Source organism: Lissotriton vulgaris, chromosome 7 (assembly GCF_964263255.1).
Source record: "Lissotriton vulgaris chromosome 7, aLisVul1.2, whole genome shotgun sequence".
Lineage (NCBI taxonomy): Eukaryota > Metazoa > Chordata > Amphibia > Caudata > Salamandridae > Lissotriton > Lissotriton vulgaris.
Window position 1 is genome coordinate 864,061,643 of NC_141695.1, and position 72,089 is coordinate 864,133,731.

Here is a 72,089-nt window from a genome sequence, read left to right on the forward strand (position 1 = left end):
GATCCTAATCATAACACCTTTCTAAGTTTTAATTTTTACCTTAGACCACCTTCCTGAAAAGCTTGTGCACTTTTATATTCTCTTTGCTTTTTTTTATTCTTTTTGTTTTATCTTGACCTGAAGTTGATTTTGTGTTTTAAAGATGTAAACATTGATCAAATGGTGGTAAGCCCCACCCTTTTATGATTTTTATTATAAATTAAATAAAAGTATTACTCTCTCACATCTCCAGCAACATACTTAGATTTTTTCACCACCCAATTGAAAAATGCACAGGTCTCTCTCATTGATGGCCAGCACCGACATACACTTTTAGACACACCTCCCACCACAAGTTCTAGAATTGCGAACTTCAGAGCTGGGGAGCTACGTTCGAATCTCTGCATCAGCTCAACATCCTGTGATTCCAGGCAAATCGCTTTGTCTCCCCGTGCCTACCACAAATGAATGTGTTCTTCTGTAATGTAAATTGTGCTCATGCCATGCTGTCGAGTTCGCGCTACATAATATTGCAAGGAAAAATAAAGTAGGGAAACTCGAGTTCACACACTACTGAACGCGCACTCTTAAGTGCATCAGCAGTGCACTGTGAATCAGAGCGTTTCACAGGCCTGTCACAGATAAGAAATGCTATCAAAACGAAATCCTACAAAACAATATACTACCGGCCGGCAGCAATTCATACCCGGACAACGTCGGGACGGGCTGCTAGTATTCAATAAAAACATTCCGGCCCACAAAGTGTCCCGTGTACCTTGCCCATCTTTAGCGCTAGAAAGGTGATCAGAGTATCTCCCTTGAGGCAACCGCTCCAAAGGCGCAGGGCTCTATTCTCCCGAGACCACTGCCACAGTAACGTGAAAAGCGCAAGCGGGCAGAAACCTGTTATACAAACAGACCACACCACCAGAGAGCAAAATCAAACGAGCCAATTAACCAGTGCACCCCCCACCCGCCCTCCCACCCCAGATTGCGCTAACAACCACCGAGTGTAGATCACAGACCACCACAAGATCGCCCATTGAAGACAATACACACTGAAGCGAACCAGCCACGTAATCTCTCCCTTGGCCCCGCACCTCCAGTGGGCCCCTGTGCCTAGGAGTACCAGCCCCTACGTGCTATCCCTCCCTTATCCGTCCCCAAGGGGATCAACAGCTCTCCCATGGGGTCCAGACACAGCCCTCTATAATCCGCCCACCTCTTCCATATTTTATAATGCTTCCGTGGGCAGCCACGGGCGACGTAAATGAGCTGTTCTAGCCCCATGTTAGAATCGAGACCATTCCTCCAGGCAGACAGTGGGGGGCCCCGGTCATTCTTCCAGCAACATGCGATATCACGTTTAGCCAGGGTAAGCCCCAAGAGCAACAGATGCCGTTTGTAGGCGTTGCCACCAATCCCCTCCATCACATGGAGAAGCGACAACTGCGGGGTGCGTGGGAGCGTCCATCCCAACACCTCTGACAAGCAGGGAAACACCTCCCGCCAGAAGCGGTCCAAGAAGGTGCAGGACCATACCGTGTGGAGAAAGGTGCCCTCCCCCATGCCACATCTAAGGCATTCTTGTGAAGGCGATCAGACCCGCCCGCCACAGCCTGGCCCTAGTAAAGTAGACCCGGTGTAAACATTTAAATTGAATGAGCCTCAAGCGCATGACTATTGCGGCCCCCCGCGGGGCCGCTAGGGCCTCCCTCCAATCCTCTTCCTCAAGAGCGCCTACGTCCTCCTCCCATTTCCCCCTCAGCTTAACCAGCTTTGAGGCACTATGGGTGACCAGGGACTTGTAGATCTTCGAAATCTTCTTCGTCTCTAAATCCCCCATGAAGACCTTGGCCTCCGGAAGGCTAAACTCCGGGAGCACTTCAAGGCCCTCCAAGCTAGGCGACAGGGCATGGCGCAGCTGTAGGTAGCGAAAGAATTGAGATAGAGGCATGCAAAATTCCCATTGCAGGTCCGTGAAGGACTTGAGCGTCCCATTCCGCACCACATCACCCAGGGTCGAGACCCCTATGGCATCCCAGTCCCGAAAACCTTGCAGGGTCGCCAGCTCCGGCAAACGCCCGTTATGCCACAGCGGGGTTTCCTCCGTCAGTTTATTCCACCACCCCATGCGCTTAAAGGACTGTCGGCAGATACTAAAAACCAGCTTTGTGGCTGACGGAAGATCCCTTCGCAGTGATGCCGAGTACAGTATCGTATGTAGGGTGTGTGGCTCCATCAAGAGCTGCCCCGGCGCGTACGCTGGATCCCCCATGTCCCCATACCTCTACTCATTCAAGATCAGGAGATAGGAAGCCTGGTAATAAGAGAGGATATCGGAGAACTGAGGTCGCCAGTCCTCCACAGTATGTGGACAGGAAGCACGTTCGGATTGCAACTCGGACCGCTTCCCCCCCCCCCCCAGGAACTGTCCCAGCACAGAGTTTATTTGTGAAAACCATCTAGGCACAATCGGGTAAGGGTGGTTCTGCAGCTGGTAGAGCTGCCGCGGGAGCGTGACCATTTTAAAAATTGCAGAGCGGCCATAGATCGTCAGTGTCATGTCCGATCACGCGCGCTCCCAGACCGGTGCCAAGTTTCTCTCCCAGGATACTACTTGCAGGTCCGTTAGGAACACCCCAAGGTACTTGAGCTCTCCGGCCGCCCTCTGCAGCGTAGAGGCCCATGGCCCCACTGTCCCGGGATCTCCCAGTATCCACAAAGTGGGCTTCCGGGGGTTCATATATAGCCCAGAGGACTCGCCGAAGATTCTCATAACCTCCAGAATACTCGGTCCGAGTTAGTAAAAAAAAACAGGACGTCGTCCGCGTATAACGCAATTCTATCTGAGGCTCCCGGAGCCAACTCAAATCCCTTCAATTGCGCGTCCATACGCACCCATGCCCCCAAAGGCTCCATAGCCAAGGCGAACCGGTACGGGAACAGGGGGCAACCCTGCCTCGTACCACGCTGCACCGAGTAGCGGGGGGAGACTGTCCCGGTCACCCTCACGGACGCTCTCAGCTCAGTGTAAAGGAGGAAGATATAGGATAAGAAACGGGGGCCAAGATGGAGTCTGCGCAGCAGGGCAAAAAGGTAGACCCAGCTAAGAGAGTTGAACGCTTTGCCGATGTCTGCTTGAAGAAAGGCCGCTGGGGTCCCCGACCTCCGAATGGCTGCCAGCGCCACATGCGCCCGCCGGATGTTGTGCCGCGTCGCTCGCTGAAGCATGAAGCCTGCCTGGTCCGGGTGTACCAGGTCCGATATATGCGGCTGGAGACGATTAGCCGGTGCTTTAGCCAGTACCTTGACCTCTACATTTAAGAGCGAAATTGGACGGTTTGAGGCATGTTGCTCCGGGGGCCTGCCCGGCTTCTGAAACACCACCACTTCCGAGTGTCGCCAGTCCGGAGGAAGCCTACCTGCCTCCCTGGACTGCTCCACCACCGCACGCGATAATGTGAGGCCAGCTGGAGATGATAACGCTTAAAGAATTCGCTCTGACTCGGAAACATGTTAGGGCCTGGTGCCTTCCCAGAATTGAGCTCCCCCAGGGCCCCAGCTAATTCCTCATCTGTTAGCGGTAGATCCCATTGCTGCCGCGTCTCATCCGACAACGCCTTCGGCGGGAGGTCCTCAATTAATCTCTCCACCCACTCCGCCGCCAGGCACTCCCGTGGGGCATAGAGGTCGGCATAGTACTCCGCAAAGCTATCAGCTATGGACTGGGGGTCCAACAGTGGTGCTCCGTCCCCGTCCGTTATTCCCGGAAGGACCTGGGGGCGGAGGGTCCCCTAGCAGAGCCTGTGCAGCATTTTGCTTGATTTGTTGCCCCACTGGCAGACTCTGCTATGTGTCGCCAGCCACGCCTGTCTCGCCTCCTCTAATAGAAGAGAGGCATAAGACTGCTGCGCTTGTAACAGGCATCACTCCCCCACTAGCCTCCCTACTCTGACGCTCCAGTCCCTCCACCTCCGCCTGAACCAAGGCACCCTGTCGCCGTTTACGCGCCGCAGCGCACCAAGCTATATCTGCCCCCCCACCCCCCCGGAGGGTGGGCATCATCGCCTCCCAAAGTGTCGTCGCGTCAGAGACGGAGCCCAGGTTAATAGTCAGATAGTCTGCGATCGCCTCACTCATATGTGTATCATACTCCGCATCCTGTAATTGCCACACCACAGTTCTATGAACACTGAGGAATGATCCGATAACCCCCTAGGGTGAAAACCAGCCGACACCACCCTCGGGACTATCCCCCTAGGAACAAACACATAATCAATCCTGGAAAAGGATGCACATACTGCCGACACATATGTGTACTCCCTCTTGGTGCCATGGGGAAGCCTCCATGTGTCCACCCAATCCAGGCTAGAAACCAATGTGTGTAACTTCATAGGCTGGGAAGCCACCTGGGCCCACCCGCCCTGGACCTGTCCATACCAGGGTCAATGGCATCATTCTAATCCCCTCCCACCACCCAGCAAACGCTCCACCAGGGACCACTGCAAGGAGGGGGGGGCATACACACATCCCATCACTACTGGCTCCGCTCCTATCATACCACGAACAAAGACATAACGCCACTGTCCATCCAGCCACTGTTGAGCATGCACATATGGAACCCTGCGATGAATAAGAATAGCCACGCCCCTGGACCCTTGCGTGAAGTTGGCATGAAACACCTGCTGATAACCATAACGCTGTAAGCACAGCACCTTGGAGCCCATCAGGTGGGTTTCCTGCAGAAGGAGAACGTCCGCCCCCACCCTCTTGGCCTGGCGCAGGACTGCCCCTCGCTTAATTTTGTCTAGAAGACCACGGACATTCCAGCTCACCACACGAATGGATCCCAGGGATCCAAGGCCCGTCGTCAACCAGTTAGCCATCCAAGTAGGCGCTGATTGCTAACCCCAGCAAGTATTCTGTGTTGTGTGTGAGTAAAGCATGTAGTATTCGGTGTGAAAGCGCAACCTAACCCCATAACCAAACCTCCCCAACCCCCATCAAACCCCCCACCCCATACCTCATAAAAGACTGAAGTACCTGTCGTGGTTGGATTGGAGCCGAGACCCCAACTTGGTACCTGGGCCTCTCCCACCAATGGATCCCTAACTTACCACCCATAGCAGGTCAACCCGCTATCCACAGGTGTGAGAACTGTAGGGTTCGAGCTCACACAGTGGCTCCCTCGACATTACAAGAAGCATTATTGCAAAAGGTCTAATCATGAGGGTTCTCCAGTGCGATCCCTGCCAGCCGGGACTGAGGATCCTGCCTTATGTGACCGGAGCACAGCGTCTCCCCCTGCCCGTGAGCTGCAGGATAGTGAGCGTCTCCGGGAGCGGGACCTCCGAGAGCACCGCCGGCGCTGTCTCTGCGAGACCCGCTGTGCCCCTTCGCTCATAGATTAATCAGAATTCCGGCCTGGTGGGGAATGAGCCCTTACACGCACCGTTTTGTACGACCATTTGAAAATTTCCTCCGGAGAATCAATGAAAAATGTACGGGACTCAAACACTAATCGGAGGCGCGCCGGAAACAACAGAGCATATTGGAGCTTAAGTTCCCTCTGCCGGGCCTTGGCAGCCTGGAACGACTGGTGCTGCTGCTGCACCATGCGTGTGTAGTCCGGGAACACCATGATCCGGTGATTTTCAAACATCAGGGGTTCTTTGTCTCTGGCCTGCTTCAGGGTGACATCACGATCAAAATAGTTCAGCAGCTTTGCGATAACCGGACGAGGACGGGCCCCGGCCGGCAGCTTCTGCATGAGCGCCCTGTGTGCCCACTCGATGACAAAGCAGCGGGAGAGAGCATCAGGAGGCAGCCAGCCCTCGAGCCACTGAGTGAGGAACCTCTCCATGCCACCAGACTCACAGCCTTCCAGGAAGCCCACAAAGCACAGATTGTTTCGCCGGGCCCGTCCTTCCGCATCTTCCACTCGCAGTGCCAAGCCTTTCTGGATACTCTCCAATTTCGCCACCTTCTGCTTCAGGACGACAATATTGTCTTCTACCCGAGACACGCTTTTCCACCTCTGCTATACAGGACACCGCATTCCGCAAATCTTGCCGCAACAGCATTACGTCCGGCCCAACCGCACCAATCTTGGCGTCCAGCATGTCCCTGGATTGGGTGATTGCGGCCAACAGCGTCGCGTTATCTGGCGGGGCCTCCTGCGAGTGTCCAGCAGTGCCACTCGCCTCCCCCGGGCCCGTAAACATATTGATTGGCCTGTGTGTAGTAGGACCACTGCCCCCCTTGCCCCTCGTCATGGCTGGCGCCGGACTTCTCACAACCACCACCTCCAAGGACGCAGCCAACCACACCGCCGCGAGGGGCCTCCACCGGCTACTCAACCACTCACGTCTTCAGGTGGGACGCCCTAGGAATGAGGCCTGCAAGCTTCGGAGCCGATCCCGTGGAACAGAGACAGTCGTGGGGGAGGCCGGGTACATTTACAGAAGGACGCATTCATTTTTTTCGCTGCACTATTAAATTGGCGTAGCTGCACAAGAAATGTGTTATGCAGAGGGGAAATTTCGGTTGTAGAGTCCCAAAATGCGCCTTCTAATCCAAGCTCATGTCCTCACTTTACCAACGTGGTGTAATCTGGGCAATCTCTTTACCTAATTATCCAGTGTCCTTTAGTTAGCAATTAAGCAAGCCTGGCAGCTCAAGAAAGAAACTGTAGCGCTGTGGCAGCTTAAAAGAAATGCGCACAATGGGCTGAATTATACCCACTAAAATACTAGGCACTGGCCAATTGAGCATTTTCTCACACAAATGGGAAAGATATCGCCCATTTGTGCATTTGTGAAGGCAACTGCCCAATATGGCAATTCTGTGTCACACATCTAGTGTGAAAGGGAGTTTTAATCTGCTCTCTGCACAGCAATGGAAATGGCAATTCTGTGTCACACATCTAGTGTGAAAGGGATATGTTGTCAACAGCACAAAACGGGGGAGGGGGGGGGGGCACTGGGGTGGCAGGGGCAAAGTGAATTTGAAATGCAAGGCCGAAAGTGATATATATGAATATTCAAAACCCCACAAAACAGGCAGCGTAGTGCTGGGAGGATTTGGTAAAAGGTCACAAGCCGTAGTAAACAGGCAGTGACTGGGTCCCAATAATAGGGACTCAGTGAGTTCTTGATCAGGCCAGGCTTGAAACCCGATAATCTTTTAATCTTTGAAGAGCAATATCCACCCTGCTACGTCGCCCCTCCCTTACATTAACCAAACGCATCAGGTTACTTTAGCTTTAGGGTATACAGACTCCCGCTCCCCCCCCCACTTGCTTTTGGTTGTTGCTCTATTTCAGTTACTTCCTCTTTAGAATATAGGTGACGGCCCCACTTCACCCCCTGGCATGCATACAACCATGGAGGCGTTAGCTAGCTGCAGTCTACATGTAGCTTTTGGACATGCTTTTGCACCCCATCATCATCATCTTACAGGTCGGCAGTAACGGTAAGGTAGGTAGAAGGGGGTTGGTGGGGGACAGGGGGTAGGGTTGCTGCCTCAAAGCACACAAATGGAACCGTCCTACCCGAACCAAGACAGAGGCAGCAGCGTGAAGAGCTGATGGCTCGTAAGGCCGATCAGACTCCCCACCTTACTGTGTTTGATGCAAATGCAGCGGTACCCGGATCCTTTGGCGGGCTTCTCTGGAAGTGGAAACCAGTGATCATGTTTATAGTGGTCTGCTAGCGCCTTGCCCACCGCCCCTTCAAGACCCCGCAGTCTGCTCTCGCTCACTCAACCCCGAAGCAACGAGGATAGGAAGCCGGCGGCAGCACTGATCTCTGGGTGCCCATGGGACAGCAGGACTAGGTAGTGGCGGCGGCAGTGTCCTGCGTCATAACGGGGCCTCGTGTAAAGAAGGGTGGGGGGGCGGAATGTCATCTGATTTTCGGATCCCCTGGATGGTTAGGGACGCTTGATAGTGCCACAGTGTGTGGAGTAAGTTGAAGTTAGCGTGGCTGTGGAAAAGGGACAGTGACTGACTGTTCTCTTGTACAGTGGGATACGGTTCCCAGCTAATTCGGTCTGCAGCTTGTTATCAATACTCTGTTGAACCCTGTCGCGTTCTAATCTAGGACCCTGATCAACCCTATGACCTTATGCCCCTATACGGCTATAATCCATTTACTCCCATATAATGGCATAAACGTTCAAATGTGAAATCTCAGAATCTCGTCTCTGACCACACACGTTCAGAGCCACATTCCTATGCAGCTTCCTCTGCAGCTCATTACACAGCAGAAGCCACAGTCTAAGATTCCTAGATTAACACTCCGAGTTCTTCAACAAGATAAAAACTCAGCAACCTGGGAAAGCCCCGCTTGCTATGTTTTGATTAGTAATAGAACTCTAATGAGCACTGAGAGACGATCACTTCCTAGTGACATCTTTATTGACGTCTTACTTCCAAAAACTTACGTCAAACAAGGCACCTTTCAGGTATAAATATTACCAACGTTCCCTTAAGCAAATGCTAGCTGCCTCGTAGACATCGCTGCCTTTATCGCTGCTGGTGCTATCGCTGCGAACGAGCGAACGATGGTGTGGTGAACACAGGAGCTGAACAGCCGTCCCCTGCAAGAGCCCAGCAGATGCAACCAGCCCACGGACGCTGCCCCACCTCCTCCTCTTTGACGCGCTGAGAAAGACGCTCTCTTTTCTCCTGCCGAGAAAATCCAGCTCCGGCGTTTCCAGCCTACTCTTGCGAGTGACTGGGATATCGAGTCCCTGGAAGGAGATACCAGACCTCCAACATTCTATTTCAGAGGTATGGTGTTGACTAAACCCTTAGAGAGAATTCTTGAAGCAAACCTTGGCAAAACCAACTTAACTTAAGCTACTTACTTACTCCCTTCCACGTGTTAGGCTTAGGTCAGGTACACTGGGGTAGGCGTAGTTAGAAGCACCAGTTGAGTACGTTAGCCTAATGTATATATGAATGTATATATGTTTTATTCATTTTAAACCATTGTATGGCTAAGAAACCATATCAATGCTTTTACAGTATTACTTTGCAATACTCATTTTACTCTACGCACTTTTTATAATAACTAGTCTTGCAATTGTGGCAATACATTTCTCTTGTATGAGAAGAAAGACTGTTCAATAAATAATACCTTTTATTGAAAACGCCAGTCTCTCTATTCTCTACATATTGTGAAAGTAATCTGCACAACAACTGACTGAGTAAAATAACTGTCTATTGTTTCACACGACTCTAGAGATTGACTCTTATCTGAGGAGCAAAGTTGTCATGTTGCACGGTTGTTGGAACACTGAATCCCTTCTTGGCTGTGCCAGGGAAGCTGATCACTTCCTATTCAGTCAAGAAAGTTTCCAGTGACCTCTGAACTAGTTGGTAACAAACTCAATTAAGTCTAGCATAGTCAGTAGAGGCCTGGAAGATCCGCACTTCTACGTCGATACTACTGTTTATGTTATTCCAATGCGCAGGGCCTATTGGGAAAATAGGAACTACACTACAGCCCTATCAATCGGCAGTCTCTCCGAGGCCCACATACAGGTCCTTAATCGGGCCGGGTCAAGTTACCTCTTATTTCGGATCCCCCGTACTGCGGCGCCGCTTTACTGGGCCCTCTGCTTCAGCGCCCTAACGTTTTATGCTGTCTCACGCTCCAATAGCAGCGATGAGAGCCAGCGCTTTCTGGAACCATAAGGACACGCCTTATACGCGGTCTCTCACAGCAGGCGTGCGCACCAGTTCTATTCTAATTACAGAGCGATCTGCAAGTTGAGCAAAATATAACCCTTTTGAACACTCTACAAATGCTATGGCGGGCATTATGGCAGTGCTTATTTTACCTTAATGTATTGCCTTGCGGCGGCCACAAACTCCTACTTGCTGAGACTGGGTGACGTTTTCATTCCCTAAACCAATCACTGTCTAGAGGCCAGTTATGGGATGCTAGCCAATCTGAAGCCTCCAAAGGCTTCCGGGACGCTTACTGATTGGCTGTGAGCCCCAGAGTGCCCACAGCCTGTCTTATTTATGTGATTTAATGTCTACTTGTCCGTCGGACGAAATAGACATTAAATCTTCTTGCCCACCGATAAAAACAACTTGATTTGGTCGTCGAGCGATATGATTCCCCCACCCCTGTCTTCCGTTTCTTTGCATTATTTCCCCAATAACTCCTGCATCATCCTGATCAGAGCCACTGTCCTCCAAATCAATATACTTTTTCCCCTTTGCCTAGACGATAAATTATGATCTCTGCACATTTCTTCTTCTACAGTATCTTCGTTTATGCTCTGTAACAATCTCTCGGTCTGAGCCACTGCCGTCTGTCGATTTACCTCGCCACTTCCTGTTGGCTCAGAGTACTTCACCTTCCTTTAACCTGGTCAACTCAAACACCAATATATGTTCACTCACAGGTCTGAACTCCTCACTACTACCATTGTAACCTGCTTACGCCCACCTCCAAACCCCTACGTTTGATGGGAATTTTGCTTCAGATGCCAAATTTGAGGCTCAGATTTCAAGTAAACCATCTCCACTTAAATGGGCGGTTGGCACTAAATTGGTTACCAATCTACAGCAAGTCCAGAAAGAAAACAAACACACACACAAAACAACATCCCAATCCAAAATGAAGTGTTGCCTTTATTACAAAACATACATTTCCAATACAACATTTGGCTCAACATTATGATGAACTGAGTTTACGGTCTGGAGAAGGGCAGCAATGGAAGAGACAATCCCAACATTAGGAAGACATTTCACAAGAAATGAGCAACGGAACAAGTTTAGACATTTAAAAACTACAAGTTATCCACAACAGTATTTAACAAAAACATCACACGATACAAACAAGGAGGTTTCCGATTTTTAAAATAAGGCCTACTGAATCAATACCATTCAATTCACATGTAAATCAGAGACAGAGTAACAGTAACAAAAAAAGAAAGGGTAAGGCATGATGAAGCAGAGCTGTAAAACTTGAGAGAAGATAGCACACACTGCTCCAAACTAGTTGTAGAACAGTGTTCAGCAGCCAACACACTATCAGCAGAACCAGTCCTATATAACTCCAAGAACCATCAAACCCAGGACAAAATGTGATATAAGGTAGGGAAACTTGTATAAGACTGAAGCATTTCAATACATGGCCTATAGTTGGAATGCTTGTCTGTGTGGGTCTCACAAATAGACTGGGCCTAGACTCATTCAAGGTAGAATTACTTTGTAAATTATTAGGTATTTGCTTTTGGAGGGAGAAAGCACTTTACAGATTGCTTGTTATGTTTGCAAAAATATTTTCGGTAATTAAAATCATTTGACATCGAATAAAAACAGTCATGCTCATTTATACACAAAGTACTCCAACAGTGAGGACTGAAAGAATGCTGTGATGGGCAGCTCTATTTCATCTACTGACCAAAGCAGACCTACCTCCTCTCCTATGGATAATGGCACTAGAATTACATGGGTCAACAGTTTGGGGCAACAATCAAGTGATCCTTTCAACAACTACGTTCACAGAACACCAAGCTTTCACAATCCAATGTGAATCGAGGTGTTGGTCTCAGTGCTATTGCCTGGAGGTAGGCATCCATTTCACTGGAGCCTATGCTTCAGTGGTAAATACTGAAAATAGTCTGTTTACTTTCAGGACATGGGTTAGGCACACTGGCGGAGCAAGATCTGGCATTTGCAAAGGAGAGTTTAGCACTTGCAGGAAAACGTCATTGGCACTTGCAGTAGGGTGTGTGAGTAAGCATGAAATGCTTCATAAACCAGCACTCAAAGACCAGCAGTCTCCAAAAGAAGAAAGCACCATACATAGGCAAACGTCATGCTCATTAAACTGCAATGTAAAGCATATTGAACTGTAAAATGTTTATTAACCAGGAAGAAGGCAGTCTATTAGACTCCACTCTTCTCCTACTCTCACACGTGCTGTGTTAATCAGCTTTCTGTGCTGCCAAGAATGTGAGTTACAGCTTATTCTGTCATCTGTATAACTCAGAAAACATTCATTCTGTGGGTCAAAAGCATTAACTGCAATGTTTCGGACCAGACAGAGCAGCAGGACCAGGTCTGAAGGACAAATGGCATGTCTACAGCCTCACGGCCTCTAAGCGCATAGAGAAAGTCACACGAAGAAAGACAAGCAAACAGGAGGCCAAAGGTACCTGAAATTTCCAGAAAGCCTAAAAAGCTTAGCCACAACTAGACTAATTAAATGAAAAAAAGCCTGGGTGACAGGTATTTTTGAATGAAGATTTTGCGAATTCGTTTTTTTTAGGAATATTTGTAGTGCTACTAGTTCAGTGGCCGTAGCAAGCTTTCAATTTGCTACTAAACTCTGTAGTGACTATTGTGGTTCCCAAAAAGGACAGCAGAAGGGAAAGAATATCAAGCCAGATTAAACAAAGTGCCATCTAACAGAACTCAAATTTTCAGCAACAGCCCAACCTTCTAAGCCAAATAGCATGCTAATCCTAGAGTCAGTTACCCCTCATGCAAAAAAATAGTGCTTTAAAAATACTAGTACAAGTGCTTTACAGTCAGATCTTCCACTCATTAAACAAGGATACTTCCCCGTGTCATGCAAAGAACCAAGCACCAGGAATACAGCCTTCTGCACAGTCAGTACACATAGAATTATGTATGAAACCCAAGGACTTCCGCACTTCATGCACATAATTATGCTCCAAACATAGCGTAGTGTACTCTTCGTGCCACGACTACTGCTCTAAAACAAAAGCCTTCCAAGCACATCCAAGAAAGAGAATGGTTCATTAAAATCCAGGTCCTTCCACATTTCTAGTAAATAGGTCCCTCATACGTGGTAAATAGACTAGTGGTGGGAACATAGGAATTGTCTACGTTTATAGAGAAAGAAAGCACTCCATGTCTTCCATATTACATGCAAGAAGCTCTTCAAACCCATGTAAGACCACAGCTTGAGTAACCAAATGCTTTAATTCGAACTGTGAAATGGGCCGACGCACATGCTAAAAAGCATCTTTTATTAAACACATTTTCTGGACTAAACCGTCAAGATCATTTGGCTATAGAATCATGGTATTAGATTGCTTCCATGATGAGAAGAAGGCACAAGCCTGCTTAGGTCAGCTAGGTATCCACAGTGAATGAGGCAACTTTGAGAAATAAATAAGTAACCTCATCCAAACAGGCAAATATATACAAAAGATGACAAACATCTGCCCATATTGCCCCCCCCCCCACACTATTAATATACAAGTTGTAGAGGTCTTCAAGGTAGGGCTCTTATCTTGGTAGTACAAAGGGGCCTTGCCCCAACAGTCAGCAGTTCTTATAGCGTGCTGTAGATCCTACCCCATAACAAACTCAGACTCAAGTTCCACAGACCTCAAAACATTGGCCACTGTAGACCAGGAGCGTACATTCTTCCTGTAAAGCCCATTTTATTTTTAAATTGTTATTGTCCTCTAAAATGCAGGCCAACTTTAAAGAGTTATTCAACATGTCCAAGCCTCTCTGGAAGGTTTCCACATAGCCACACACTTGGCTCCTCCAACTGACCCAGCATGGAAAGTTCATCATTCTCATGTAGGTGTCACAAACCATAGAGGGGTGCTGGTGAAGTTCCATGTGATGTCAAGCCGCTCCTTGTATGGAGTCAGATAATTTCCTTGGATCAAGTAAGTTGATAATCTGCTCCTTCTTTCAGCATCAAGAACTATAACACTTTCTCAGGTCCAGGAATTCCAGCATAACCTGACCCCTCACCATCCTATAAACACCTACACGCTCAGTAAAAGAATCCACAGTTTCCTGACAGCGCAATATACTGCAATGCTCCCTCCCCAGAAACAAGCTGCCCATACAGGGTCCAAAAGAAGCAGCTCACCCAACAAGATCAAGGGGGAGACAATATACTCCTCCCCACAAAAATAAAATCCAGAAGCCACCATCACCAGGATGGTCTTGGAGTCAATTGCCCTCAACAAGGTCCAGGAGAAAGAATCCCCACAAAGCACCTTTCTCTGCTGTCTCCAGAAGTCCTCAATCCAGTGGTTTGCTGCTGTCCGATTTCAGGTCCATGCGACTTTTGTTGCTTTTCACCATGTAGATGAAATATGCCAGGGTCTCCTTCTCATTCACCGGAATGTTACGGAAGTGACGGCTGACAGTCTGCAAGGAAGGATGAAAAGAAACAGTCTTGGAAAATTTCAGATTCAGTTGGGACTCCTGGGAGGCAGAGCAGCAGGATTGGGCAGTCTAGCAATGCGTGATTCGGTTTCACACACCTACTATTGGGACAAATATATATGTATTTTTTAATGGATTGAAGTGGAATTAAATAAACATTTGAATTACCTTTGTGGTCACACATACCTGTCTTTTGGGAGTCTCTGACCAGTGCCGCCGTATAAGCGGTCTCTGGGAGAGACAGTGGGAGAGATATACATATTTATTTCATTTGAAGGAGCAGTGAATACGGTGAATATAAAGCTATGTTTGGGCAAGGGGAAATATGTTAAACTTCTTAATGCAGGAATGGAGATAAAAATGTTTCAGCCGTCACCTCCCTTCCCAAAAGAGAGAGATTATATTATAGATATATATATACATCTTTTTTATCTAGCTATATCATATTTGAAAGGGTATTGTCTTGACTTATACTGGTTAGTCCTTGGTGTCTGGACAAAGCTGCACCTCTCTGATGTGTCTATCTCGAGTGAAACAAATGTGTCAGGGGTTGACTTTATTCATGCCATGTTGAATTGGATGGTATTTTACCAATCCAAAGCTGCAATGCTGTGCCTGGAGTAGTAAAAGGCTTTTGCCATTTTTTAGCTCAGCGTGGATGGCACTGTGCTAATACTACGCTTGAAAAATCTGCTAGAAAACAGACATCTGAGGTGAGAAGAGTTACAGTGTTGCTTGTTTTGTAGGGTGCTCCATGTAAAGGAGCTGCTCGCCACCAAAATGTAGGAGCTACCCAGAGTTCCTTGCTTCCTGTTTTGCATAATATATTATATATCACCACTGGGTAGTTCTAGTTAGGTCAGCAGTTCCATAGGATTTGCCCAGTTTTACTATTCTCCACCAAACTTTCCAAAAAGGTGCTACTTTCTGACTAGTTTATGCATGGAAAGTTTCAAGGTGATCAGTCAAGCGCGGGACAACAAAAAAAAGAGGGGTTCCAAAAAGCAAAATCCCCATGCATTTTCAATAGACTTCTTTAGACCCGGTTACATCAAAAACTGCTAAATGGAACTATGCCAAATTTGGCAGAAAGCTAGATCTGACTAGTTTATGCATGGAAAGTTTCAAGGTGATCAGTCAAGCGCGGGACAAAAAAAAAAAAAAAAGAGGGGTTCCAAAAAGCAAAATCCCCATGCATTTTCAATAGACTTCTTTAGACAGGGTTACATCAAAAACTGCTAAATGGAATTATGCCAAATTTGGCAGAAAGCTAGATCTTGGTCTGCAGATGGTGCTTTTTGTGATTTGGTGTAATTCAGTTCAGTAATTTCTGAAAAATTACAGTTTAAAAAAAATATAGATCTATGGACCGCTGGTGTCCAGATATGCTTTGAGTGACCAATTCAAAGGGGACCATTCAATCCTGATTGGTTAGGTTCAAACCCAATAATATGTTTTGGCTGCCATTACAAGACTAAGGGCCTTGGTCTTGGTGTACTGTAAATGATTAAACATAAAATAAATGTAAGTGGGCAGGGTGTGCACAAGCAGACCCCAAAAGGGATGTGGGGTGGGGGATCCCAATGGGGCCCCCTACCCCCTTTGTTGGCTGGCCACAAGATGGATAACATGGGTTGGCAACCATTACAGCACTCTGAGACATGGTCCCGATGAAATTCATTGTAGCAAATGGCAGGTTTTGAGGGTCACAAAAAGGAGCGCATAATAAAGAGTGATAACAGATTTCAGTTACAATGCAAATCATTTGCTGGTGATACCACACTAATTTGAGGAATTGTGGTGTGTTCTAAGGTGATTTTATCCTATGAAAAATGCGGACCCTCTACTGGCATTTCATTAATCATGTTAGAGAGAAAACTGTTTTCTCATGAAGGTCATGGTAGGAGCTCCAAAAAGTAAAACAAGAGCATATTTTCTGTAAATTCACACTTATCTTTCTTAGTCATGTGAGAATAAAGTCTGGCATGCTTAGTAAAACATTTACATCCAACAGGAGCAACCTCTCAGCTCATTCCCCAGTTTTCGACTGCAGCCTCCAAGGGTGTTCTAAAGAACAACTAGGGCGACAATAGTCTTACTTATAACAAGTGTGCACTCCTGAAGCAATCCTGATTGAATCAAACAGGTAAAACGTAAAAAAACGTAATTCAGAAAGGAACAAAATAAGTGGGTTCATTTTGTCATAGAAATGATGGTTAGTGGTGCAGAAAGCAAAATTAAGATACATATTAAATCAGTTCTTAAATATCTTCCTCTTCGACTTAATGAAAACATTCTGACATGTGCACAGAAATATGCACTTTCAACACCAGCAGCAGACTGCCAGCCAACTCCCTGGTGATCAGCAGCTTTACAACAGTGTTTTAATGAGCAAATACAGTGCTAACATTCTGAATGTATGCCTAAAGTGTGATCTGAAAGCCATCTTGATGGAATTGAAGTAGAAAACTGAAAGCATTTTCCACTGAGAATGCTGCAGTAAATAAGGAAACCTGGGAGCTTCATAAGGAAAAGCTTTCCCAAACTTCCCTCGAGAAAAAGAAAAAAAAGAGTCCAAATGTAGACCAAGTATCACCCCAAATGAAGCCCAGTATAGTCCAATGACAGAAGAGTGCAAAATGCGTTTTTTTTTGGTTGCAGTTTTATTTAGCCATACATGCCAAACCCAATTCAGGTGGGAGACTCCCGTTTTTAAAGCCGAAATGTCTTTATTTTGGTCGTCTCCCTCCTGAAATTGCCTCTGCTTCAATAAACGTCATTGGGGAAAATGCATTCTCTAGATAATGTTTTTTAAATATCCTACTTTTCTCTTCTAAAACGTTGGCAAATATGTATAGTACAGACTTGACCCGAAGGTACTGAAGTGCTTATGTGAGCATCAGTTACATTCATTTTGGTTTTAGCCATGATGAGTTTAAGCGATGTGCCCAGAATCACAGGATGTTGTGCTGATGTCAAAACTCGAACCTGGTTCACCAGTTGCAAAGTCAGCAGCTCTGGCCGTAACGACAGATCCTCTCCTCTAAATGTAACAGATAATCAAGTGATCAACTGGATATAAAACAATTCTAATTTGAAAGCCCTTCAGAATTCAGAAAATGTGTCCTCATTTTAGTTTTAAGTGCACTAACAATCATTTCTTTGGGAAAAATACCCCCTCATTTCAATAATTTCTAAAGGAAATGCTTTGGGTATTACAGTTTTGATTACATCAAGATGACTTCAGGCATGCAACACATTTGCAAGAAATATAGAATGTTAGAAATCTGTTTATTCATTAGAACACTTTGGTGAGGAAGAGGTCTGGGGCGTGGTGGGTAGGAAGAGGTCTGGGGCGTGGACAATTGAGGGCAGGGATAGAAGGGTACAGCAGGGAAGGGGCAACAAACCAGCCACGCAGGACAGGCAGTGGCAATACATCAGGCCACAAGGGAGAGGCAGTGGCAGTACAACCATACATGCCAACATACCCGATTCAGGAAGGAGACTCCTGATGTTTTTAATCACAAAAGGGCTTTACTTTAGCAGTCTCTCGCATAAAATCTCTTTTTTTTCCAAAGGAAAAAACCTCAAGTAACTATAACTTGTACCCTAAAGTAACTATAACTTGTGCCCGCACCATGCACTGCTTTTTACCCTTGCACATTAAATCACTTATTAAATTCATTCACTACATTTAGAATATCCCTAATCGCATCTCCAAAGTTATCATTGTTGACAATACTGTGCATGGCAGGGGTGCGAATTATAGTTACTTAACGGTACAAGTTACGGTTACTTGAGATTACTATAACAGGTGAATTTCAGGGGTTTTGTTAGCTGAAAATGTCATATAAAACATAACATTTGAAACTAACTAGAACATCCCTAGATCTATTTTTTCAGTGAATTTCTAAGGTACTTTTTATGTGAAATGACATATTCTTACAAATACCAACTATCACATCACGTTAATCTTTGTTTTTTCAGTTAATATAGATAAAAACATGCATACATATATGAAACCATAACCAAATTTGCCAAGAAATTTGGAACGAAAGAAGACTCCTCCTGACTACTGGTAAAGGGGGAAGTGACATTTAGTAAAATTATCATGGTCTTTCTTTAATGAGGATTAGATGCATGATATACCCTTTGAGAAGTGCCACCATAAATTAAAAGCACGATCTCGTGGCTATTTTACAAACTGCTCCTGGTTTGGAAATATGATTGCTGACCACAAGATAAAACATTTCTTTTGAGAGGGCTCCATGAAAGGAAAGTGACAAGAGAGCATGCTAAAGAATGAATAGTTAAAACATTTTGATGAGGAAATTGGAAAGGAAAAAAAGCCTTGAAACAAATAAATGATAGCCCTCTTTTGATCCTAAGGCTATGTAAGTTAACAAGGAGATCATAACGAAATATCCAGGAATCCTTTAACCATCATGGAAGACCAGTTGTGTGGGCGTATGAAATCACTGCAGGTTAAACACCGGACTTTTATTGACATTAAAACGTAGGCATGCTTCAATTGCTGAATCTGCCAACTTCAGAAAAGAGCCTTTATAAGCTAATTTTTTATTTGTACATCCTGAAAATAAAATTCTACTCCAGAATTCTCAATTATTTTTCTGGGAGTGGATCTGCGTGATTTTTGAATAAATGAATAGCAGTGTACCTCATTAAAAAAGCTGTTTGTGATTCCCAATTCCTTCAAAATGGCTCACTGCAACCATGACTTGGCTCCAACAAGGAGAAAATAGTAGTCAAGCATTTAACAAGCAAAAGCACTGTATTGCACAGAAGATGTAGAACAGCTGAGGTTCTCAGCAAATGACAGGCTGTTTGAAACCAAAGACGATGAGGCACAGGGACTTTCTCTCAGTGAAAGCAACTGGACCTTCCTCGACATTGTACACTACTTAATTTACAGAAAATAACCAAAATAGAAAATGCAGCAAAAAGCTTTGCCACTGGAAGTGAGGAAAATACATAGCAGTGCGTTGCCTTACAATTTGGCGGCTGCTTCAATTTGTACTTTGGATGAAATGTTGGTTTCTTTAAGGAGAACTCTTTAGTTATGAAACAAATAAAACTGCTCTTTGCCCTAATAAATTTGCAAAATATTGCATGAAAATATTTCAGCACCTCTTACTTTCCCTACTGGCATATTAACAAGCTGTAGCATCCCCCATACAACATTGAGGTCAGCCCACATTTTACTTCAATGAATGCCATGGTTTTTTTTTGCTGAGCAGATGAATGCAACAAAGATTGTGCCTCGATCAGGGAGCAAATGCAATGATTCTGAAGATAATGAAGAAGCATTTTCTTTGCAGTCAGAACTCTATTGCTCTCTAGATTGTTTAGAACTTTACACGTTTGCATACATAAAGGTATACACACAGTCAAACTAGGACAACAAGAGGGTGTGCTGCTGTATTTTGATAGGAAACCACTTGAAGCATTGTCTGGTCATCTTAAATAGCAAAGGGCAACTAACAGAAGTTAGTCAATCAAGCTTTGCAATCCACTTCCTCTATCTCATCCCCACTCATATTAGGTATTCACAACCTTTAAACCGCACCTATTTAGAGACCATTTACACAGTCACCTGTATGCACTAAAACATGATTCTAGTAATCCTCCCCTTTGGAACGGATCCCCTCCCCACCACCCAAGGTTAAATAGGATTGTTCCTTCCATCCTTGATGCAACCCCATATTTCTCCTCACCTCTGCAAGCTGAGCCTTGTTGAGGCCGGGCCGCGTTTGCAGCTTGTAGTGCCTTTTATATCGCCGGAGTGTGTTCACTTGCAGCTGAAACAGGTCAACCTGAGAAGAGAGGAATTGTTACAGGGTAATAGAAAGCTATGGTAGAAGACTCAACATCCTTAAGATACAGTGGTCAAAGAAGAGCGGCTCCGTGCTATGTACACTCACACCATCCCTCCCTTCCATATTGCAAACTCTTATTGAGAAAAGTATGGTTTGCTGGCACACAGAACTATCTTCATTAGGTGTTTTAAACAGATCAAATGCACAACTCTGAGCAGTAGTCTCTAGCCCAGTCTTTTGTACCACAACATGGTCAGCATGGCTTCCAAGTCAACGGGATGCTACCAAAAGTGATGCCTATGTGTGATCTAAGATGTGTATCCCTATAATTTCAGATAGTGCTCTGCATTATTCAGGTATTTTGCACATACTTCGAGACTCACTGCTAGTGTACTGAATTTAAATAACTGCTGGTATGACATCGCCTATAGGAAATCAAAAAAAGATTTGCTTTTTGCAATAAAAACTAAAGACAGAATTAATATTAAGAAACTCCGCCTGGACTACAAAAAGTCTATTATCCGGGGAAAGAAGCAATGAGAGGAGAGCAGATGGGAGGAGCTTAGATCTGCACTCTTATGCAAGGACTCCAAATCGTTTTGGACCATTGTGAGTTCTGGTGTGGGCAGGGAAGGAATGGCCTCAACTCCGAATATAACACCCGCAGTGTGGGAAGCGCATTTTAGTGCGCTATATGCCAATTCGGGTGAAGAGACTATACTCCCTCCCAATCCCGATCCTCTCCAGGAGCACACACCGGTGGTGCCAAAGGAAACTGTGGCATGTCCTCTGTTGCCTGTCCCGGGGCCGAGCCACGAGTATCGACTGGCTGGGTCTTTGGATGGTGATCTGAGGCAGGACCTCGGCTTCTTGGGGACGTGTATCATCTAGAATGGCCTGAAGAAATCACCCTGAAGGAGGTAGAGTCTGCAATAGCAAGACTAATACCAAACGAGGCCCCTGGCCTAGATAAAATCCCCGGGGATTTATTCTGATCCCAACCTAAAATATGGGCACCGTATCTGGTGGTTTTATTTAATGCAATTCTTAGGGGGATCAACCCACCAGATACTTGGCTCGGTGCAGAGATCGTCCCCATTTTTAAGAAAGGTTGCCCATTAACACCATCAAACTATAGGCCCATTAGTCTCAGACACCACACAGAAACTGGGCAGGATCATTCTAGATAGGATCCAGGGGTGGATGGAAGAAAATTAGATACTAACCACACTCCAGGCTGGGTTTAGGACGGGTATTTCCACTCTGGATCAAATATTTTGGCTGCAGGTCTTATTTTGGAAGACGGTGAGAATGGAGGGTGGCAGCCTCTATCTCATCTTCGTTGACCTGCGGGCTGCCTTCAATCTAGTTCCAAGGGAAAAACTGTGGAAAGTCTTAGCAGAACTAGGTCTCCCATCCTATCTATTGCACACCCTAATTAGGCTTCATACTAGCAACTATGTCCAAGTTAGGTGTGGGAGGCACTCTCTGTACTTTTCCCTGTCTCGAAGGGTGTCCGCCAAGGGAGCGTCATGGCGCCAACACTATTTTGTCTTTACAGCAATGGCCTTGTCGATCATTTAATTGGTGTAAATGACAATTACGCCCCTAGGCTGGCCACCAGGCGGGTGCCCGTTCTGATGTTTGCGGATGACACCTCGTTGTTATCTAAAACATCATTGGGCATCCAGCGCACCCTGGATAGCTTTTCAGCATTCTGTGCTTCACGGGGATTGGAGATTAACTTGGACAAGACCAAGTTCATGATTTTCAATCCCCCAAAGCAGACGTTCCCGAACCCCATTCTTAATGGCCATTCTTAATGGCCATTCTTAATAGTTCTGCCCTAGGGAGACAGGGATGTGGAATTCCTGTAGCCCGACGCCCAGGACATATTGTTTGGGGTCAAGGGCAACAAGTTTTCATGTGTATTTTGTCCTTGGGACAAGTAGGCCCAGCCCTGCAGCGCAAACCATTTAGCTGCCAGTTTGCAGTACCATATTATGGATCAGGGAAGGGCACAGTCTGCAGGTAAGGTAATCTTTTTGTTCATATGTTAATGCTGTTCAAACTTGTATTTATGGTTCATTAGTTGAAAACCTTTATTATTAGGGTAAGCTTTCAAAGTAAATCTTGTAAGTACTAACTGCACTACTGACAGTGCTTCCAGTATAAAAACGTGCACACACGTTTTTAAGGTTTAGCAATATTAGACTATGTATAATCCTCCCAGGATGCTCTCTGATTTGATGCAAATATTTGAAGAAGCTTGAAAGCAAGATTTATGATACTTTGATTTCAAAATAAAATGTTCTTTTAAAAAAATGAGAGCAGGAAAAAAACATTTTGCTAAACTACTGTAAAATGTCCCATTTCTTTGCAGCATCATTTAGTAACATGTTTTTGATGCATGCTAGTATTTCTCAAAAATATTCATGATGGAGAATCAGTGTAACCAGTTCCAATAAGATTATGGGAATCACAAATAAACAAGCAATGGCAAAGCCACTGGGTCTGAAATTGGTGGGCAGCTTTTTAGTTTTGTCAATGTGTGACTTGTTTTGGCATGGTTTTTGTAAACCTTTATTGGTGTGGGAGCTGCCCGGCCCTCACCATTATAACAAACATTGGCAAAAGCAAAAATAGTTTTTGTTCTCAAAAAGCAAATACTGCCACGGTAGTTACTTGCACTGAACAAACTTACTTTGTGTGCCGATATGCTCCATCTGAAAAAGCAGAATGCTATCACTCACAGTGAAGCCAGCCAATACAGAGAGAGAGACAGACTTTTAATAAAAGCAAACGGTCATGGTCAACAACAGACCAAATTAGGAGCCCAATTATTAAAGAAAGTCTCAAAAGAGCATCCATGGTATATGTCCTTTCATTAAGTGCAGCTATATGGCTTTTGTGAATTACTAAAAATTTACAGAAGTAGATCAAGAAATAGTACTCCTAGAAAATATTTGTGAACTGCATTTTAGCATGAGCAAATATGCATGTGTAGATTTGCTCATGTGAAAATCTAAGTGTTTGAAGTTCACTTTCCCTCCAACCACTTTTTTCCAACTCTGGAAGAAGGTTTACGTCTGTCATTGTCAGGAGTAAATTTTCAACATTTGTCAATATGGGGAAAGATTAGAGAGGAGTTGTTAAAAACCCTTAAAACATGCACGTTAGTAGGTTTGCACAGACTCAAAATGGCATTCTAACACTGGAACTATTGCTTACCCACTACTTTCAGCCCCAATATGTAGATCTGCGGAAACGTGGCAATATAAGGGGACTACAAGTATTCAAACACTACTATGGTAGGAGCCCTGGCATAATCAAGAGAGACTATATCAGAGCTCTTATATAATGCCATAATTTGTTGCTGCACTACATGGAACCAAAGGGACATGTGGATTTTGTTACAGGACAAGTAGATTTATGAAGCAACCTGCCCCATGGACAAGTAGATATTATATTAAATTCAACACCCCTGGAGAGAGTTAAGACCTTTGTTTACCTGGGCATTACCTTGATGGAAATTTTTGACCGGGGTTCCCAAATTTCCAAATCAGCCCTTAGGTTATCCCAAGAAATGGGGGGCATTAGCAAAGTCCACAGAATTTCTGATTTCAAGCCGGCAGCCCCGGTCATTGAAATATACCGATCACAAACAAGAATGGCCTCAACGTACGGTGCAGAACTTTGGGGCCACAAAAATATATCTAATCTCCTGAGGGTTGAGCAGGGCTTTATGAGGAGCCTTTTGGGGTTGCCACCTAGCACACCACTCATTCTTCTACGACTTGACCTGGGGCTGGAATCTATAGAAGAATTAGTATCAGCATGGCCCTTGCTCTATTGGAAGAGACTTTGGTTAGTGCCTGAACTAGCTCCAAATAGAGAGGAATTTATAGAGGTATGGGCTCTTCTAAAAGGCAAGAACATTCTGTAGCTGCACCACATCAAGTCTCTTAGTATTCGGATTGTTTTGCCTGAGCTCTGGGAGACCCCGGAGGTGTGTTGCCCAGGGATATCCAAATTGGAACTCAAAAGTCAGCTGAGGCAGCAGTTCTCATTAACCTTACAGAGTTCAGGTTCCCCAGGAAGACTTTCAGTAGAGTTCCTCCTGGTGAAATCTGAATTGCGAGCGGAGGAATTATCTAGCCTCCCCTTGCGAGGAAGCTCTACATCCAGTTAAGGAACAGCAGTCTACCACTTAGAACATTTACTTGCAAATGGGCAAAATCAAAAAATATTGCCTGCCCGGCATGTAATTATAAGTGTGAAGATGTTTGCCATGTAATGTTTTTTTGCCCTGCGTATGAATTTATAAGGAAATGCTGGCTGATTCCGTTATGCAGGAATCTAGGGTTCAGATATTGTAGTCAGGCATGTAGGGTTTTAACTTATGACACTCACCACCCCCCATCATTTTTGCTGTATCCAGCTTTCTATTTGGCATGTGGAGTAGAAGGAAAAGTTTTGGATACATTCTTGTGTTCAATTATGTCCAATTATGAATTTTTACTTTTTAAGTCTTGATAACTATCTAGTTTAATCCATTTTTAATACTGACCTGTCATTTATTTATTGTTTTATTGATTGTGCGTTTGTGTATGTATTTTATTTTCACTTTTATGGTCTATGACCGAAATAAAGTTATCTAATGAAAAAATAACTGCATCTCCAGTTCGTTTTTATCTATAGTTTGTGCTACCATTTTACATGCCAGTTCAGTCTCAAATAATTAACATAACGATAAAACAAGCATCACTGAGGTACATGTTAACACTGAATAATGCTGGCTGTTTAGGAGACTGCGTTCTACTTCGATACAAGTTGATATGGATATTATCCACTTTTTTGCTGTATATTCTTAATGAAACCTACTTGCTTTGCATTATCCTAATGCTATGGTTATCATGCCACTTGCCTTCGGACATTTCGTTATGCATTTGTTTGGATATTGGACAGCTGCATAACCTTATTTGGTTCTCTTCTGGATTACTTGTTTACATTGCAAACAGAAACTACTAGGTTGTAATTTCCTTCCACATGAAACAGCATCAGTTGCAATTGGACAACTACAGATTTAATTGGTCTGTGGCTAGTCTTCCATTAAGACCTTAAGAAGTCCTAAGTCAAGAGGACGAAATGCTTCGGCTGATGATTTATGAATAAGAAGAATAAGAGACGATGACTTTGCATTAGCAGTGATTTTTCCTTTATTGTTAATAATGATGCACAATTACGGACTTTTGTGTTGACAGATTGTGGTGCAGAACCAATCCAGTGGTTTCTGTCTTGCATCCCCTTCGGAGGGGAAGTGCTCCTGGACAGGGGCACATTTGGCTTTTAGCACACAATATTATCTATTGTTTGTACTATATGGGTGATTGATGGTATGGGTGCTGCATTTCGGGTATGGTCTACTGTTGTAGGTTTTAAATCTGAATAATGTTGATGCAAATTCAGAACATTTACAGAAGAAACCTAAATGCTAAACTTGAGAAATAGGAATTATTTGAGAGCTGATGGTGAAGGAGGAAACATTCTACGATACTTTAATAAAAAACCATTTTTTTAAAGAATTTACATTTTTTCCCACATTGTGCAACAAGTCTGGAGACCAGTCGGAGACGCAGCAAATTAAAGAAACTACAGACGTACAGAATTCGTAAACAAGGCACAGTGGCTGGGAAAGGACTTGGTGGTCTTAGTTACGTGTCAACATGGTTTGGGAAACATTACAATGGGCGACCAAATACCCATCTCAACGACATTCCAAATAACAAGCTGTGGGTGCCATGTTTACCTCTGGGACATCTGTCTCGTGCTCGGGCGAGTCTCCACCATCATCACTCGTTTTTCTCTTCCGTTTATTCCTCATACTTTGAATAAAGTTCTTGTGGAAGTCGCATATGTACAAATGTCTCACCTTAGGTATAGAGAAATACAAACAGTGACATAAGCCAAGCACAAATTCACAATTTAATGTTAACAATGAAAATTCAAAAAATGAGAACAAGTGTATAACAATAACTGTTTTTTACAGTTACTACTCAAATTTGTAAAAGAAAGAAGACCTTGTCTCATGGCCTTCTTGATACATTAAATTAATATCTGAGTCTGTGCACTACTTATTCAAATTTGGAGAATACCTTTATCAAGGTGCATTCGGTAGTCCTTTTTAGGTTTCGCCTCATCGAAAGCTGCGCACTGCGCAGCTTTTCGGGGCAGGCGAAATCTAATGTTACAACAGTGTGGCCTTCGTTCCGCCTCTCTCTTCCATTGCCTAGCTCCATAAATGGAGGCTAGCCATTGGAAGAGAGAACTGTCCGTCATTTCCCGAGGCGATTGGTGGGCGTTCTGCTGATTCTTTCCCTCTCCGCAACGTCATGAAGACATGGCCACTGTGGGCGTGTACTTTTTTTTTTTACAACGATGTTTGTGTTCATTGTCCATCTTGTCCCTGTCCCGCTGGCTGTTTCCTGACCACCCTCCCGCTGTCCGTGTGCCTGCCCGCCGCCCCCCCCTTCTCCCCACTGTCCGTGTGCCTGTTAACCCGCCCCCCCTACCGCTGTTTGTGAGCCAGTTCACCTGCCCCCCTCCGGCTGTCCGGCGCAATATGCTGCTAATGCTCGCTAGCCTGGCCTCTCCGCTCAAGGGGGAAACGGATTTCTTCCTGTAAAGCGGCGGCTAATTTTATTTGGCTTAGTGCTGCCGACATCAGGAAATACCCGAGCAGTCACGTAGACAGACCAGACCACATGCGCAAGATTGGAAATGTGTAGCACGGGCCCAGTATACGGTTGTATGCATGCGTTGTGCAATGTTTTCGTCGTGTCACGTTTGTTGTTTTAGCTCCGAGTAGGTTCCTTTCCTCTCGGGCCCTCACTGGCACACCATTAATTGGTGGATGCAACCTCTGCTGTGTCTTATTTTTGCCCTTCGGCACGTGCTCAATTACTTCAGCAGCGTATGGGAATATTCTGGTTGGAAAAGGATGCACAGAATATTTGGTAGCATTCAATTAACTTTAATGAGTTCATCAAAATTAATTTTAAGTATTGAAAGGAAATCTGAGGTGGTGGGGTTTGAACAGGCCATCATGCTGAGGTGTCCTGGGATCCCATAAGGCGTTACAAAGTAAATCTGCAGAATGCACATTATGCACAGCCGGGTGCACGTTGTTGTCACAGTTGTCCGACAGGAAATCCGGCCCCGCCGAGCCTCCGTAGGTGATGCGGAGAGGTCACCGGAAGCCGCCGCGGTCACTGCCTGGCTTCATGTTGACTCGCCCTACTCGAGGCCGGACATCACACCCTGGAACAATAGGATTTTCTTTCCCTGCTCGGGCCTTGGAAACAACTGAGCTTTGATCTTCATGTTTTTGGTTCATGCGAAACTCTGCCTTTGTATTTTTTTGAAACCCTGTAGTTTGATGCAAAAACTCTTGCTGCGCTTTGTTTACAAAGATATTAAGCATTAGCAAGAACTGGTGGCAGAATGCTCATACTTTACAAAAACACGGATAAAACATCAGCCGACAACTTAGGTCACGTGCTCGGTTTTAACTTTTTGAACGCGTCTGTGTGCATTTCGTCGGCTTAGTCATCAAGTACTGGAGAGGTACCTTGCCAGGCTAACGAGTACTTGTAAAGCACGTTTTAAGGCGTTGACATACCCGGACTGCAGAGTTAATTTTGCGCCTACACAAACAGCCCATGCCAAGTCAGAACACGCAGCTTCTCGCTTGTTAATAGTACCGTCAGCAGAGGAGACTCCTGCAGCCTTGTGGTAGCCAAAAACAACCTACGATGTTTAAGCAGACCTACTGCCTCCCTCCCCTCTGTCATCTTGCACCCTCATCATCCCTCCATCACTTCCACCCCTCTGTCTCCGTGCACCCTCACAGTTCCTCCCCTCTGTCACCTCTCACCCTCACAGTCCCACCCCTCGCACCCTCACAGTCCCACCCCTCTCTCACCCGCACAGTCCCACCCCTCTGTCACCTCTCACCTTCACAGCCCCACCCCTCGCACCCTCACAGCCCCACCCCCTGCATTAAACTACTGCTTTCACTCTCTGTGGTGTCTCTTCCCATCCTCCTCACGCCCTCTTCCTCTCAGCCCCCCTTCCCCCACAGTGTTTACCCTGCATCACCACGAACCATCTGCCCACTGACACTCCTTCCCTACATTTCTCGACCCTTACATCCTCACCGTGTGCAGCCCCCCAACCTCACATCTCCCACTCCTCCGTCACCCACCCTGTCACACCTCCCAGCCTTGCGTCGCCCCCTCCCTCACCTCACCCTCACAGTCGTATCCCTCACCTGTCACGCGCCTCCACGCTCTCACCATCCACTCGCTTCCTTCCTATCGTACCTCTCACCCCTGCATCACCTTGCCCCTACTTTACCCCACCCTTACACCCTCTGCCTCACCCCACCCTCGCAGTGTCACCCGGCATCATCCCTGCCCGCCTTCCTTCATCCCTCCCCGTGTCTCACCCCACCCTCACACCCTGCATGCCGCCCCCCCGCAGACTCACAGCGCCTGACCCCATTCATGCTGAAAGCTGGCAGTGTTTGCTGCATCTCGTGATTAATCCCTTCGTGCCCTCGCCCTGCCTGTCGATGCTACTGGGAGCTATGCATGCCCTCCTCCGGAGCAGACTCCGCACTTTGCCTTAAACATCTGCCCTTTGGGACTGCCCTTGTACTCGGCACCACTGCCCTGCCCCTACCTACGGGGGCAGGAGCCCCCAATGCCAGAGGAGCCCGCTGGGGGGCACTGAGCAGAGAGGAACTTTTTATTTGTGGAGTACGGGGAGTTTAAAGGGCTGAGGATGACGTCACACGGGAAGCTGCGGAAGGAACGAAGGGTGCTGGCGGAGTACGAGAGCCAAGTCAAAGGTGAGTGACCCCCCCCGGGGTAGGTGTATGTCTGAGGCCTGCTGGAAGGGTGGGAGCTGTGGTGTCCGTGAGCGGGAAGTGGTATAAACATCATCATTCCGTGGGGTCTACACTCCTCTCAGTGCATCTCATCTCCCCCCGATAGAGCACTGATGTCTACACCTCTCTCAGTGCATCTCATCTCCCCCCCGCTACAGCACTGAGGCCTTATCATCTGTCAGTGTATCTCAAGCACCCTACTGTCAGAAACTGAGGCTGATACACCTCTCTCAGTGCATCTCACCCTCTGCTGCCAGAGACTGCGGCCTTATCATGTCAGTGTATCTCACCCCCTGCTGCCAGAGAACTAAGACTGAGGCCTGCACACCTCTCAGTGCATCTCAACTCCCCTACTGCCCGAGGAATGACACATACATAGCTCTATCAGTGCATCTCAACCCCCCCCCCACCCCCGCTGCCAGAGAACGGAGGCCTGCACAGCTATTGCCATTGTCAATGACAATACCATTTATTTATGTTTAAAAAAAAAATGTTGTAAGCAATGCCTCTGATCTACAAACAAAGGTTACTTACCTATGTCGTCTTGCACCGGTACGATTAGTAATACACATCTATGCATTGTCTTATGTTTGTGGCATTAACATCACTTTACTCCTTATGAGCCTACTGTATACAGCAATAATTTTATATCCAGTGGTTGGGCTTATTCAAGTACAGCGACAAACATTTGAGCTTCTCTTCCTCTGGCTGAACTTTGTGTTTTGCAGGTGTGCAACCAGTGTAGGACACAAATTTCCAGTCAGCTTTTCATGCCATGTTGTCCTCTTTTAAATGTACTTAATTTCTGGAGACTAATGTTAAGGTCGCCCAGGCATGCCACTGGAGGTATTTTCAGGTTGCTTGGAACTAAGCGGGTAAGGCGCTTGCTGTGTATCGAACAGGTCGAGAAGATTAAGCTATTGGCAATGTAAATGACAATGCCATTTATTTATCTGTTTTCAAAACCAACACATAAATACAAATTTTGTCATTTACAATGCCAATAGCTCTAACTTTTCCAAAGGCGAAACCGTTGCATTGTAAATGCTTGTTTTTGTTATTATTGTATATTCAAGATGGATAACCACAAATGTAATCGCATAAAATCACAATCCATAATAGATGTGTGATAAAGTTATCAAAATAATCAGTGCATATCGTTTGTCATATCTCATAATTGTGTATATTAATGACATACATTTTACTTGCAATGAAAACACAGCAAATGAAAGGAGGTGGTATACATACAGTTCTGTGTGTGGCTCCAAGAGATAGCATACAAAGAAATACTAAGGTACAGAGTTGAATGCATTGTCAGAGTTGTTGCAGTCAGGCAGGGCGGTAGAGATCTGAAATAAGGACCACTGTAGCAATATGTAGGTCACCATTTTAGAGTAGCAAAGGGGGAGCGAAGAGTTAGACTTGAAGGCCACTGGCAAAATTGTGTGCGAATCTCACCATCATAATTGCACAGAATGCTACAGCAGTGTTGGACTGGCATGGTTGTCTTAATCAGTATTAAAATAGTAATGAGTGAAAATTGAAATAGAGCATACGCTGAAATAGCCAGGGCATAGCAATTAAAGTGAACATGCAAAGCTGTGGGTGCATTGAAAAAAGCATGGAAAAGAGGACGCTGGCGTTTAATGCCGAGCTGCATTGGCAGAGCTATGTGGGGATTCTTGTGTTATAATTTGGGGTGGCAGGTTGCAGTCTGGTACGTGTCACAATGTAAGATCTGACGGAGTCACAGTGTTGAAATAGAAGAATGTACTGAAATAGTAGGGTCTGCTGAAGTCCAGATTGAATTGTATTGGTAGAGCCTGGTTAATTACTGAAGAGTAGAGGGACTGCTGTTCAGAACCAAGGCACGCTAGCTGAGTATTGCTTGAGTAATATTAACGGAACAGTGGGGGTTACCGACAGCCAGTATGGAGGCACATCACTGCAGCTGTGATTAGTTCCTACTACTCACAATGAAGGGAGTTCCACCATTGTGAAGTAAGGAGCAATCACAATGCTGTGTTTGGATCCCAGTTGTGAAAGAGTAGAGCATGCGGTCAGTCAGAATGGAGGTGTATAAATCAGTGCTACACTAAACTAGTAGAGGATGATGTGTTCAGAACTGAAAACCCGAAGCTGTGTGGTAGCCATTTTAAATGAAATGTATTGATAGGAAATTCGGGACAGAGGTACGCTGGAAAGGCTGCTCTTAGGTCCCTGCACCACATTAGTACAAGGCACTGATGTCAACAGGGACAATCACTAGCAAAATTGGCCTTTTGTGTCAGTAGTGCGGAACACTACTTTGCGCCGCCATCTTTGGTGAGTAGAGGGCGAGCTGACAAGTTGCTCGGCCCTCCCACCTCCCTAGCATAAAAGTCGTGCTTGTATTCCGGCGCAAAGATTAGCTTGCTAGACAGACTGTGCTGAGGTTCCTGAGGCGGAAGCCGGGAACGTGATATTTGCATTATTTTTAAATTTGTAATTAAAATGGTTATTTTACCTACTTTGTCCTGTGGCACTAAAGTATAATTTGTATCTCTTCCTGTGGCTCGCACTGCCCGCAGTGTTCATTTCGCCCCTTACTGCAGCCGATTAGGTGCTGCTTCGGAACACTACTTTGCGCCGCCATCTTGGGTGAGTAGAGGGCGAGCTGACTAGCTGATCGGCCCTCCCTCCTCCCTAGCTTAAAATGCTCACCTCTCCTCGACGCGCTGCGGACGAGCGCAGCGGGCGCGCGCCGAAGGCGAGCCCGTCTGCGCCATGCCGGGGCCTGGGGCCAGAAATTCTGCCCAAATTGATACTGGAAGGCCAGAAAGGCTGTGCTATACCAAAGATCAGCTGTTGGACCTGTGCCCCGGGATTGAAGAGGGAAGTAAGCACAGGATACATGTGGATGAAGTCCCACTCTGGTGCACAGGTTGTGCCCTAGCCCATCACACATTAATGAGATCAGAGGAAGAGGCTGAATGGGCGAGCATGTCGCTGCTAAATAGCCGTTCAATGAAGAAGCATAAATTAGAAATTCACAATCTTTTATTAGATCGTCGATTAGATGTGCTCTTTTTAACCGAAACTTGGTTGGACGAGGCAGCTACCCCAGATATCCTAGAGGCCCTCCCTTTAGAGTATTGTTTGCTTAGAGTCGACAGGGGGACTCGGCGAGGAGGTGGCATTGCACCGATACATAAAAAGGAGCTGCCATGCACTTTGGACTCTATAAATATCATGAACAGCGAGGCTGGGTTTTTTTCCATAAAAACCTCCCCCAAAAGTACGATTAATGGCTTTTTAATATACCGTCCACCGGGTGCGGCCTCACAGTTTATTAATAGCCTGACTGAAAATGCCACCCAGCCGGCTTTACGCTACAGCAAGTTTCTTATCCTAGGGGATTTAAATTTACACCTTGAGGACCTTAATTATAGGGAGACACAGGAGGTCTTGTTAGCAATGAAACCTCTAATGCTAGAACTTCAGTCAGTAACACCCATGCACCAATATGGACATGTGCTTGATCCCATTTTTTCGAATTGGGAGGGATTGGAGGTCTCGCCCCCTATCATGGTACCATGGTCAGACCATGGACTTATCCCTTTTAGGTTGCACCTAGGCTCAGTACAACGGAATGAACTGAAAACCCTGCACCCGAAACGCAGGAACTGGAAAAAGTTTAGTCAAAAAGCTTATAGACTGGCACTGCTCAAAGAGGCGCCACCACCAAGTGATATCCTAAAAGTAGCTTGGAAGGCTCATGAAGAGTGGATGGCGAAGGCCTTAGATACAGTTGCGCCTTGGACAACAAAGGCTTGGACCAGGCGGACTAAAACTGCGCCATGGTTTAGTAAAGAGTTGATGGATGCCAAAGCAGCGTGGAAACGTATCGAACGCAGTTGGCGTAAAAATGATGACCTAAAGTGCAAACAGCAATAAAAAGATAGTCTGAAAAACTATCACAGACTTAGAAAAGCAGCGAAAAGTGCATTCCTGAAGGAGAGGATAGAATCTGCGGACAATCCTTCTAAAGAGTTGTTTTCGAGATATGAAGAACTCACAGCTCCAACTAGGATAACAGCTCAAGACAACGTTTCCGAAGAGATCTGCGAATCTATTGCGGACCACTTTGTGAAAAAAGTAGACACAAATATATGCCTCCTTCCCAATTAAGACTGAGCGGCTCACAGATCGATTCAATAAAAGTGCAACACCTGTTAATGATACATATTTAAAGTGCTTTACAGTACCCCACAGACAGGAAATTCTGAGACTTACAAATAGAATTCAGTCAGGGTCTCCCAGTGATGCTGCTCCACCTAAATGCTTTAAGAACCAGCTAGAGGTGGTAATCGATCACATCAGCAACATGGCTGCTCTCTCATTCAAGGAATGTCACGTATTGGATGAATGGAAGAGGGCTCAGGTGATCCCCCTGAAAAAGAAAGCTAACCTCCCCATTACTCATCTTGCAAATCTCCGCCCTATTTCTTTGCTCCCGTTCTGTATAAAAACAGTGGAAAAAGTTGTCAACATTCAGCTCCTGAAATTCCTGGAAGAGGGTCAACGTCTGCACCCGTCTCAGTCTGGGTTTAGGGATAGATATTCAACTGAAACTGCCCTTCTGTTTTCCACCGAGAGGCTTAGACAAATAGTAGACGAGGGACAGACAGCAGCATTGGTACTATTAGATCTGAGTGTGGCGTTTGACACCGTATCTCATGCCATGCTGCTGACCCGCCTTACAGAAATGGGAGTGGTAGGACCGGCCCATGAATGGCTGTGTTCCTTCCTAAAAGACAGGACTTTCCAAGTTCACTGTCCTCTGTTTAAATCTTCCCCCAGATGGTTAAAGCATGGTGTTCAACAGGGCTCAAGCCTGAGCCCGACACTATTTCACATATATATGGAACCCCTGGCTAGAATTGTGGCTCCATATGGAGTGGACATTGTAACGCACGCTGATGATACGCAATTAATGATCACCCTAGCCCAAGGCCAGAATGAGGCAGCAGCGAACTTTGCCTCCTGTCTCAAGGAGGTATCTGTAAGGATGAATGACAACTGTCTACGCCTCAATAGCGATAAAACGGAGCTATTGATGATTGGTAGAGCTCCCACTATCTGGTCATCAGCCTGGTGGCCATCTGAGTTAGGGCCCACACCTATCCCCTCAGAGACGGTTAAGAACCTAGGTGTACATTTGGATTCCAGCCTATCCTATGGACAGCACATTGGAAGGCTAGTAGGTAAATGTTATGGAGTCCTTAAAACCATACGTAAAATACTTGATTATTTGGCCATTGACACCAGGAAATCTTTAATACACGCATTGGTCACCCCCCCCCCACCTAGATAATGGAAACTCCCTGTTTTTAGGCCTGAGTAAGAAAGGGCTACAACTGTTGCAGCGCATACAAAATTCAGCTGCCAGATTGGTCCTGAAACTGTCCAAAAGAGCCTCAGGGCAACAGGCTCTTAAGACTCTCCACTGGCTTCCCATACAGGAACGCATCCTGTTTAAAGCACTGTGTATTACACACCGTGTAGCCCAGGGGAAGGGGCCTAGCTATCTTCAAAAACTCTTAACGATCCATCGTCCAAGACGCAATCTGAGATCATCGGGGAGCATGCAGTTTTAGGTCCCTCGTATCTTTAAAGCGCGAATGGGAGGACGCTCGTCCAGGTACTTACCTTGTAAAAAATGGAACGAGCTCCCGATTGAACTCCGTATGGAACCGTCGGAGGTAAGATTCCGACTTAAACTGAAAACCTACCTATTCCCACGAACTCGAGGCACATATTAGTTCCTCTTCCTCCTCTATGATTCTAAATACAGAAAGTCTTGCTAGCTGGATGGATGTTTCAATAGCGCTGGGACACTGTTATAGTGTAGCCATGCCCTCTACAAATGGTTTTATTAATATTATTATTGTGGAATAATATATATATTTTTTTTAAGTATGCCATATCAAAGGAGTGATTGCAACTGAAGGCCTGTGCAAAGGTCCCAGTTCTTGACTAGCTGTAGGTATTGGAGGTAAGACTGAGGTGCACTAGCAAAGCTGTTCACTAGCCCTGGTAATGGCATAATAAGAGAGGCTTTTGTCGTGACTCGAGAGGCCTTGACAAAGCTGCGTGTAAGTTTCAGTGTTGAAATAGCTATAGACACACAAGGCCAAGACTAATGTGCTTCAGAAGAGCTTTTTGGGGGTGTTTGTACTGAAATACCAAGAGGGACGGCAGGTCATGATTTAGGTGCATTGAAAGAACGGTCTTTTATGATCCTAGTATCGGAATCGAGGGTGCTGCATAAGTTACTGTGCTAGAACAGTAAGAGTTCTTACAAGTAAATTTCCAAGACGGGTCTGTGGAGCACTGGAAAAGCCAAGTGTGGGGTATGTTAAATATTCAAAGGGGTGCACCTGAAGAGAAGTTTGCGGGTCCTTGTACTGGAAAAACACAGGTGTTGCAAGTTGAGACTGAGATCCACTGTAAAGTATGTGTTGCATATTGCCCTACTGCTAGAATGGAAGATGCTGCACATCAGAAGATTGTTATTTATTTTGCAGTTATTACATAGAGCAAAACAGACCAAAAATAATGCAAAGACAAATAACAATACATGGTCCTTGAAGCACAGTGCAGGTAGTAGATTACACCGACCTATGCAAGGAATGCAATTCATAAGACAAGTTGGAAAAAATACTGAGTGAGAGTTGTGCATCAGTCCTAGAACAGTAATAACAGAAATTAGTGTGCGAGGTGGAACTCCGAAGGGGTGGCTGACTCTGGTTTCAGTCCAACACTTGAAACGCAGGTATGAGGAAGATTAAGACTGGTGTATGTTAGCAGAACTGTGTGCGAATCCCAGCGTCCCAATACACGAGTATGTGATAATACTGCATTGTGGAAGAATGCCAACCAAATGACTCGATCTAGACAGAAATTAACTGCAGCAGAGCTAATAAAAACACGAGGCTACCCGGGCTCATTATTACTAGACTTTTATGGGTCTGTAGTTCAAGCGTAATTATCTAACTTGCAACTGTCCTTCATGAGCAAAGACTTTAACTTGAAACCAAGGTCTTATTAAAGAGGTTTATTTGTTAAGTTGTAAAAGCATACATACTGTGACCTTGAACGTATTTAATCACTTTATTATAACGCATTTACTTTATTCAGTGCATCTGTCACCTTGGTACAGCTATTAACTAAGAAGAAGGAAGACTACTAAGTGCTATACTGAGGAGGAGAAAAAAATAGTTTTGTCTCTGTCGGAAACAGATGATCTTCGATGAGTTTTGGGGTCAAAAGGGAAAGGATTCAATAACTTAGGAGCTAGCAGCAAGACTGTAATCATGCTTGTCCTAGTCTTGTGGACACAAGCAACAGAAAAAGGTTAGAAGGAAAAAAAACCTGAGCAGTGAAGCTTAGAGAGTCACGTATGAGGGCAGGGCCTTTACTCTGAACATTACATTCCGAACAACTCTGTTCCTGAAGTCAATATAGATCAGCAAGCTTAAATTCATCCAACATCTTCTGCTCAGGTCTAATAGGAGTCTAAACCACAGTTTAGTATAATGTGAAGCCTTTGGACCAGGGTCAGGTGGAATCCCAAGCAACGTTGAATAGCCTGGGTCCAACATAATGCTCGGCTAAATAAGAGTCTTCCTGAAAAGAAGTAGGAGCAGGTGAATCGACATTAACACTGGGGAGAAGGAATCGCAAGGAGAGAACTTATTACATGTTACTAAATGTGGATTTTGACATCGAAGATAACTCTACTTGTACTGTTGACGAGAGTAAGCAGAAGGGCAAGATCAGAGGGTCACAAGGGATCTGACCAGGCAGTTGGTATTCTACCAAAAACTAAAATATCAATTTGAATAGATTCCAATTCCCTTTCCTTAAACTGAAACAAGAACGCTACAGATCTCAAACATTCTTTAAAGTGCAGCTGAAATTATACATCCCTAATTGATTGCATGATTAACTAAATATTATTAGTGAAAGGAGAAAAACTTAGTCAGAAGTACCAAATCAATCTTTCCAGTGGGATCATAAATATTTACTAGGGACAGACTAGATGCAAATCACAGACTTAATAGGTTTACACATGAGGGAAAGGGACGTCATTTGTGAGCGCACAGTAAGAAAATAACCAGTCCAAGTAATGGTCTTGCATGCCCGCCTCCCAAACACGGTTCAGCAGAGAGGCATAGGAGACCATAGAGAAAAGAGTTGAGAGATCTAGAAGGGTTAGAGTTTTGCTCTCGTCCAAAATAAATTGTTTGTCATTGATAGCTGGTGCCAACTTCTACCTAGTTAGTTTTACAGATTGCAAACCTTCATGAACCGAATCAAGAAGCTTGTGCTTCTTAATCAAGTCTGAGAGTTGTGAATTTATGACACACACGGTCAATTGGAATGAAAAGGAATCTATACTAATATAATAAAGAGAGAGCCCAAACCTTTGAGGCGGGTAATCACAGGAACCACAGCACCAATTACAACACCCAATACAGCGTTGGAAAGGGCAGTTGCAGCAGAAGGACATAGGCTATGCAGACGCCCACCATACACATTTAAAAGGTAAAAGTACTGTGCCAGCAAAGTAGTCCCTTGTGTGCGTGTCTGCGTTGTGCTGTGGGCGTGTGCTGGGGGCTTGACAAACACTGGGGGCGCGTGGTACGTTATGCCCTTCATGCCATGTCTCATATCGTGTGTTGTGGGCGTGTGCTGCGCAGGATTACGGGGAAAAAAAGCGAGCATTGTGCCCAGTATTTCATTGTTTTTTCTTCCCAGGTTCTTTACGTTCCAGCTCCGGGTGTGCTTGCCCCGCGCTCCCAGTGACGTGCACCTGCTTTACTGTATGGAGATCAGGCATGGCGCTATTCCCAAGGGCCGGAAGGAGCGCAAACAGGGGCCATTGTGCAGGAAATGTAATCTCGCCTTAACTTCCGGTGACGCCTGAAGCGCACACTGGAGATTTTACACTTCTGTTGCGCACAGGCCTCGCGCCACGCACCTCGGGACACAAGGCCCGCCTCCACGGAAATAGCAAGAAAGGAACTATCCCTCCTCCGGGAATATGTGATGATATTCCGCAAACCAACATCCAGCATACCATCACTCCGCAATTTTTATAACGCAGAACTATTACTCTGCAAAGACATCATTTCTAAAACTTTTACAACGCATAGGACTTTATCACGCATGCCATTATAACGCAAATGCATGTGTGGTAAAGTCATATACATTGTAAAAGTACATTATCAAAACATCAAATACGAATTTCGTTGTAAATGTATGCGTGGTAAAAGCATATACAATGTAATGCCATGCGTTATAATGGCATTGCGGAGTCATGGTACTTTTGGAATGAAAGTATGCAGAGTGATGGTATGCAGAAAGAAAGTTGCGGAATAAGGGGTTTTTACTCTCCCCCGGTAAGTACATTGGTGGCACAACAGCCCACATCTCCAGCAACATACTCAGATTTTTTCACCACCCATTTGAAAAATGCACAGGTCTCTCTCATTGATGGACAGCAACGACATACACTTTTAGACACACCTCCCGCCACAAGTTCTAGAATTGCAAACTTCAGAGCTGGGGAGCTACGTTCGAATCTCGGCATCACCTCAACATTCTGTGATTCCAGGCAAATCGCTTTGTCTCCCCGTGCCTACCACAAATGAATGTGTTCTTCTGTAATGTAAATTGTGCTCATGCCATGTTGTCAAGTTCGCGCTATATAATATTGCAAGGAAAAATAAAGTAGGGAAACTCGAGTTCACACACTACTAAACGCACACTCTTAAGTGCATCAGCAGTGCACTGTGAATCTGAGCGTTTCACAGGCCTGTCACAGATAAGAAATGCTATCAAAACGAAATCCTACAAAACAATATACTACTGGCAAGGCAGCAATTCATACCCAGCCAACGTTGGGTCGGGCTGCTAGTCTATACTACTATTATAAAGGAAGAACTTTGAACCTTTGAGGCGGGTAAACTCGGGAACCAGAGCGCCAATTCACACACCCGATACATCGTTGTAATCGTCAGGGTGTGCAGAATGACATAGGCTATCTAAACTTAATAACTATACGTTATTTAAAAAATGTACAAAAAAAAAAAAAAGAAGTCCCTTGGAAAGAGCGCCGGTCGCGACGTGCGTGCCCGACGTGAGGAGCGCGGGGGGGAGCGGCGTCCAGGAGCACGAGGAGGACCGGCGGACATGGTGCGGGGAGGAGCGGCGGACAGGCGGTGAGGAGCGGCGGACAGGCGGCGAGGAGCGGATGAGGTAGGTTATTTATTTAGGAGTGGTGAGCGGCGGAAAAATGAAGCACAAATGAAAATCGTGAGCAACAGGAAGCAAACGGAGCATTACAAAAGTGAGCCAAATGGTGCATTACAGGAGGAAAAAGTTATGTGTGCAGGTAACAAAAGCGAAGAAAGCAAACAGAGGTATAGGAGAAAAAAGTGACGTGTGCAGGTAGCAAGAGGAAGCAAACTGAGCATTAAAAAAGTGAGCCAAACGGTGCTTTACAGGAGGAAAAAGTTACGTGTGCAGGTTACAAAAGCGTACAAAGTAAACAGAGGTATAGGAGGAAAAAGTGACGTGTGCAGGTAGCAAGAGGAAGCAAACGGAGCATTAAAAAAGTGAGCCAAACGGTGCATTACAGGAGGAAAAAGTTACATGTGCAAGTTACAAAAGCGTACAAAGTAAACATAGAGGTATTATACTGCAATATATGGAGGAAGGCTCCGGGGGACCCACGGACAACGTCGGGGCGGGCGGGGGCCATGAAGCCTAACTGCTCCCGGACAACGTCGGGACGGGCTGCTAGTTAGGGATAAAGGCCTAATATTGGTCATTGGCATTAGAGTAGTTAACCCTTTCGATGCTGATGACGAGCTCAGCTCGTCATCACCCACGGGTGTCGTGTGCTGATGACGAGCTGAGCTCGTCATGGTGCCACTAAAATGGCATTTTCCAGCACACAGCGGGAAAACGCCTAGCAGCCAAGAGGTTAAAGACTACCTTGGGCGTTCCTGCAATGGTAAAAACAGGGTCAACAATGGCTAATTGTATTCTTTGGACGGTTCCTTCCAACTTCAATATATAAAGACATTGATTCACTCTCCCTGAATTTACATAGACTTCAGAGGAAGAGAGCAGGCATGCTTGTCTATGTTTGAAGTGTGGACTAAGTTGGGGCTCTTTAAAAGCAAGGTATTAATGTGGCACATTCATACCCAAAAACAGTTCAAGGAACGGACTACTGTACTTCAAGCAGTTAAGACTTTCACCTTTGACCAGCTATTATATTCAAGATATAGTTGATTGACAACAGTAGCAACTAAAAGACCTGGAGGTTTTAACTGTCTTTCGACAGGCAACCCTGCAAACATCAGACAAGTCAAAGGATAAACAAATTGAGCTCTGCATTGGATATCAAAGGAGGAGAAGAGAGATCTCCCTCTGTGTTTTACCTGTGGGATATGATAAGGGGAACAAGGATTATAAACATAGGCATTTGTATGGAAGGAATGTGGATGCGCTGGCTAGTTACATCATGTTTTGATGAACATCTGCTTCGATCAGCATTGATACTCGTGAAATAATTTAACAATAACGACCTCATTATTAAAACCGGATGTTTTACATCTATCCCACTCGTGGGCCACCCTAAATAAAACAATGTGAGCACAGTTACTATATGGACTGTTCCATCAGCTGCTTATATTAAGAGACAGACCACCTAGCACCTCCATGTTGGTATGGTTGGCACAAGGGAAGGCAGTTAAGAAAACCCCAGCAGATATGTCTACTGTAGGATAAACGTAGATATAGTCAGGGTCCTAAAGGGATGTAAAATAGCCAAACCAGCACTTGACATGCCCAGGCTTACAAATGTGTAGATGTCAGCCCCTTTCCAACACCTTATTCGACATACTCTGTTTACAGCTCATTTGGAAAACAGGTTTGGCATATCTACACCTAGAATACAAGTATCACTAGGTAAATGTAATAATTAATCGAAAGTAGACGACTGTCTATAGGGGGGGATAAGTGTACAGACATGTGTGCATTTTGAAGTTTTAGGTGGATGAGTGAGAATTTGTATTTAGCTGTGTTCAAGGCCATGTATCAATAGGGATCGGTGGTGTAGTTGGTTGTTTTAAATAGTTTGTGTGCCTTGACCAGTCTGAATGCATGCCTAAGTGATGCGGTTTCAATATATCTTTAATTTTTCAGTCAGAGCTTATTGCAGCATGCATTCTTTATGCTAGATCTAATGTTACCATATAGTTTGTGTCCTCAAGCATTTGCCTTGTATCTTGTATTGTACGAGAAGTGGAAAAGAGGCATGTGCATATCAGCTCATGCCAGGTTTTTTGACTTATGTATTTCTTCTTTACTCTGCGTTACACAGGAGGGAGAAGCAAGGCATCCTCTTCTGTGTCTATTCTGTTAACCCCAGCTGTGATTTCCGGTTCGTGTCATCTCCACAGTGAAGGCATGGAAAGTTTTGACTTACCATTGAATCTATGTGTGGTGGATAGTCGGAGAAACCCAGCTGAGCCTCTACCAACATAACGGCTGGCTTAATTAAAACATGTAATCTCGTTTTGACAATAACATTCAGACAAATTAAAAGTCTGCGTTAGGCATATAGCTCCATTCGTTCCATGCAACAGGATGATTCGGAATTCTGATGGTCAAGGAGAAATAAGCAGTGGGGTAGACAAAATGCCATAAAGTGCCATACCTTTACCAACACATACAAAATGAGGGATACTCACGCTCTTATCGATGTCCAGCTTCAGCTTCTTCTGAGAGATACTCTTCTGGATGCGCTTACTGAAGGACGCATTTCCAGCTGGCCGAACACATCTTTCCCCATCGTCAATCAGGCAGCAGCTTTGGCCATAAAACGGAGTGCTAGGTGCAGGTGGTTCATCTCTACTGTCCTCCTCAGTGCTGAATCCATTCATTTTGGGAGACTTTGAAACTCCACCCAACAAGAATTTTCTTCAAAAAGTAAAGTGTGTATGACCCAGAGGTGAAAACTGGGTGTCGTTTCAGTAATTGCTGGCCAATTTCCTGCTACCTGAGCCGTTACCCTTCTGCCAGCAGCCCCTCTTCTCACAACTGACCTTTAAACAAGCTGCATCCCCAACATCAGGTTAGTGAAAAGATCAATTTCTTCCTCTGAGAATGAAAATTAGACAGCCCGCTTTTTCTGTTTACAATCAGAGTATTAAGTATGGGACGCCTATAAAAAGATGTGGGCAAAAAGTTGCAGCATTAACTGGATGTAAATTGATTTTAAATGTGTTAAAAACTCTTATTAATGATAACAACTGAATTCCTTAAGATCTAGGAGGACGTCGTTGCAATCTGGTAACTTCGCAATGTAATACCTTAGCAGTATTTGCATAGTCTCAATCAGCTCTAATTGATGGATTTGTTTTATGTTAATTACACCAAAAAGCTAAACGAAGTCTGAAAGTTAAGAATTGAATGACAGAGCTTACAAACATATACAAGAGTAGCCCTCATCGTAGTATACGAAATTAATGTGACTTAGATCAGGAACGAAAATAAGCAAGCAGGGTTACTCTGGGATAGGAGGGTGGAGACAATAAACGATACACTGCTTTTGATGCTGCAAAGTAGAAAGCAAGAACGTAAATAAATGCACTGCACTACGTGAGGGATTCTGTTAACTGGACAAGGCATTGAAAAGAAAGCGGGGGTAATGTGGCGGAAAAACGCCAATAGTGTAGAGCGGTGAGAGACAATAGTGCTCGAACATTAGTGCTACAAGCAGGGCACTAAAGTTACAGCTAGGAGTGTCTGGGAAACTGGCACTGCTAATATAAACACAAATATAGTGGTAGAAGTTGGGTGACCAACCGTCCGTAAATTTCACGGACAGCCCGTAATTTCGGCCGTCTGTCCGTTGTCCGTGAAGGTTTCTTTAACGGACGCCATTTGTCCGTAATTTTACCTGCTGTTGGGTGACCAATTGTTGGGCCAATCATATGCCTTGCTATCACCAACCGTTCCTCCAATCGTTACTATGGAGAACAAACAAAGCGATCTAGGATTGGCTTGAAAGCCATCATCCAATCCTAGAGCTTGTTAGTACACTACAGGAGTGTTCTTATTGGCCTGATGCGTCAGGGCCAATGAGACAGCTACGGTACTGCCGGACATGCAGAGCACGTTTGGAGCCTTCAGCTTTTGCATTTTTGAATAACTAGTCTACCGTGGACTAGCCGTTTCCCAGCGAACACCTACTCATTCCGATTTGGTGATCGGTAAGTTTAGTTGCTGATTTCTTTGCTTCATGAAGCGTGATGTGCGTTTATTTTCAGTGTATGTTCACTATTCCTCACTCTTTCCGGTTACCAGAGACTGAGGCATAGTCTTCTGAAGGGGAATTGGGTCAATCACCAGCGTGAGCAAAGCAAGTTCCTACGCCATGCTGTATGTTATGGGACACTCGTCTGGTAGTCCACGTAATGTGTCTTTCTGTATGACATTTCATCATACGTGTAGAACTGTTATTTTTCCGTTGCATCGAGAGTAGAGCCACCATCACAGAAGGTTCACTGCGATAAACCATCTGCAATTTTATGTAGCGAAGTCACCAGCGTGTTACAACAGTAGCAGGATAAATTTGTTTATTGTATTTGCATTTATATAGCGCTTACCACTCCTGAGAAGGTGTCGAAGCGCCTTTCCTCGAGTAGCATGCTACCCCGGAACCCAAAGAGGATTATTCGCGAATTAGTATACTATAGGGAGATATGAAATTAATTTGAGCGATGGACATGTGAGTTTGTTATTTGTTTTGAATAAAGATAGCGGAGGAAAGGGTTTGCATGTATATAGGGCTGGCTACCCCTAATGAAGTGTCGAAGCACTTTTCGGCAGGTAGCCGCTACTCCGGAACGCACACAGGATTAGTTGGGAATTACTACAGGGGAAATAAGAAATTTATTTGAGCAGTGTACATGCAAGTCTTTTGGATTGAAAAGAGTTGTGGAGGGATAGAAGAGGGAAGGGTTTCTTTGGAGATGATAGCAGTAGGAGGAGGTTTGGGACGAGTAAAGGGGAGATGGAGGGGGAAGAGTCAGAGGTAAGGCTATAGAAAGGCTTGTTTGCCAAACGCCTTACGCCTGCTTCAAGCAGGCGCAGGGTTTTGACGCAGCATGGGCCCAAAAGTGACTGAGTGAAATCTTGTAGATTTCACTCAGCCACTTTTAGGAGGCGTTTCTGCGCAGGAATGCCTCCTTCTGGCGCAGGGCTTTACAACGTGACGCATCTCCCAGATGCGTCACGTTGTAAGTACCCCGCACCATGGCGCATCTTTTGCGCTGCCGCTGTGTCACAAAAGTGATGCAACAGTGGTGTAAAAGGGGCGCAAGGGACTTGTAAATCTGCCCCAAAGTGTCTACATTGTTATTAAACCAAATATATATAGCTTCATGTTGTTAATTAACTCAAAAAACCAAGATATCTGTATTTGTTGTAGGAAAAATGGCCAAATAAAATGCCGCAAAATTGCCGCTTTATTTCCATATTTGTGCCGCTAAATTTGCTAATCCATGCCGCTATATCCTGGGGGGTCTGGTTAATGGGTTGCTCTCAATTATGTAACCTATAAAGCAGTAAAAAGTATGATTACGACAACACCATTTTATAGGCTGTCCTTAAAAGGTCTACTCCCTAAAGAACGAGAACCAGCCCCCCCCCCCCCTCAACATTTTTAGTAAGTTCCTCCTATTCATATGTCTTATTTTTTTAAATGCTAAGAGGCTGATAACACAGAGGTTTTATCCAATCTGTTTTAGCACTGAGTATGGAAAAAAACATTAGCAATGCAATCGGTCTCGCCTTTGGGACCATATAAATATTTAGTGATGCAGCATATTATCGCACAGTAGTACAATGTAGGTCTCTAGCTGTAAAGGTATCGCTGTGTAAGCGCTCTGACAAAGAATTAGATGCAGCCCCCTCTAAAATTTTATACCATGAGGTAGTTTAGTGGCTAATATAAAGTAAACTTGCACACCCATGGGGAGAGTAATTAAAGTGCAGAGGAGCTGTTGCCTATATTAAGAAGAGCCAGCTTTAAAGGGGCACTTTTTGAATGTCAAAAAGTAAAGAAAACTGGAGCTGACATCCTCAAACAAGAAGCTTTATGCATGCCTGTTGATGGTCTTTAGAGAAGCAGGGCTGTACTAACTAAGAGGTTTAACATGACTTCTGTGGAGTTCGGTCTGTGGTGAAATACAGCAGCCCAAATTAAATACTTGAACAGATTGTGTGTAGGCCACCGTGCTTGTGTGCCCCAGTACCGATCTGCATACTTTTACTGAAAGCTTGCAGAAAGCCTTATAAGATCTGATTACAATGGTCATCTCCCACCACCCCTCCCAAATTAAAGTTAAGTTTGGATTTAGTGAAGCTGACAATCAACAAGCAGCGATATCTGATGGCAGCTGCACCTTGATAGCACTTTAATAAAGGTTTTCGGCTGGCTAATATGTAGGGAAAAGCTATAAATATATCACTGTGTAAGTGCTTCGTCATGATCACAAATGTCACGCTATGTCACATTTTCATAATTTATTCCTGGCAACAACTCGATGAGTTTGACATAAATGACAGCACCTTAAGAGTGCATAGCTTTTGAAAGCAAGCACTCCATTCATTTCTTAGTTGTAATTTAAGGCATTGTAGATGGTACAGCTGTTCCCTATTCCAACAAGCATCTCTTCCCATTCCACAGCAGGTTATGTAAGCAATTTTTGTGTAAACAGAGGCTCAAGAATTGCCTCAAACAGTCAACAATCAACTACATAACAGGACTAAGTGGATTATAAATTAACAGAGCACCCGGTTGCCTTGAGGTTAGCTACAATCTCTCTAAATACATGGATACACACACTTATCAATGCACTGTATAATAGACAAAATTTAAAATCTATTAAAAAAATAGGTAAATATATACCTACAATTGGATAATTTTCTAATGCGCCCCTCCAAGTTCCCTTTTCGGTCCAATGCATTCAAAAGGAAGTATATGCAGAATGCATGCCTCCGTGTCAGTACACCTTTAAAAGGGGTGTTCATGGCTGTTTGTCAGTGTAAATGTCAGCGCTCTCAAGGCTTCTGATCTTTTAGTCCTGTACTTCTATTTCTGGCCTGTTCTGAGTTTTATACACGCACACACACTCTTTAAGTGGGCCTGGTCTTGCTGGTGTTCAGCACCAGCAGTTCTGAAAAGCAGGTGATGAGACTGGTCCCTTCACTGTCTTTCATGTGAATTTCAAGGAGAGTTGTTCTTTTATAGTGTTATCACTTCAAGAAAGGAGCATTTTCAATATGTTACACTACGAAGCCATGGCTATTGCTTATTCATGTTGTGCAACTAAAACCCATTGACAAAGCCAATAGTACTGACTTGTTCTAAGGGTAGTGTTACTTGCTGAATTGTATACCTGGATGTAATGACAGAAGTTCCGAATTGCCAGTCGGATGGCAACCTGAGAAGCTAGGCATAGATTTTCAGCTTAGGTGCTTTTAAGCCGGACCCTAATTACGTTGATCACGCCACTTTGCTAGGACCCCCCCAGTTTTTCCATCCCACTTAAAGCCCTGTGTGTGTGTGTGAGTGTGTAAATATATATTTTGCTATTTATCTATGTAAAGGCGTGCCTATGGCGGGATCGCCAGCCTGAGCCCACTGCCCTCCTCCCACTGTGTCTCCTCTGAGCACGCAGCCGGCTTTCTCCTGCTCTGCTTGGAAGAGGCAGATACATTATTTCCAATGTTAGGTGTGCCTGTAAAAGTTCTCGAAGCATGAGCAGAACTTTCAACAGGGCTTTGATTTGCAGGAGGACTTGACATTTGTTCTGAAAACCGAGACGTACTTAACATGAAGAAAAACTTCGGGACAGTACTCTGAAATCCGCGACAGTCCCGGGAAATCCAGGACGTCTGGTCATCCTACCACAAACAACGTCCATACCACCAAGTCCCTCTTCAAGCGTGTCCTTCCTTACCACTCATACTGAAGCCCTTTGTAATAGCAAATGTAATAAAAAAAATTACTAACTTTTTTCTCCTATACCTCTGTTTGCTTTCTTCGCTTTTGTAACCTGCACACGTAACTTTATCCTCCTGTAATGCACCGTTTGGCTCACTTTTGTAATGCTCTGTTTGCTTCCTCTTGCTGACGATGTACGCTTTTGTAACCTGCACACGTAACTTTTTCCTCCTGTAATGCACCATTTGGCTCACTTTTGTAATGCTCCGTTTGCTTCCTGTTGCTCACGATTTTCATTTGTGCTTCATTTTTCCACCGCTCCTAAATAAATAACCTACCTCATCCGCTTCTCCCCGCCTGTCCGCCGGTCCTCCTCGCGCTCCTGGACGCCGCTCCTCCCCGCGCTCCTCACGTCGGGCACGCACGTCGCGGCCGGCGCTCCTTCCAAGGGACTTCTTTTTTTTTTTTTTTTTTTTCTGTACATTTTTTAAGTAACGTATAGTTATTAAGTTTATATAGCCTATGTCCATCTGCACACCCTGACGATTACAACAATGTATCGGGTGTGTGAATTGGCACTCTGGTTCCCGAGTTTACCCGCCTCAAAGGTTCAAAGTTCTTCCTTTATAATAGTAGTATAGATAACTTTTGTGAAAATTATGTTCAGTGTATTTTATTGTGATAAATCCAAGAACATAAGTGAAATGTTAACATCTTTTTGTGACATTCGTAATAAAGCTTGAAACATTGAGTGAACATATTTGAACCAGTTGTTGTTGAATGTTGGCGCTGGAGTGATGGTGTGGTGGCGCTGGAGTGATGGTGGAGTGGTGCTGGGTGATGGTGCTGGGGCTTTGTGGTGGTGCTGTAAGTGCCCGACTGTTGAAGCACTTCAAGTGGAGATGTGTGATGTTTTTAAAAGAAACATAAAACAGTGGCTCTTATTTTATTTATTTACTTATTTTATGCGTTTTATAGAGAGCGGACTTTACCCGAAGGTGTCAGAGTGCTTCACAATAGGAACATAACTGATACAGGAGGAGAACATTACAAATGAAGAAATTACAAAAGCAAATGTTAAGTTATGCCTGCAATGTCTTAATATCGGGACACATTATGCTGCTCTGTGCCACGGCTATACCTACTGTGGCTACAAAAAGTGTTCTTTTCAATTACTAAAAAACATGGCTGTGCCCACAGAGCTCAAGAGACCGCATGGGTTTGGGAGGCGAAATAGAGAACAAAAGGGGGGAGTGCACGCGCATTGTGAAAGGGGGGGAGTAGGAGGTGAGCCCGAGAGTGGTGCGCGGCACAACTAGCAACCATTGACAAAGCCAATAGTCCTTGTTCGTTGTAGGTGTAATGTTAGTTGTTGTATTGTATATATGGATGTTTAGACATAAGCATCAAAATTCCAGTCCGCAGCACACTATACTAAGCACAGATTTTAGCGTAAATGTTTAAAACAACGATCTAACTTCTGGGCATTGGTGTTTCACCTTGCATGGTTTAACAGATGCTCCATTGGTGTCATGAGCATTGGATGGTGCGATAAGTGCCCAGCTCTTTAACCACTTCTATTGGAGATGTGTTATGTTTTTAAAAAAACATAAAACGGTGGCTCTCATGCCTGCAATGTCTTCATCCCGGGACCCGGTATGCTGCTCTGTGCCACGGCTATCCCTACTATGGCTACGAAAAGTGTTATTTTCAATTACTGAAAAAAAAATGGCTGTGCTCACAGAGCCCAAGAGACCGCACTGGTGCGGGAGGCGAATAGAGAACAAACTGGAGCGGTGGGGGGGGTGCACGCGCATTGTGAAAGGGGGAGCAGGAGGTGAGCCCGAGAGTGGTGCGCAGCACTACTAACAACCATTGACGAAGCCAATAGTCCTTGTTCGTTCTCGGGTAATGTTCGCGCTATATAAAATCAAATAAAATAACTGGGTGTAATGTTAGTTGTTGTATTGTAGATCTGGATGTAAAGACATAAGCAGCAAAAAACCAGTATGCAGCACACTATGCTAAGCACAGATTTTAGCGTAGATGTTTAAATAGTAAATCCTTTTCTTCCTCTTTTTCAAAACTTGTACCGCCCTGCCCCGCAAATAGCCTCTAAATAAAATGAAACACTATTGTGCAAAGCATCGCACACTGTCGAAAAATGAGAACGGTGCACATAAGTCGCAGACAGCAGGAAGTTCCAAAAGCAAAAGAGATGCTTTTTTTCCTAAAAGCTGCACAAAGCAGTACAAGAATAAAACCAAAGCGAACCTACTGTGGGATGGTGAAGCAATGACTCTTGTCTATTTATCCCTTACGGGATCGAATAGTCGAGACCTAACAATCGTAAAGCAGCATTTATAACCTAAGCCAATGAAGATGGACAGGAGAGAAATTGCACATGCCCAGGATCAGACAATGTTTGCAGAACCCATGCATGTTTCATAAATACAGAAGACGGTATTCATTTAAGAATATTTAAAGATATTGGCATTAAGGTGACAACTTTAAATGTCCCTGTAGGCAAGTCCGCCTTCCACGTTTTGTGTTAGTTTAAACATTTCAGTTTTACAAATGCTGTGCTTCTCCTATGCCTCAGTCTCCGGTGACCAGATCAGCCTAAAAACGGCTGACACTCTGGTCCCAGTATTATGTTTAGGCCTAACTATTTTGCATGATAGTAGCATGCACAAGTTGTGTCATCGCATCCAAACATAACTCCACATACTGAGTGCCACAATTTCATCTTACCTGCAACCAAGCTTCCAGTCAGAAGTATCCAAAGTAAGTAATTGCTTGCTTCATCATAATGTGACATGGGACTTTTGTAATTCTTTTACACTCTTCTTGCTTTGTCACACTCTAAGACTCCCAAACTGAATAGGCGAGCCATCTAACAATTTTTCTGTTACTTTCTTTAAATGTGCAGCAGTGTTTACCAAGTCAGGTTGCCTTTACCGCGCTTTTCTCACTCTGTTTATATTAAGAGCACGTCATAATTGCTTATGAGTTACCAGCCGACACTTTAGTTTGAATTTGCTGTTCTAAGCCCCATTGTGGCCATCGTTTTCTTCACCAATGGAGATTTTCTTTAAGTGCTTATACCTTTATGTGTAATTTTTTTTTTTTTTTTTTTTTTTTTTTTTTTTTACATTTTAGGTCATAGCTGCAGAGGTGACTGGTGTACCATGCTGTGAAGCATCACATCTCCTATCGCTCCCTGGATTGTGGCATCAAGCTAAGCAAAGTAATGTATCCCGACTCATCCATAGCGATGGAAGCATCTTGTGGCCGCACAAAGGCCTCGAGCATCACTCTAAATGTGCCTGCACCTCTATCGTTGCAGCGAGCACAAGAAGACTTAAAAGATGGATATTTTTCCGTTTGCTGTGACGCCTCAAACAAAGGTAACATTAAACGCTATCCACTTTAGTTGCTGCACTTTAATTTCACCTCCGGTGTGGCCTACACTCTGCTGGATTTCTACGAGGATGTAGCAGAGACTGCTACAGCTATTGCACAGCAGATCACAAACAAAATTAAATAACCATGGTTTGAAAATGGAGCACGTCGCGGCATACTGTGGGGACAACGCAAGTGTTGACTATGGACGACATCATTCTGTTCCAGCATTTGAAGGGAGCAAATGGAGACCTTCTCCCTGCAAACTGTTCTGCCCATATCCTGCATAACTGTGCTAAACAAGCTATTTATGAACTTTCAATGGATGTAGAATCCTTTGTTCTAAAAGTCTACAGCCATTTCTCCTTCCTCTACAAAGCGGACAGCGGGGTGGAAAGGGTTTTTCACTTTTGTGGTCCTAGAGTGGCAGCCTTTGTTTCGGCATGTCCCAACACGGTGGCTCACATTGTTCCCATTCACCGCGCAACTGTTGAAGTGCTGGGCAGCACTAAAATCCTATTTCCTTTCCCTTTGGCCAGAAGAAACACCCAGAGCAATATGGGATTTTCTAGGACTTGAAAATGGGGAGGCCGCTATGTCACTTATTTTGACTTTTACTTGTGTTTGTTGTCTATTTACTAACATACTATTGCACAACTTAATTTGTAGTGTCAGTAATTGTCCTGAATTTTGACCCTCCGCCCTGAATTTTTGTTCTGAATTTTGACCCCTGGTCCTGAATTTTTACACTCCTTGCCCTGAATTCACACCCATGCCAGTTGGTCACCCTAGCTAGAAGTGTGACCACCAGTTACAGAGGTCAGTAAAATAGTGTTGGCGAGGGGCAGTAGTGAAAGAGGTGTAAATAAGTCAGCAGTGCAAGTGATCAGTCATTCGTCTATTTTTTTTTTTTTTTGGAAGACCTTTATTGCACATTATTCATATACACAGCGGTGTGCCTACAACCCACTGCTAGGGCCGGCCGCAATCAGTGTACCATACGAGTCAAATGAGCTTCACAATGTACATCAACAGCACATATGCAGGTACCAGAGAGTTACAGCTCACGAAGGCACCACAGTTGGTCCAGATGTAATGTTCATAGCACACCCGTGGATTGTGGCCGGATCGCCCCCATGTGATCTCGGTCTAATTTTCAGTTTTTCTCAAATAAAGGTAAACATCAACGAACTTCATTTCCCCCAAACCCCCCCCCCCCCCCCCCCCCCCCCCCCCCCGGTCCTGGTTTCAGTGTATAGATCAAGTCCAGTAGGCATAGTGTGAATGAGGCAGCTAAATCAATAGATGTCTAGTAGAACAACCCCGGGGTATGGAACCTTCACCCACATCCTGTAGCCATTCAGAAGCCGTCGCGGAGCTCTGCAAGGCAGTCATGCCACGCCAATCACGCAGCCCACTTCAATCCCCCTGCTAGGTCCACTGCGCGAATACCCTACACAGGCCATAGTTCAATCATAGTACCTCACACAGGATCTTCTCAGGCTGCCCCATCCTCTCCTTCCGACAGAGCATCAGCCGCACTCCCATCGCTGTCACTGTTAGCTAAGGACTGCATATAAAGTGTAAACGGAGCCCACACGTCCCTTGGGCGAGACGCCGCAGGTAATTCCTCATAATAACAGTTCAGTTGGTCCCTGCAGTAGGCCATATCATTCATCCACAGTTGCACATCAGGCGCTCTCCTCCCTCCCCATCCCATAGCAACCCTCCTTTTAGCCAATTGAAGCGCCAGTACCACCAGCCGTCGCGACGACGCAGCCTCACCAGAAGCAATTCCCAAAAGACACAGGCGCATATCCAGCTGCACTTCAGTCGACGCCATGACAGTCAGCCTTTCAGTCACCTCTTTCCAGAAGTCGTAGACACGCGAGCATCCCCAGGCCAGGTGCACAAAGTCAGCGTCCTCAGCTCCACACCGGACACATTGAGCAGTGGACCGGAGTCCATATCGAACCAGTTGAACCGGCGTGTAATACCACTGTTGTAGAAATTTGTAATGCAGAAGGCGGAAATTGCCGTTGATCACATATCTCCCAGTCATAGTACAGCATTCAGTCCATTCGTCGTCACTCAATGGTTCCGGGAGACTCCTATCCCACCGTGCCCTAGCCAGGGCCGCACCTCCCTCATCTTCCTGCGCAGCTTTATACAGTTTAGACAGCAATTTAGCCCTGTCCTTGGCCGTGTAGAGCAGTTGTAAGGCCCGAGGGCCAGCGGCTCCTCCGGGTACGTCGGGTATAAAGCACGCACGGCAGCCCGAAGCCTGACATATACAAAGGTGGACATAGTAGCATTCGTCAAGCGGGCTGTCATCTCCTGAGAGGAGAGAAACAACGCTCCTGGGAACAAGCCCCCCATAGTTTGCAGCCCAGCCTCCCGCAGGATCTGTAACCCTCCAGTCTCACCCGACACGGAGACATCTGAGTGATAAAGTAGTGGCATAGCCGGAGCGTATAGCGGTAACCTGTCAGCTCGTCTACCTAGGGCGTCCCATGCAGTCGCCGTGAGTCGCACAGTATCAATCTCCCCCTTCTCAAACACCGAGTGCTTGTTGACAATCATGGCCCCTCAACGGATACGGCAGAACCGCACTCGCCTCCAATGCTACGTGCGGGGTGTACGGTGGAGCATCCATCCAGTAACTTGCAAAGTGTGCTTGCGCGCAAAGATAATAAAGCCTCATATCCGGCAGGGCGAACCCTCCCAGGTCATATGGCTTGATCAGCACCTCCCAAGTTACCCGTGGTTTCTTGCCGGCCCAGGTGAGAGATATCAAAAGGGACCTCAGCCTTGCAAAGAAATGCGACCGCAGCGGGACTGGAATGTTCGTAAAAAGATAAAGAAATTTTGGCAGCACCACCATTTTTATCAAGGTCACGCGATCCGCGAGGGTCAGTGGGAGACGAGACCATCGCGCCACCTGGTCTTCCAAGTTGGAAACGGCAACGCCGTAGTTGGCCCGAATGACTTCCTGACGATCCCTATGTACCCAGACGCCCAGGTATCGAACCGACTCCGTCGCCCATTCCAGCGGGAATTCCAATGGAACCCGGTGTGTAGCATCCGTGAGAGGCAACACTACAGACTTGTCCCAATTTATGGTCAGTCCGGAGTGACAGCCAAATTTAATAAACTCTCGGAGTATGTTGTCTAGTGGAGTGCCGGGTCCCTGACATATAGGACCATGTCGTCAGCATACATTGACACAGCCAACGATCTAAGAGGGAACTTCATCGCTGCTTCCGCATACCTCTGCCGTAGGATACAGGCCAACGGCTCCATCATGATGGCAAAAAGCAGGGGCGAGAGAGGACAGCCCTGCCTCGTCCCCCTCTGAATCGGAAAGGAGGAGGAGACATGACCGTTGACCCTAACTCTCGCAGTGGGCGCAGTATACAACAGGGCAATCAGTGACGTGAAAAAGAAAGGTACCCCCATCCGATGTAGAACGGCCAACATATACTTCCATGCTACTGAATCAAAGGCTTTGGCGGCATCAAGCATGACTGCCGCCGCGGCCAGTTCCGGCTTAAGGAGGTGTAGGACAGCAAATAGCGTTCTCAGGTTGTGAGTGGTGGACCTGAGGGGGATAAATCCAGATTGATCTGGCAGTACCATAACCGGTAGAAGTAAACGCAGTCTCGTGGCTAACACTTTGGCAATTATTTTAACATCAGTGTTCATGAGTGACAGGGGACGGTACGAATCGCACCTGTTCAGAGGTTTCCCCGGCTTAGGTAGTACCACCAATAGCGCCTCCCTCATAGTCTCTGGAAGCCGTCCGCACTCAAAAGCTTCTTCCAAAACCATTGCCAATTGCGGAATCAGCAAATCTGCATATGTTTTATAGAATTCGGCGGGCAAGCCATCCGTGCCAGCCCGCTTTCCCATTCGGGAGAGCTGCAATTGCATCCCTAAACTCCGCCTCAGTAACATGATGCATGAGGAATTCCTGTTGGCCCCTGGAAAGCCATACCAGCGCCACATCCTCAAAGTATCGATCCACTTCCTCCTCTTCCGCCGTGTCCCTGTGCTCATAGAGCTGCGCATAATTGTTTCGAAAAGCAGGCGAGTATATCATCCGTTTTAGTCACCACAACCCCCTGATCCTCAACCTCCAATACCGTGCAGTGACGTGCCCAGGGTTCCCTAATCCGCTCAGCAAGCCCCCTTCCCGGCCTACCCCCTTCTCCATAGTATCTGGCTGTAGCACGTTTGGACAGGAATTTTACCTCTTGGTCGGCCAAGCCATTATATTCGGTGACCTTTGATCTAATGTCCGCTAGTAACGCGACTTCCGCCCCCTCCTCCAGACGGCGCTCCAGAACCGACAACTCTCTTTCGAGCCTGGACATAGAGTCCCTGATGGACGTGAGCACCCCGGACCGCAGCCCAATACATGCACCTCTCACTGTTACCTTAAAGGCCTCCCACACCGTACTCATATTGTCAACAGAGCCCACATTATTCTCAAAAAATTCCTCAACTATCTGCCTCAGACGTTCACACAACACCTGGTCAGTCAACACCCCAGGGGAGAGTCGCCAAGTAAATGGAGCGGGGGCATGCGTTGGTACCTGCAGCTTCAGTGCAACAGGGGCATGGTCGGAAATCGTGCGGGGCAGATGTTCAGCACCCAGCCACTCACGTCACGGGTCAGTAACCAGTAGTCTAACCTTGACCATGTATCATGCGCCGATGTGTAGCAAGTCCCCGCCCTCCTGCCAGGATTCCGCAATCGCCAAACATCCAACAGTTGTAGCCCACTCATACCCTCACACACCGCATCCGCCGCTCGCTTGCGCTCATAAGGTCGGTCGTGTTTCCTGTCCAATTCGGAATCTAATGTGACATTCCATTCCCCCCCCCCGCAGAGAATAGCCGACGGTGGAAGGCTATAAAGTTTGTTCCAGAGTGCAACGAATAAATCAGGGTCATCTACATTAGGACCATAAACATTTAGAAGAGTAATCAACGTACCACACAGTTTACCCTGTACTATGATATATCTACCATCCTGGTCAATCTCCTCGTGAATCACTTCGAACGGTACATTCTTTTTTATCAGAACCATCACCCCACGGGCATAGGAAGAGTATGTCGTAGCCAGTCTTACCCCCGCCCACTGTTTGCCACCATTTCAGCCGCCTTACCCTTAAGGTGCGTTTCTTGTAGAAACACCACCTGCGCACCATGTCTGTTCAAAAAGGCAAGCATTTGACGAGTCTTCTGTGGCTTGTTGAGTCCCCGCACATTCCATGTAACACAAGTGAGAGTACCCCCCTATCCATATCGCCAGAGTTTCGAGCATCCCAAAAGTAAATTCCTCTTCGCCAGCCCACACCCACTAGACCAGCCCACAACTCTCACCGACCTGGTAGCAACGTGAGTATCACTGTAACAGTTCCCAAATCTCCACCTGAAGCTCCATTCACAGCCCATAGACTTCTCAGACTCCTTCCCCTTGACCAGGCAAAGAAACAGCCCCCCCCAACAGCCCCCCCCATCCCGCCACCCACTTCAGCACTCCCAATTTGCCAAAGCCGCCCCCTGTCCCCTCCCCCCCCCCCCCCCCCTCCTCTTTGGAACCCCCAACAATGCAAACAACCGTATTTGGGGATCTCCCATGTCTGGGGGCGTAGTGGCACACCACTCTCGCCAGAACTGACGAGAGCGCAGACCATTGCCGTTAACAACAACCCCAACCCCTCTACCCCACACCCGTGGCTAAAGCGATAAACAGGTTAGCAATCTAAGAACAGCACATTACACTGGGCGCCCCTGGAGGTGCACATAACCAATAGAGCAGCGCCTGACGCCAATAAGGTCCACCGTGGCCAGCACATAGGCGCGTAAAGTCCCACCAGCCCGTGTCCATCCAAGATCAAAGTCATTCGTCTATTAACAGTAGCATGGATTTTCTCCGCTACTGAACGAAAACTCCAACCTTTTGAGAAAAACATCCAAATCGCCAATTCCGGGCTTGAACGGGTCGGGGCCTGCCTCGGAAAGGCAAGCTGTGTCGCCCTGCATTAGAGATACCGGTAAGTCACTAATAAAAACACTGCTTAAGAGGATGTCAAGGGATCTAAGCAAGAGAAATATAACACTGCAACTCTCTAAAGGGGGGGGGGGGGGCGAAATGTTAAGACACTGAGAACAACGTAGTGTGGGGATGTTGTAGCAGCCGTACCGGTCGGGAAGGTCTAGTAATCATCCAAGAAAAGAGAGTAAACCCAGAGTACCTCCTCCAGTTGGATGATTGGAGTTTCTTATTGGGGTTTCTAAGAAACAAGCCTTTCGTTCACTTAAAAAATGTCAGGCGCTAGCTCAAGAAAACAAGACTTCCACCAGGATGCGCAAAAGGTGGACACCTTCCCCCTACTTACAAGGACCATCCGTGAATTTAGCCTAATGCCCGTTGTTGATCTTTTAACTGATGTAATTTTAGCACTCCGGGTTGAATACCAACCAGTTCCATAGCTGCTGATATTCTGGAATCCCCAGGAGCGGTATGTGCTACTAATACGTTAAGGGACCGAAGATTGGAGCAGTGGCGGCATCTTACCCAATCATTGTGCGCTAGACAAAATCTCTAAGTGCTGATTGGCTCTTGAGTCCGCACGTGCCTTTGTTTTAGCAGTCCTCAGACGTTACGGTGTCACTTGTTTGGAACGGGGTGAGATTGATTGGAGGTGGACTTCACAATGGACAGTTATTGATCAGGCAATGATAGCCTTTCTGGCCCGGTTAGACAAGGCTACTGCTGCTCTCGGTTCTTCATTGGCAAAAGAGGGGAGGGCGGTAATGCGGAGCCGGGATGATTCAGAGTTGTCCGAGTGAGCCATGGTTGTAAGTAGTAACTCACAGGACTGTCGTGGCTGCATATTGTATTTTTGTTGTTGCAGATTTAAATAGCGTGAACTCGAACCGAAGGTGGTATAGCGCTTTACATGAGCACCAGTTACGTTACATTAAGACACATTCATTTTTTGGTAGGCACGGGGAGATAATGTGATTTGCACAGAATCACAAGAAGCCGACCTCAGCCAAACAGCTGGCTGTTATTTAGATTCAATCCATGAGGCAGAGATGGGCAGAAATTACAAATCTTTATTGGCAACCTCCTCCTAAATCCATTTTCATAACACTCTGTATATTTTAACATCCTAGGAATCAAGTGCTGTCAACATTCTAATTTCTACTATAAAGAAATTCCCAACAGAACATATTCCCACAATACAATACACAAGGGAAATGCATATCATGCAACAAATTAATATATTATAGCACAACACACACAAAATTTCGATCCTAATTATACTTTATAAATACGTATCCACGTCATATTCATGCACTCATTGACTTCAAAGAGAATTATACATACAAACACTAAAAAAATCAAAGCAGGGGAAATTTATGAACAAAAGAAATCCTCCAATCTCTTAGGACTCGCCACCTTCCTATCAAGCCTTCCCTTCACGCAGTTATCTACGTTCACCGTCTATTTATTATGCTCACTTATACTTCCAACAAGTGGGTAGCTAGAATGTTAAAGTACCCCCCACTTTAAAATAGAAGCTCTTATACTGTGAAGGAAGTGAGCCGACCCCTCCCTAGAAGTGCATCCCTCGGTATATCTTGCAACAATTTGTCAGGGCATTTCCTGACAAATATCTGCAAAGATCTACATAGATCAGGCGCAAAAAATGTTCCCGGCACTTTTATATGCTGATGACGCGGTTTTAATATCCAGAACCCCAAGAGGGGTTAAACTATTTTAGGATTCTTTGGACTTTATTACAAATTGTAAAAATTTCACTGTAAGGGGACTGAGCTAATCAAGGTGTCTACTTTCCCATATCTTGAGGTGGTCCCAAGGCCTATTGGTGTCTATTACCCGCACCAAGCGTGTAATAGACACCAACAGGCCGTGGGAGGAGCTATGCGCGTGCCCAGACACAGGCGTGACGCGTGCGCCACTTGTTTATTAGAGACAGCCTAGAAAGGCCTCACTCTCACGGGTGGATTGGCCAGCAACGTGTGGCACCACACTACAAACAGCTGCCCCATCCACCGGAGCCATGTCTGCACTGTCCCCCCTCCCCCCCTCCAGAAGCTGCTGCCAGGCCACGCACGCGGCGTGCGCCAGGCCGGTCCATCATTGTGCCCTACAGCCACGCCCGGGGCTGCCCATGCGTCCCGCGACCGCTGCAATTGTGACTTGGCTCACCCGGGCCTGTCCAGAGAATGCGGCCGATCAAGTTTCTTCCGCCGCCGCTAACCCCCAACATGCTGCCACCTAGCGACCCGTCTTGCAGATCTTGCACAGGTCTCATCAGAGATCGGAGGGAAAATTAAATAGCAGTAGCCTAATTGTGACCACTCCCTTATCACCCGCACTAACCCTGAGCCCGATGCCGCCTTTTGGCGGCCCAGGCGCATGCAACAGCAGTGGCGGGGACACATCACCCCGTCTGCCCCAGACAGGGGACACAAAGCGTGGGTGGGGGGCGCACAGGCTTGACTCACTGTCAACTCTACTGCTCAAACAGATGCTCTTCCCGGCTCCCGATGCGACTCCCGAACAACGGAGTATCCGAGCCAAAGAGGGCACCAGAAGGTCGGGGGCATGTTTAAATACCTTGCCCAAACCCTCTGCACACCCGAACTGATGCGGAAGGCCTGCCATGCTGGGGCTGGGGGGGGGGGGGGGGGTTCTCCCCGGGGTCCCCCCCCGGGGTCCCCAAACCTAGGCGGCTGTGTGCCTAATGTGGCACTAAGGTGCCCCCCCCCCCCCCCTTCTGAGATGACACTGGCTGCCTCAGTATCACTGGTAGTGATTTTCATTACTTCGGATTGCCGGTGTGTGCTGCCTGGTAGTGCGTGTACAAAGCGCGGCGGTGATTGTGGCAAGGCTTTGTATACCATGTGCACCATTCATACTTTGAGCAGCTACGTCGGAGACATTACATTCACGTTGGGCGTCGCTCTGTCTGGAATTATACTGTCTTATGACGGTAACTGCATGAAGCAAATGCATTTACCCTACCGAGAAGGGCACCATCCGCAACATTTAAATTGCAGTGATGTAATGGCCTTCTGGGTGGCAGGGTCACATCGGTATACTAACCTCAATGGAACAGGGCGGTTGCTAATACTAAGATCACTTTAAGTTGGTGTGTGAAGTTCACTCATGCCAGTTGAGGCTTGGCAAAACTTTAAAATGGTCGCTGTTCTAATTACATAAATGTGCTTTGCTGTTTCAGCGAGGGAGTGTAGTTTTATTGTTGATTGAAGTTTGGCGCAATGACACTGACCGTAGTTCCATGCAGTGCTTCTGCGCACTCTGACCCCATGGATTTTATGTAAGCCAAGGTGGGCATTTCTGTCAGTGGTGGGTGGTGAGGTTGGACTAAGAACAGCCCTGACTTTAACCCACTGAACTCATTTATGCGCATTACTGAAATCCGAAATGGTTGTAATGCCGCCGCTTGTGGAGAGTAGAACAAATGCACATGACTAGCGTTGTTGCTTCCCTCCAGTTACACAAAGTATGTCAGTGGCCTAATTTGTTTCTAAGCATCCTTTTATGCCTCTACAGCTCGAGGCATCGATTTTCCTTTGCACCCCTCCATATCTCCGTACTTTTGCCTTTTTTTGATTCCCTGTTCCCTAACTGCATTCTTTGCTAGAGCAGGTGTTACGACAATGAAAAAATATTAAAACGTGCCTTGCTTATTATACATTTGTTGTATATGCCCTGTTAGACCTGTCTGGCTTTTTGCGTAGTCCCTCCAATTTATTATTTATTTTGTCCCCTTTTTGCCCCTCATACCCTTAATAATTTTTGTGTCCACTAACTTTTTCTAGGTGTTGGTGAAGGGGATAGGTGTTTTTTCCCCCCTCATAGTTTTTCACCTCCGGCCCAGAGCCCTGTTCTGACAGGAATAGTTGGAACCACAAAATGGTGGCTACCAACTGCCCTAACTGCCAAACCCAGAACTTGCCCATAGATTAGTATAGGGCGTTCCAGAACCTTCTGGTCCCTTCTGGACCACTGAGGGTCAGCCTATATAAGGCGGAATGCTGGGCAGCCATTTTGTCTAACTAGAGAGAGTCAGCTGGAGGACAGGCTGTAGTTGAAGGTGGGGGTAGGATAGACAGAGGGTTAACTTACTGTTTCACTACCCCTCCTCCCTTGGGCTACTTGACCTGACCCTGCTGAGGTGGATGTCTGGAGACCCTGGGCGCCTGATTAAACCCTAGTCTAGAGATACAGGGGTAGGAGAAGGAGACTTCTGGGTTCTCTCCTGAGTGCTTATTTTATTCCATAGGGAAAGATGGAATTTAATTTTGAAGAGCTAGAATCCTAGACTGTGACCCAACTCAAAGAATGGTGTCGGCAACAGGGGGTATTCTTTAAAAAAAGGTGCCAGGAAAGGCGAGTTGCTGACAAGCAGAAGGGCATGGGTGGAAGCTCATTTAGTGGAGGAACCGGATACAGAAGGGAGTGACAGGGACACTGTCCTTGAGACTGCAATGTTGTACCAAGCTGGAGGGGGGAATGTACTGACAGGTCCCAGGACACCTTCGAGGGTGGGCAGCAGCGTCTCGGAGAGGGGTTTGACTGACGCCGAGCTAGAAGATAGGAGGGAGGAGAGGAGAATGAAGTTGGAATTAGCTAGGATGGATATGGAAAGGGAGGACAAGAGGTTAGCCCATGAGCGAACCATAAAGGAGATGGACCTACAAGCTTTAACACCAAGGTCTCCCAATCCAGATAATGGTGGCAGCGAAAATAAAGTGAATACCAGGGAATCCAGACCCTATCTACCCAAGGATGTCATTGCCAGTTACACCACAGGCGATGACATTGCCAAATGGTTAGCCGCATATGAAGTTTCTTTAAGGGCTCACGGGATCTTAGAAACTCACTGGGGGGGGTGGGCTGTATAAATACATGCCACCTGCTGGCAGAGACACCTTGTTGGCTCTGGAGCAGGATGAGCAAACCCACTACCCTACAATGAAGGTGGCACTGGTGAAGAAGTTTGGACTTACCCCTGAAAGATACAGACAGAAATTCAGGGGAAGTCACAAACTGAGTACCCAGAATTGGGTAGATTTCTTGGATTACGCCAAGAAAGCCTTGGAGGGTTGGGTCAAGGGCAGCGAGGTGAAGGATTATGAGGGGCTGTACAACCTATTTTAGAAAGAACACCTCTTCGAGAAATGTTTTCCAAAGCTGCGCCAACACCTGGTGGACAGCAAGCTGGCCAATCCCTGGAAGCTTGCAGAGGAGGCGGATACCTGGGCAAGTACCCGGGTGTCCTCAAAAGGGACTGGAGGGGATTCTCAAAAAGCCGGACAGGGCACCCCCCAGAAGGAGGGGGGAGATAAGGAGTTCTCCAAAGGTCCCCAAAATAATTACCAAGGAAAGGGAGCAGGTTTCACCCCTAAGGCAAACCCGCCCAGAAACCCTAATCCTGGCCAAAGCCAGCAGCCAAGGCTTCTCCACTGTTTTGAGTGTGGTGGTGTTGGACATTATAAGGGAGATGTCAGATGCCCAAAGAGACCACCCCCTCCCACCGGAGGAAAACCACCGGGAGTAGCTAGTGTAGCGCTCGGGGAGGAGTTGCCCTTAGATAAGGGGGGTGAGTGGGCGGGTGTCACCTTAGTGTCCCTGGGAGAGCGGGAGATGGTTCCAAAGATCCGGGTGCCCCCAAATACTACAAAGTATGGGCAGTGGGTCACCATCAATGGCCAGAGAGGGGAGGCTCTGAGAGATACCGGAGCCAGTATGACTATGGTGAGAAGTCAACTGGTGTCTCCAGAGCAGGTGGTTCCCAATGTACTCCACCCCGCCGCGATGGCTGACGGCAGAATGGGCCACTATCCAGTGGCTGAGGTTCCCTTTGCGTGGGAGGGGGTTGCAGGTTCACTTCGAGTTGCCGTAAGCCCTGCCGTGCCAGTCGATTGTCTGTTGGGAAATGACATGGAGCACAACACTTGGAGAGAGGTGGAATACCGGACGCATTCTGCGATGCTGGGTACACCTGACTGGGCCTGTGCAAGCACACGATCTGCGACTGCCCGGAGAGGGAGTTCGCCTGGGTTGGAGCCTGGAACAATGGCCCAACCCGCTGCTAAAAAGGGACAGACCCGGAGACAGGGAGAGCCTGCTCCGGCTTCCACAACCCATGTGACAGATCGGCCACCTGCGGTGGTGGACCAGGAGTCCGTGGAGGGGGAAGTAGACTCTCTGGAGGATTTACCCATCCCTGCTGAGTGGCATGTGGAGGGAGGTCCTACCAGAGAGGAATTCTGTAAGGGGCAGAGGGAGTGCCCTACCCTTGAGGGACTGAGGCGACAGGCTGAAGCCCAAGCAGCAGGTGATGTTACGGGACACTACCATATTTACTGGGAGGATGGACTCCTCTACAGTGAACCCAAGGTACCCTTACCTGGTTCGTCAAGGGCCTTGGTAGTCCCGCAACACTACCGTGCCTTTCTGCTGGAATTGGCTCATGCTATACCTCTGGCAGGACACTTAGGCCAGGACAAGACCTTTGCTCGGCTTGTCCTCCACTTTTACTGGCCTCAGATGAAAGTGGTGTCCAACACTTACTGTCGGACATGTGTAACCTGCCAGGCCAGTGGGAAAACGGGTGAAGCTGAAGGCTCCCCTGGAACCACTTCCAGTCGTTAGCACACCCTTTGAGAGGGTGGGCATCGACATTGTAGGGTGTTAGACCTGTCTGGCTCTTTGGCGAAGTCCCTCCTAATTTTTATTTATTTTGTCCCCTTTTCGCCCCTCATACCCTTATTAATTTTTTGTGTCTACTGACTTTTTGTAGGTGTTGGCCAGGGGGATAGGTGTTCTCTCTCCCCCTCATAATCTTTTACCTCAGGCCCAGAGGCCTGTTCTGACAGGAAAGTTGGCACCACCTAAAATGGTGGCCACCAACTGCCCCAACTGTCACCAACAGAACTTGGCCATAGCCTAACATAGGGCATTCCAGAACCTTCTGGTCCATTCTGGACCACTGAAGGGCAGCCTATATAAGGCGGAATGCGGGGCAGCCATTTTGTCTACCTGTGGAAGTCAGCTGGAGGACAGGTGGTAGCTAAGGGTGGGAAAAGGTTAGACTTAGGGTTGACCTCCTGGACTGGGAAGCTGCCTATTTGGTCCAACCCACAACTCCCCTTTTAGTTATTTGTCTTGGCCCCGCTGTGGGAAGTTACTGGAGACCCTGGGCGCCTGTGTGACCCCTAGTCTAGAATAGAGGGGTGAGAACAGGAGAAGGAGACTGCGGAGTAGTGGAGCGCAGTCCTCTGCCCAGTGTGAGGATCTGAACTAAAGAAGACTCCTGAGCCTGTCATCTGTCCAGTAAGGTGGGCTGGGGTTGCAGTGCCTCAAAAGTGCACAGTGACTTTTTATTGAGGAAGCGCCCCCCCCCCCTCCTTCTTTGATTCCCTCCTCCCTTCTGAGGAAAGGACGGAAGCTGGTGGCCTGGGTGGCGCTGTACCCCCTCTTACTTGTGGCAGGACTGCTAGGGAGCCGATTCCCCCCCCCAAGCGCTAAGGTGGTGAAGTGTGGAGGGAAGTCTCATCCCATCTGAGAAGCCCTGATTGCTGCTGCCGTGGTCGGGACCCCGGGGGCACTGGCCGCGTCATCGTGAAAACCCCGAGGTCTGAAGTTAGAGAGCGCTGCCGCGCATGCCTCAAGTGTTTCCACTTCATTGACCAGGAGGGGCCTAAGTTTGCGCAGGCTCTGAGGAAGCGGCGTCTTGACCGCGGAGCCTGCGCCGGAAAAGGCAGGAGCGGAGGCAGGCTGAGAGGCGGGACGAGAGCGAGCGCCTTCCGCGCATGTCCGCCGAGTAAGCGTCTTGGCAGGCTGAGAGGCGGGACGAGAGCGAGCGCCTTCCGCGCATGTCCGCCGAGTAAGCGTCTTGGCAGGCTGAGAGGCGGGACGAGAGCGAGCGCCTTTGTGAGGAGAGGCGCCGGGAAGTTCCACAGGAGCGCCAAGTGATCCTGCCTTCTCCTCCTGCTCGAGCGCCACACTGAAGAGCTGGCCCGAGCAGGGAGGGGGAGCTAAGAGGCCCAGAAGGGGCCTGGGGGCATCGTGATATCAGTCCCTGACGCCCCCTAAGTGAGAGACCCACCGAGGAGTTGGCCCAAACCCAGTAACACCGAGGAGACCCCTGAGGCGAGAGAGCCTCTGCAGCCTCGGTTCCTAGCCCCTCCTTTTCTGTGTCACCTTTCCCTCTTGGCGCAGGACAACTTCTACAACAGCTGAAAACAAGTAAGGAGGTGTACTGGAAAGGGGGAGAGTGGCACTAAAGGTCATCTGGAAATAACTCACATCCTATTAATTGTCACAGCTGAGTGACACACAGGAGGGAGTAACTTGAAGGGATCATCAGCAACTGTGTATTAGGAAGTGAGGGGGATTGGTGTTGGGAGAGACCAGTATTGGGCACAATACAGTAACCAGTTGTAATTACTTCTGGGGTCTTATGAAATGCATAATTGATGTGGGTCTTGATCTGGGAGTCTACTGTGTTATGATTAATTCATTGACAAGTGTACTGTCTTATTGAACAAGATTCTAGTGGGGTCATAATTAGCCTGATTGATTCTAAGGTACAGTTTATCCTAATGCAAAAGTGTGATAGGAGTTCAAGAATATAGTAACTGCATTAAAGACAACGTGATAATCTGCTAGTAATGTAAAAAGTGTAACTGCTGATCCTAAAAGTGACTTGAAATGTTTGGAGTTATTTAAATGTGAGCTACTAATATTTGACAACAAAGAGAATATTATTTTTATATAAAGCAGTACGTATTTTCATATAATTTTGGTGTAGTGTTTTCTTTTTGAGTGCTATTGCGTGGAATTACTTTTGGGTGGTCTGCAACCTTTACACTGTGCCTCTGATATGCTAGTCTTGCCCTAGGCCAGGCTACCTAATTCCAACATATTGGTGCCTAGCGGTGGGATTGCGGACTTGGTTGCAGCTACTTACTAGTAATTTGACGTAATACACCCAACCTACACCAGGAGTTTTCTCCTAGCGGCCCTCTCAATTAGTCTTTTTGTTTTTTCTAAATTTATTCCTGGTGGTGGGTGGAGTTGGCTTTAGGTTGCCCTTGCCCCTTTGAAATTCCTGGTGTGTATCCAGGTTTGCCTGACTCACAATGGAGTTCGCGGTGGAAAACCTGGAAGTCTATTCCGTGCCCAAATTGAAAATGTTCTGCCAACAAATGGGGGTCTTTTTCAAACATGGTGCCAGGAAGGGGGAGCTCCAGACTAGCCTTAGGGCCTGGGTGGAGGCACACCAAGAGACAAAAGAGGAGGATGAAGAGGTTGACCAGGACGCGGTGGGGGAGGTGTAAGAGTTATTCCGCCATGAGGGGGAAAACTTACTCACCGGACCAGTGTCCTATTCCAGAAAGGGCAGTAGCATCTCTGGGAGAAGCCTAACGGAAGCCGAGCTCACCGATAGGAGGGAGAAAAGACAGTTAAGGTGGGAGTTGGCTAAGTTGGAGCAGGAGCAAGAGGAGAGGAGGATGGTCCACGAGTTTAGACTGAAGGAACTGGAGCTCCAAAGTCTGCGACGGGGGTCCTCTCCTGCTAGAAATGGTGGCAGCGAACCAAAGGAGTCAGCCAGGGAGACCAAACCCTATATCCCAAAGGACCTGATAGCGAGTTTCAGTCAGGGGGATGATGTAGCTAAGTGGCTGGCCGCTTATGAGGTTTCTCTGAAGGTTCATGGAGTGCAGGAGAAGCACTGGGGGGGTAGTTTGTACAAGTACATGCCTCCTGCTGGTCGGGACACCTTGCTGGCCCTGGATCTAGAGGAACAGACAAACTACCCCACCATGAAGCTGGCGTTATTGAGGAAGTTCGGGCTCACCCCAGAAAGGTACCGACAGAAGTTCAGGGGGAGCCACAAGATGGGCACTCAGAACTGGGTGGACTTCCTTGATTACGCCAGAAAGGCCTTAGAGGGTTGGGTCAAGGGCAGTGAGGTAAAAGATTATGAGGGGCTGTACGATCTGTTTTTGAGAGAAAACCTCCTCGAGAAATGTTTTCCCGAGCTGCGCCAACACCTGGTAGACAGCAAGCTGACCAATCCCCGGAAGCTTGCAGAGGAGGCGGACATCTGGACAAGTACCCGGGTGTCCTCCAAGGGGACTGGAGGGGAATCTCAAAAAGCCGGACAGGGCGCCCCCCAGAAGAAGGAGGGGGGGGGGAGAAAAAGAAAGAGTTCTCTAAAGGTCCCCAAAATAACTTCCAAGGGAAGGGAGCAGGTTTCACCCCTAGGGCAAACCCGCCCCGGAACCCTCATCCTGGCCAAAGCCAGCAGCCCAGGGTTCTCCACTGTTTTGAATGCGGTGGCGTTGGACATTATAAGGGAGATGTCAGATGCCCAAAGAGACCACCCCCTCCCACCAGAGGAAAGTCACCGGGAGTAGCTAGTGTAGCGCTCGGGGAGGAGTTGCCCTTAGATAAGGGGGGTGAGTGGGCGGGTGTCACCTTAGTGTCCCTGGGAGAGCGGGAGATGGTGCCAAAGATCCAGGTGCCCCCAAATACTACAAAGTATGGGCAATGGGTTACCATCAATGGCCAGAGAGGGGAGGCTCTGAGGGATACAGGAGCCAGTATGACTATGGTGAGAAGTCAGCTGGTGTCCCCAGAGCAGATTGTTCCTAATGTACTCCACCCCGCCGCGATGGCTGACGGCAGAATGGGCCACTATCCAGTGGCTGAGGTTCCCTTTGAGTGGGAGGGGGTTGCAGGTTCACTTCGAGTTGCCGTAAGCCCTGCCGTGCCAGTCGATTGTCTGTTGGGGAATGACATGGAACACAACACTTGGAGAGAGGTGGAATACCGGACGCATTCTGCGATGCTGGGTACACCTGACTGGGCCTGTGTCAGCACACGGTCTGCGACTGCCCGGAGAGGGAGTTCGCCTGGGTTGGAGCCTGGAACAATGGCCCAACCCGCTGCTAAGAAGGGACAGACCCGGAGACAGAGAGCCTGCTCCGGCTTCCACACCCCATGAGACAGATCGGTCACCTGCGGTGGTGGACCAGGAGTCCGTGGAGGGGGAAGTAGACTCTCTGGAGGATTTACCCATCCCTGCGGAGTGGCATGTGGAGGGAGGTCCTACCAGGGAGGAATTCTGTAAGGGGCAGAGGGAGTGCCCCACCCTTGAGGGACTGAGGCGACAGGCTGAAGCCCAAGCAGCAGGTGATGTTACGGGACATTACCATATTTACTGGGAGGATGGACTCCTCTACAGTGAACCAAAGGTACCCTCGCCTGGTTCATCGAGGGCCTTGGTAGTCCCGCAACAGTGCCGAGCCTTTCTTTTGGAATTGGCTCATGCCATACCCCTGGCAGGACACTTAGGCCAGGATAAGACCTTTGCACGGCTTGTCCTCCACTTTTACTGGCCTCAGATGAAAGTGGCGTCCAACACATACTGTAGGACATGTGTAACCTGACAGGCCAGTGGGAAAACAGGGGTGAAGCTAAAAGCTCCCCTGGAACCACTTCCAGTCGTTAGCACCCCCTTTGAGAGGGTGGGCATCGACATTGTAGGGCCTTTGGATCCACCAACAGCAGCTGGTCACAGGTTTATCCTGGTACTGGTGGATCATGCCACACGGTACCCAGAGGCAATACCTCTGAGGACAGTCACTGCACCTGTAGTGGCAAGAGCCCTAATGGGAATCTTTACCCGAGTGGGATTTCCCAAGGAAGTTGTGTCCGACAGGGGGACCAACTTCCTGTCAGCTTACATGCGGGCCATGTGGAAGGAGTGTGGAGTGACCTACCGGTTCACCACTCCTTATCACCCCCAGTCGAATGGACTGGTTGAGAGGTTTAATAAGACCTTGAAGGGCATGATCAGAAGTCTGCCCGAGAGCCTGCGGAGGAAATGGGATGTCCTCCTACCCTGTTTACTCTTTTCCTACAGGGAAGTGCCCCAGAAGGGAGTGGGCTTCAGCCCCTTTGAGCTTCTGTATGGGCACCCTGTACGCGGTCCTCTCAGCCTGGTGAAGGATGGTTGGGAGAAATCTCCCAGGAAACTCCCCAGGATGTGGTGAGCTACATGCTGGCCTTCAGGAGCCAATTGGCGAAGTTGTGGAAGCAGGCTTCTGACTACTTGGAGGCCAGCCAGGCAGTCATGAAGGAGTGGTATGACCACAATGCTCACCAGGTGGAATTGGAGCCTGGCCAGAAAGTGTGGGTGATGGAGCCTGGAGAGCTTAGTGCCCTCCAGGATCGCTGGACAGGCCCCTTTGAAGTGTTGGAGAAGAAGGGTAAGACCACATACCTGGTGGACCTTAAGACCCCTCGACAGCCCCTACGGGTGCTGCATGCCAACCGTCTCAAACCCCACCATGAGAGGCCCGAAGTCATGTTGATGATGGTGACTGACGGGGAAGAGGAAGCGGAAAGCGAACCTCTCCCAGATCTATTCTCGTCTCAAGAGAAGGATGGGTCAGTGGAGGGAGTGATTCTCTCTCCCACTCTAACTCCTGAGCAACGGGAGGACTGCCGCCAGATCCTGGAGCAGTACTCTACGTTGTTCTCCCTTGTCCCGGGAAGGACTCACCTGTGTACCCATGATGTGGACATAGGGGACAGCCCACTAGTGAAGTCGAAGACCTACCGGCTGTCCGACAAGGTGAAGGCTAGCATCCATGGAGAGGTTGCCAAGATGCTAGAGCTGGGAGTTATTGAACCTTCTAACAGCCCTTGGTCCAGTCCGGTGATGCTCGTGCCAAAAGCCGCACCACACCTGAACTGAGGTTTTGTGTGGACTACCGAGGACTGAACTCAGTGACAAAGACTGATGCTCATCCGATCCCTAGGGCGGATGAATTAATTGACCGGCTAGGAGCTGCCCAATACCTAAGTACCTTTGACTTCACTTCAGGGTACTGGCAGATCTCCTTGACAGATGGAGCAAAGGAAAGGTCAGCCTTCTCCACGCCTGAGGGACACTTCCAATTTTGTGTAATGCCCTTTGGGCTCAAAAATGCTTCTGCCACATTTCAGCGGCTGGTGAACCAGGTCCTCTCTGGAATGGAGAGTTTCTCTGCTGCTTACCTGGATGACATTGCTGTCTTCAGTAGCAGTTGGGAGGGCCATTTGCAAGCAGTTCTGCAGTCCCTGAAACAAGCTGGATTGACAATCAAGGCCAGCAAATGCCAGATTGGGCAGGGGTCGGTTGTGTACCTTGGACACTTGGTGGGTAGGGGGACTGTGCAGCCCCTGCAGGCGAAGATTGAGGCAATCATGGCCTGGGAACCCCCCAAGACACAGACTGAGGTCCGTGCTTTCCTGGGCCTCACAGGTTACTACCGTCGCTTTGTGAAGGGGTATGGCACTATTGTAGCGCCTCTCACAGAGCTCACCTCTAAGAAACAACCTCGACGGGTAGTTTGGACAGGAGCTTATCAGCAAGCTTTTGAGAAACTAAAGCAGGCAATGTGTGCAGCACCGGTCCTGAAGGCCCCAGACTTCTCCAAGGAGTTCATTGTCCAGACAGATGCATCAGAACATGGCATTGGGGCAGTGTTATCGCAACTAAATGAAGAGGGCCTGGATCAGCCTATAGTCTTCTTATCCAGGAGACTGCTTCCCCGGAAACAGAAGTGGAGTGCAATTGAGAGGGAAGCTTTTGCGGTGGTGTGGGCTCTGAAGAAGCTGCGCCCATACCTGTTTGGCTCGCACTTCCTGGTTCAGACTGACCACCGACCCCTTCGTTGGCTGATGCAAATGAAGGGGGAAAATCCCAAGCTGTTGAGGTGGTCCATCTCCCTACAGGGAATGGACTTCCGGGTGGAACATCGGCCTGGAGTGGACCACGCCAATGCAGACGGTCTCTCCAGGTATTTCCGCCTTAGTGATGAGGACTCCCAAGGGGTTGGGTAGTTCTCCCCACTTTCAGCTGGGGGGGACGCGTGTTAGACCTGTCTGGCTTTTTGCGTAGTCCCTCCAATTTATTATTTATTTTGTCCCCTTTTTGCCCCTCATACCCTTAATAATTTTTGTGTCCACTAACTTTTTCTAGGTGTTGGTCAAGGGGATAGGTGTTTTTTTTTTCCCCCTCATAGTTTTTCACCTCAGGCCCAGAGGCCTGTTCTGACAGGAATAGTTGGAACCACAAAATGGTGGCTACCAACTGCCCTAACTGCCAAACCCAGAACTTGCCCATAGACTAGTATAGGGCGTTCCAGAACCTTCTGGTCCCTTCTGGACCACTGAGGGTCAGCCTATATAAGGCGGAATGCTGGGCAGCCATTTTGTCTAACCAGAGAGAGTCAGCTGGAAGACAGGCTGTAGTTGAAGGTGGGGGTAGGATAGACAGAGGGTTAACTTACTGTTTCACCACCCCTCCTCCCTTGGGCTACTTGACCTGACCCTGCTGAGGTGGATGTCTGGAGACCCTGGGCGCCTGATTAACCCCTAGTCTAGAGATACAGGGGTGGGAGAAGGAGAAGGAGACTGTAGTGCTGCGGTGCGCAGTCCTCTGCCCAGTAGAGAGGCTTCTTATTGAGCAGTGTTCAGTAGAGGCAGGGTTAATCCTTGTGGCCCCCTCGTGCAGTGGACATCTGTAACCTGCCTCTGGCTGCCGTGACTTTCCTTAGTGGCAGAACCATTTCCCCCCTCCAGAGCTCATCACTTACTGGCTGGGGCGGAATTTAGCTGTGGAGAGGAGCCATCCTTGGGAGGGACGGAAGCAGAGGGAGGCTGTGCAGATTAACCCCCAAGCCAGCACCTGTGGAGCAGCGCCGGATTGGCGCTGTGGTCGCTGGTAGCGTGAGGAGTAAAGAGAGGAAGCAAGGCCGTCGCTGGACGTAGGAGCAGCCCTGTGGTGGTTTCCCCGGTCCCAAGGGTGAGGAGAGAGAGGGGAGGCGCCAACGCGAGTGCGCGATCTCCAGTGTGGAGACACTGCTTCCTCACGCATGCCCAAGCATTGCAGTATCCCTGGCACAGGAGGGGCCTAGGCTCGAGCAGGCCAGGGAGTGAAGCGTCCTTCCTTGGAGCGGGCGCAGTGGGAGGCGGCACCAGCGCGAGCGCTACCGCGCATGCCCGCTGGAGGAGTGTCTTTGCCGACCAGCGCTGAGGAGAGGCGCCGGGAGCTTCCTCAGCTTGCACGAGTGATCTGCCCTTTTCCTCCTGCTCGAGCGCCACACTGAGGAGCTGGCCTGAGCAGGGAGGGAGAGTTAAGAGGCCGGTAGGGACCTGGGGGGCATCGTGGTGTCTGCCTTTGTTCCTTCCGCTCGAGCGCCTCACAGAGGAGTCGGCCCGAGCGGGGGAGGGAGCACAGAGGAGTCTTCTGAGGCGAGAGAGCCTTTCCAGCCTCGGTTCCTTGGCCCCATCTTCTGTTTTTCCCCCTTACTTCTGGCGGGAAGGTTCCAGCATCGACCAAGGCACAAGTAAGGAGTTATTCATGTGGGGGAAGTGACTTTCACATCCAGAGTGTGACTAGTATCCGTGATTGAGACCCGACAAGTTAATGAACAAAGAATCTGTCCCTAGGAGTGCAGTGTCCATGAGGAATCCCTGACAGGGCTTTATTG

The 72,089-nt window shown here is 47.1% G+C and overlaps 1 protein-coding gene, 1 long non-coding RNA gene and 1 pseudogene across 2 annotated transcripts; 1 reads left to right on the forward strand and 2 right to left on the reverse strand.

Moving 5' to 3' along the window:
• Positions 1 to 7,375: 7,375 nt before the first annotated feature.
• Positions 7,376 to 7,890, reverse strand: LOC147702581 (protein BTG2 pseudogene; annotated as a pseudogene).
• A 2,722-nt stretch (positions 7,891 to 10,612) lies between these two features.
• On the reverse strand, positions 10,613 to 43,054 carry SAP30L (SAP30 like). Its single transcript, XM_086931254.1, has 4 exons — positions 41,785 to 43,054; positions 25,826 to 25,948; positions 19,915 to 20,013; positions 10,613 to 14,158 (listed from the first exon to the last, which is right to left on the reverse strand). The coding sequence occupies exons 1-4, from the start codon at positions 41,974 to 41,976 to the stop codon at positions 14,030 to 14,032; spliced, it is 543 nt and encodes a 180-aa protein (XP_086787380.1). The 5' UTR covers positions 41,977 to 43,054; the 3' UTR covers positions 10,613 to 14,029.
• A 124-nt stretch (positions 43,055 to 43,178) lies between these two features.
• On the forward strand, positions 43,179 to 57,697 carry LOC147702583 (uncharacterized). The gene is made up of 3 exons (XR_015297539.1): positions 43,179 to 43,308; positions 50,211 to 51,342; positions 56,365 to 57,697. It is a non-coding gene; the product is annotated as an uncharacterized LOC147702583 (long non-coding RNA).
• The last annotated feature ends 14,392 nt before the right edge of the window (positions 57,698 to 72,089 follow it).

Coding starts and splice junctions, on each gene's coding strand:
- SAP30L (XM_086931254.1), bottom strand. CDS start 41,976: ATGAATGGATTCAGCACTGAGGAGGACAGTAGAGATGAACCACCTGCA. Junction 25,949..41,784: donor AGCTGGACATCGATAAGAGC/GTGAGTATCCCT, acceptor TCTATACCTAAG/GTGAGACATTTGTACATATG. Junction 20,014..25,825: donor ACGAGACAGATGTCCCAGAG/GTAAACATGGCA, acceptor CTCTCTTCTCAG/GTTGACCTGTTTCAGCTGCA.